Here is a 71,014-nt window from a genome sequence, read left to right on the forward strand (position 1 = left end):
TCTTGTAAACGAAATTCGATAAAGAAGATAGCTGGTCGCGCTTTTTGGCCTGGCCAGTGTATTTTTCTCGAATTTTTCCAAAACTGAAACGGCAACCACAAAGATGAATCAAACAAGGGTGGGTGGGTTTAATGGGACTTAAAAATGACTACTTCTACAAAGAAAACAATGCTAAAGTGCAACTAAGATGGCAGCCATTTGATAAATGTAAAATGAATAGTCTACCTACTTAAATGAACGATGAATCCAAACGTAAGTAAACTAAACTTATCGCTTTTACGGTCTATTATCAAAGCTTCTACTCTCAATGCTAATTGCACTAAATGGAGTAACGGTTCGCTCCACTCCTAGTTCCCTAGCATGGATTGTTTTCTAAGTCTAACTAGTCGCTCTTAAGTCAATGAGAGCTTTAATTAAATATTATACTACGATACTTAATTAAGATGATTACTAGAAATTAACTACAAATGCTATGGAAATACTATTGTTTGACTCTAGATAAAGGAATTAGAGGGGAATCGAATCCACCTCGAATCTAACTTAATGACCTAGTACAGATTGTGGTATCTCGATTCTTACGGTTTCACGGCAAGAAATTCGAAGTCTAATCCCTAGTTTTCATGGCATTTCTACCAAGTACTAACTAGCATGTGAGGTCGCCCACCCATTCTCATGGCTTAAACACCACCTTCTATAGTGGAATAGATTCTACAACGCGTTTCTATACTAAACAACTAAGTTTTCATCAAGGCTTCATCAACCCCTCTAATGGAGGTTTAGCCTTGAGTCATCAATCTAACATTTACCATTGAATCTAAACTAAACATAATGTGAGAAATTGAGAATTACTTAATTTAGCAATAATGAATCTAATTTAATGGCTGGAATAAAACAATGACAAGAATTGAATTTAGATCTAAAATGGAAATGACAAATTCGAACTTGATAAAAATACTACTTTATTTATCTAATCAATCAAGAACAATGATTCAGAGATTTAATCTAAAACAAGAATTTAAATGGAACTAAAACTTAATTTAATTAATAAAACTAGATCTAGAATTCTATATCTTAATTTAGGTCTAACTAGCTACCATTAACAAAGAGCTAAGCTTTTGTTTTATACATCCAGATCCAAAATTCGTGCATGGGCTTGGAGCCATGGGTTGGGGGCCGAGAATCGTGCCCAAACCCAATTCTTTCAAATTCCAAAAGGCCTCTTCAGCTGCAGTTGGCTTCCACAGACTTTTCGTCCACTTCTGCTCCTCTGATTGGGTCAAGTCTTGGACCATTGCAAAGCTCTTTCCGAGCCGGTCGTTTTGACATAAGGTAGGCCTCAATCCGAGGTCTGAGTCCAAAGATATGGCATTCGAAGTTCTCACGACTTTTGCTCCTTTATCTCGCTAAAGTGGCACATTTTTCAAGATAATGGACTTTGAAGCCCGAAATGCATAAAAAAACACGTAATCGTATTAACTCTTACTTATTATTCACATAATTGGTCTAACAGTATGATTATTAAGGGGTTAAAACTACAGTTTTGGGCTCTTATCATTTATATAGAGATTACAAGTTCTAAATAGAGATTACAAATTCTAAATAGAAACAAAACAGACGATGCGTATTTGACTAACTCGAGGCACGGGCGCGCTCTGGTTGAGCGCGGGGCGCGTTATATCTATTTGACAATTATTATGCACGAGGCGCGGGGCGCACTCTAATTGTGTTATGTAATGAAGCGCAGCGCGCGCCGCACTATGACGTGAAGAACAACTTCTAATACTCCCCCTCAAGTTGGGGAGTGAATGTCAAGAACTCCCAACTTGCAAATTAATCTCAGAAAGGTGTCCTTCCCGAGAGGTTTAGTGAAGGCGTCAGCCACCTGATCTGAGGATGGAACGAACGTAGGAGATAGTAACTTGGCCTGTATCTTGTCGCGTAAGAAATGATAGTCCAATTCTATATGCTTCGTTCGTTCATGAAAAACTGAATTTTGAGATAGATGAAGGGCGGCTTGATTGTCACAGAACATGTTCATCGGAGAAGGATGAGAAATGCCTAAGTCAGAGAGAAGATACTTCAACCATTGAAGTTCACATGCCAGGGTAGCCATGGAACGATATTCGGCTTCAGTAGAAGAACAGGATACAGTGCTCTGTTTCTTTGTTTTCCAGGATATAGGGCTAGAACCAAGAAAAGTGCAATAACCACTAGTAGAACGACGAGTGACAAAGGCAGCCCCCAATCGAGTCACGTAAAACCGAGAGATGTGTAAAGAACTATTAGCGGATAAGAGAATCCCTTTGTTGATCGAACCTTTAAGATAGCTGAGTATACGATGAGCATCATCTAGATGTGGAGTCTGTGGGGACTACATGAAATGGCTGAGATAATTTACAGAATAAGTGATATCTGGAAGTGTAACTGTGAGATATAAGAGACGCCTAATCAAGTGACGATAGACAGTAGGATCTTGAAGTAATGTGTCATCATCGGTATGGAGGATGATGTTTTGTTCCATAGGGAACTCAGAAATACGACCACCAGTGGTACCACAATCAGACAAAATGTCCAAAAGACATTTGCGCTGTGTAAGAAATAATTCTTCTTTGGAACGAGCAACCTCGATACCCAATAAATATTTTAGACGTCCCAAGTCCGTGATATAAAACTTTGCTTCTAAAAATTGCTTCAAGTTCTGAATGAAAGATGGATTGTTACCTGTGATTAGAATGTCATCCACATACACAAGGACAAAGGTATAATCAAAACCCCAAATATTTGTGAATAGAGAATAATTAGACTTAGACTGAGTGAAGCCGGTAGTGATAAGAGTGGTAGATAGTTTGGCAAACCATTGTCAAGAAGTCTGCTTGAGTCCATATAAAGACTTATTGAGGTGACATATCCTGTGCTCCCCCTGTTTGGCGAATCCAGGAGGTAAGGTCATATAAACAGTTTCATCCAAATCACCTTGAAGAAAGGCATTGTGAACATCCAGTTGATGAAGAGTCCAATGTCTGATAGCAGCAATGGAGAGAAGTAATTGAACAGTGACTAATTTAGCAACAGGTGCAAAAGTGTCATGACAGTCTTGGCCTTCAATCTGATTGTAACCCTTGGCAACAAGACGAGCTTTGTAACGTTCAATAGAACCATCTGAATGATATTTAATCTTGAAAACCCATTTATAACCAATAAGTTTATGATAAGAGGATGACAGAATAAGAGTCCATGCGTTATTTTGTTCCAAAGCTGCAATTTCAACAACCATAGCAGCTCTCCATTCTGGAATTTTGACAGCTTGAGAAAAAGATGTAGGAACAATTGAAGAAGACACTTTAGACAAAAAAGCTTTATGACAAGTAGAAAAATTAGTGTCAAAAACATAGAAAACCATTGGGTATGGAGTGGAAGACTGTGTTACCTTAGAGTCTGATTGGATGAGGTTGGCCGAACAAGGGACTGTAAGTGCCTTGGTGAGAGTAGGACAGTGATAATCTTTGATGAGAAGTGGGGTTGTTGCACTCTAGTAGATCGAGGTAAGGTAGGAGGATTAAGGTGTGATGGCTGAGGGCGTTCTGAAATTGCGGGCGATGGAGCTGTGGGAGTGAGAAGATTTTCAAGAGAGAGGGCACGGGCGTGCTCTATTTGTACTAGAGCAGAGGGCGCGCGCGCTCTGTCTACTGGAAGATGGGGAAGAAGAGAGTGCAGGGTGCGCTCGATTTGGACTGGATAAGAGCGCGGGCGCGCTCCGTCCACTGGAATTACATGAGATGATTGAATATCGAAGGTTTCATTGTCTGATATGGGTAAAGGATAAACTGGCAGATGTGATGGTGGGGAAGATAAATGTTAACAGGGGAATACAGTCTCATGGAAAATCACATCACGGGAAGTATACATTTTCTTAGAAGATAAATTATAAATGCGATAGCCTTTCTGAACATAAGGATAAGCAATGAAGATGTCAGGTTTCCCGCGGTGATCAAACTTATTCTTAATGGAAGTGTTATAAGAAAAACATAAACAACCAAATATACAAAGATGGGTAAGAGTGGGAGGTGTTGTAAATAAAAGCTCATGAGGTGATTTGTTATTTAACAAGGTGCTAGGGATTTTGTTAATGAGATAGCCTGCAATGAGAATGCATTCACCCCAGAAAGATAATGGGAAATGAGCTTGAAAACGTAACGCTCGTGCAACGTTGAGTAAGTGACGATGTTTTCTTTCAACAATAGCATTTTATTGGGGAGTAGCAACACAACTACGTTGGTGGATTACTCCATGTTTTGAAAAAAATTGTTGCATGTTATGGGATATAAATTCGGATCCATTGTCGGATCGAAAGACTTGGATTTCATAAAAATGGTTATCAATGTTGCTATGGCCAGATATGAGTGAATGTATTGTAGAATGAAATTGAGTATGAACCATGGCAAAAAAAGATTATAAATGCATGGCAGTTTCAAATTTGACAGTCATAAGATAAATCCATGTAGCACGACTAAAATCATCGACAATAGTTAAGAAAAAACGAGCATTGGAATAGGATGGTAAATTAAAAGGACCCCAAATGTCACAATGAATCATTTAGAAAGGTCTAATAGTCTTTATTGAACTATGAGAAAAAGATAAACGTGTTTGCTTAGCTTGCGGATATATAGTGCAGGTAGCATTATTGGAACTAGAAATGAAAGGAAACTGCTTAGCTAAAATCTGCAAAGGTGTGGAAGAGAGATGTCCTAAGCGATAATGCCAAAATTATTGGTGGTGGAGTTGTAGGATGAGCAAACGGAAGCTAGTTGGAGATGGTAGAGTCTCCCATTAAGCCGGCCCAATCCAATCTTCTTCTTTAATAACTGGTCCTGAAAAAGGCAAGAATCATTAGTGAACGTGATAGAGATAGGGTGAGATTTGATAAGGTCACTAATGGAAAGCAAGTTAAAATGAAAGGTGGGAACAAAAAGAACATTGTCAAGACGCAATAGAGGAGAGAGAATAACACTACCAACATGAGTAATTAAATAGTTTGTGCCATCCGGAAGTTTAAGAGTAGAATATGTTAAACAAGTATGATAATGAGAAAACAGATGTAATCATGAACAAACATGATTGGTAACACCAGAGTCAATGATCCATATGGATTTAGAAAAACACGAGAGAGATATATCTATCAGATTTGCTTGTGAAGTGGTACTACCTGAATCAAGCAAACTGAGAAGTTGGTTGTTGTTCTGTGGAGAAAATAGGAGAAGTGGAGCCTGTAGAAACCGAATTGGCTTTAGCAGGCTTGCGTGGATAACCATGCAGTTTGTAACATATACCAATATGATGTCCAACTCGGTTATAGTGGTTGCAGAATGGACGAGCACGCGCATCTCGTTGCCTCAGATCACATGCCGCGACGCTCTTGGTCGAGGCTTAACTATTGTTGTCTTCGCTGGAGGTTTAGACGAGCCTGATTTCGAAGAAGAAGCCCAGTTGGTCTTTTGAAAATGAGTACTCAGGGTAGCAGCGTCTGGAGCAAAAGGAATAGAGCCTATCGGATTAAAGAATAAATCTTGGACATACGAGGAAAATTATCCATTAAGAAAATTTGACTGCGGATGGATTGAAAACGAGCATCGAGGCCTTGCATGAATTTCATAGAACGACCATCTTCAACCTTTTTGGCAAAAATAGATGCATGACCACAAATACAAGCAGGCATAGTAGACAAATAACTTAATTCATCCCAGAAAGATTTAAGCAAAGTGAAATAAACACATGGACTCTTGTTCCGTCATCCTCTCATCATAAGCCTATTAGTTGTAAATGGGTTTCTAAGATTAAATATCATTCAAATGGTTCTATTGAACGTTACAAAGCTCATCTTGTTGCCAAGGGTTACAATCAGATTGAAGGCCAAGACTATCATGACACTTTTGCACCTGTTACTAAATTAGTCACTGTTCGATTACTTATCTTCATTGATGCTATCAGACATTGGACTCTTCATCAGCTGGATGTCCACAATGCCTTTCTCCAAAGCAATTTGGATGAAACTGTTTATATGACCTTACCTCCTGGATTCGCCAAACAGGGGGAGCACAGGATATGTCGCCTCAATAAGTCCTTATATGGACTAAAGCAGGCTTCTCGGCAATGGTTTGCCAAACTATCTACCACTCTTATCACTGCCGACTTCACTCAGTCTATGTTTGATTATTCTCTATTCACAAATATTTTTTGTTCTGATTCTACATTTGTCCTTGTGTATATGGATGACATTTTAATCACAGGCAACAATCCATCTCTCATTCAGAACTTGAAGCAATTTTTAGAAGCAAAGTTCTATATAAACGACTTGGGACGTCTAAAATATTTCTTGGGTATCGAGGTTGCTCGTTCCAAAGAAGTATTATTTCTTACACAGCGCAAATGTCTTTTAGACATTCTATCTAATTGTGGTACCACTGGTGGTCGTATTTCTGAGTTCCCTATGGAACAAAACATCAACCTCCATATCAATGATGACATATTACTTCAGGATCCTACTATCTATCGTCGCTTGATTGGGCGTCTCTTATATCTCACAGTTACACATCTAGATATCACTTATTCTGTAAATTATCTCAGCCGTTTCATGCAGTCCACACGGACTCCACATCTAGATGTTGCTCATCGTATACTCTGGTATCTTAAAGGTTCGATCAACAAAGGGATTCTCTTATCCGCTAATAGTTCTTTACACATCTCTGGTTTTTGTGACTCTGATTGGGATGGATGCCCTGTCACTCGTCGTTCTACTAGTGGTTATTGCATTTTTCTTGGTTCTAGCCCTATATCCTGGAAAACAAAGAAACAGAGCATTGTATCCCATTCTTTTTCTGAAGCCGAATATCGTTTCATGGCTACCCTGGCATGTGAACTTCAATGGTTAAAGTATCTTCTCTTTGACTTAGGCATTTCTTATCCTTCTCCGATGAACATGTTCTGTGACAATCAAGTCGCCCTTCATCTCTCTCAAAATCCAGTTTTTCATGAACGAACGAAGCACATAGAATTGGACTATCATTTCTTACGCGACAAGATACATGCCAAGTTACTAACTCTTACGTTCGTTCCATCCTCAGATCAGGTGGCTGACACCTTCACTAAACCTCTCGGCATGGACACCTTTCTGAGATTAATTCGCAAGTTAAGAGTTCTTGACATTTACTCTCCAACTTGAGGGGGAGTATTAGAAGTTGTTCTTCACGTCATAGTGCAGAGCGCGCACATGCTCGTACATAACACAATTAGAGCGCGCCCCGCGCCTCGTGCATAACAATTGTCAAGTAGATATAGCGCGCCCGCGCCTCGAGTTGTTCAAATACGCATCGTTTGTTTTGTTTCTATTTAGAATTTGTAATCTCTATTTAGAACTTGTAATCTCTATATAAATAATTGTAATCTCCTTAGAAATCAATCAAGTAAATATTCTCAAATCTCTCTCTCTCTAATTTATCATGGTAACGGAGGCAGGTTGCCCTGTATCGGACGAGCGCATGATCAACTTATTAACATAAACAACCAAATACACGAAGATGGGCAAGAGTGGGAGGTGTTGTAAATAAAAGCTCGTGAGGTGATTTGTCATTTAACAAGGTGCTAGGGATTTTGTTAATGAGATAGCCTGCGGTGAGAATGCATTCACCCCAGATAGATAATGGGAAATGAGCTTGAAAATGTAACGCTCGTGCAACGTTGAGTAAGTGACGATGTTTTCTTTCAACAACAGCATTTTGTTGGGGAGTAGCAACACAACTATGTTGGTGGATTACTCCATGTTTTGAAAAAAATTGTTGCATGTTATGGGATATAAATTCGGATTTATTGTCGGATCGAAGGACTTAGATTTCCTAAAAATGGTTATCAATGTTGTTATGGCTAGATATGAGTGAATGTATTGTAGAATGAAATTGAATATGAATGGCAAAAAAAGATTGTAAATGCATGGCAGTTTCAAATTTGACAGTCATAAGATAAATCCATGTAGCACGACTAAAATCATCGACAATAGTTAAGAAAAAACGAGCATTGGAATAGGATGGTAAATGAAAAGGACCCCCAAATGTCACAATGAATCATTTGGAAAGGTCTAATAGTCTTTATTGAACTATGAGAAAAAGATAAACGTGTTTACTTAGCTTGTGGACATATAGTGCAAGTAGCATTATTGGAACTAGAAATGAAAGGAAACTGCTTAGCTAAAATCTGCAAAGGTGTGGAAGAGAGATGTCCTAAGCGATAATGCCATAAATTATTGGTGGTGAAGTTGTAGGATGAGCAAACGGAAGCTAGTTGGAGATGGTTGAGTCCCCCATTAATCCGGCCCAATCCAATCTTCTTCTTCGATAACTGGTCCTGTCAGATTTGCTTGTGAAGTGGTACTACCTGAATCAAGCAAACTGAAAAGATGGTGTTATTGTTCTATGGAGAAAATAGGAGAAGTGGAGCCTGTAGCAACCGAATTGGCTTGAGCAGGCTTGGGTGGATAACCGTGCAGTTTGTAACATGTACCAATATGATGTCCAACTCGGTTACAATGGTTGAAGAATGAACGAGCGCGTGCGCGCTTTGGTTGCCTTGTATCGGAGGGCACACGCGCTTGGCTGTGGCGAACCATTGTTGTGCTGTGGAGGTTTAGACGGGCCTGATTTTGAAGAAAAATCCCATTTGGTCTTTTGAAAATGAGTACTCAGGGCAGCAGCGTCTGGAGCAGAAGGAATAGAGAGTGCATGAATCTCTTATTGCTTCTCCTCCTGTCAGATTAAAGAATAAATCTTGGACATACGAGAAAAATGATCCATTAAGAGAATTTGACTGCGGATGGATTGAAAACGAGCATCGAGGCCTTGCATGAATTTCATAGAACGACCGTCTTCAACCTCTTTGGCAAAAATAGATGCATGACCACAAGTACAAACAGACATAATAGACAAAGAACTTAATTCATCCTAGAAAGATTTAAGCAAAGTGAAATAAACAGATACCGGAGGATTGTCTTGCTTGAGAAGAGTGACGGAATCCTTCAGTTGGAAAACCTTGGATGCATTAGTTTGTGAAAAACGATCACCTAGACCTTTCCAGATTTCGGATGCAGAGTCGGCATAGAGGATGCTTCCACGGATATCTAGAGAAACAGAATTGAGAATCCATGAAGCAACGAGGTCATCACAACGCGACCACTTGGATTTTTCTTTAGGAGTGCTGGTAGGTGTGACTAAGCCGCCATCGACAAAAACCAAACTTATTTTTTGCTCGAAGGGCTCTAGAGATAGACCGTAACCAAGTCGGATAATTGTCACCAGATAACAGAGGAGATACGAGAATAGTCGTGGGGCTATCTGAGTGGTGGACAAAAAAAAAATCATTAGAACCTAGAGGAGAGTCATTATTTGGGGTTTAAGGCGTCGTCCATTAAGAATTGAGAGGAGGTGGAAGCTTAGAGTGGTTAGGGTTAGGGTGTGGATCGAAATTAGGTTGATATCATGATAAATTAGAAAGATAGAGATTTGAGTATATTTACTTGATTGATTTCTAAGGAGATTACAATTGTTTATATAGATGTTACAAGTTCTAAATAGAAACAAAATAGACGGTGCGTATTTGACTAACTCGAGGTGTGGGGCGCGCTATATCTACTGGACAATTGTTATGCATGAGGCGTGGTGTGCGCTCTAATTGTGTTATGTACGAGCGCGTGCGCGCTCTGCACTATGACGTGATGAACAACTTCTAATAGGTACGAACTACGTAAGGCTTGATTCGAGTCGAGCTAAATGACTCGATACGTAAGGCAACTCTTCTCCAAAGGAAGTGCACAGCCATTTCCGACCAAACTCAATCTCAGTTTGTAGGTATAATTCGATACATCTACAGTGAGGTTATTGGGTTGAAGAAAAGAAAGCTCAATTATTATTCTTGCTTGTATAATTAGCCTACTATTGATGTTAACCGTGATAAATATGGTCTCCAAATGACTCCAATATAACTTTGCAAAACCACTGCTGATAGTGGCCAGTGGGCAGAGGACATAATCGATCTTTTAGGATCTCCTCAATATCATATATCATGCATTCATGCACAAATATAAAATAGGCTAAACATGCGCTAAACCTTATAATTATCGTGTTTAGTAGAAAATGAAACTGAGAAATCAGGAAGTTTTGCGGGAACATGAACATCAATTGAGATAGATATATAGAAATAGTATCCGAACTTTCTTATTCAGAGTGTATTGCTTATGTAAACGTACTACTACATGATCGACATATCATCCAAAGGGGCATTATTAGTTAACAAACTCATGTAAGCAAGCCAAAAACCAAAAGGAAGAAAATAGCACAAAATACATAGCACATCTTTTTAGTACCATATATGGAACGGACCTATATGGAAAGCCAAAGACGAATTAAAAGGTTAAGGCTTAAATCCTGTCTTTGAGAACCAACAATGAAGCAACAAAGCCAACGAGCCCAACAACCATTGAAGGGAGAGAAGTGACAGAACTGTTTGGAGCGGGAGCAGGGCTGTCCATACCGGGCATTGGAGGCATCATGCCCGGCATGCTATCAGCAACAACACTCAATACCAAAATTGCAAAATAAACTGTGAAGATAACAGCAGTTTTGGAGAAAGCCATTTGTATTTAAGTTTGATGAAACGATGCACTCCTTTAGCCTTTGGTAGTTATGTTATCAGTTGTTTGCATTGTATTATGTTCATCACTTTGACCTCTATATATAAGATTTAACAAGATTTAATCAGGTGTATAGTACAAAATGAGATCATTTGCCAGCGTATTCTGGGAAGTCAGGCGGTGTAGTCTATGGCTATTGTTTTGTGTTTTAACATGACTTTGCTACCAGACGAGGAGCTGGATTTTAAAAGATGTAGTACTATGTATGTTGCTGTCACGACGAGAAGACCAAAGCCTTGGTGCTTGCTGCTTGCATTTTGTTTTGGAGCTTTTGGAAAGGTGAAAATCACTTAGAGAAGTTTGAGTTTTGGAGTAAGTTGATGTGGTGTGTGTTTTACTTATCCTAGTAAAGATAACTTAAAATTTGATCCCGAAATCAGTTGATCACCGTTAAAATTGTATTATCAAGAAATTGGTCTCAAGGCCCATTCCAAGTGAAATGTTTTTTTTTAATCACTTTCAAGGACAATTTTCGGGTCTAATTAACCCGGAAAACTAATTTTCGAGTGAAAATAACTTATAAGGACAAATAGTTCGGATTTGAAATAAATATTTTCCAATTTTATCCTTTCAATCGTTTTGATATGAATAATGAGTGTTCATACCTTATGTTGTTGTATGAACATTGATTATTCATACCCAAATAGATTAATGTACCTCATAAAATATGTTGAGGTATGAACAATGATTGTTTATAACTCATGTTGAGATATAAAGAATGATTGTTCATATTTCAATATGTGTTAGTTCTTACTGATCATACATTATGTTGAGGTATGAACATTGATTGTTCATACTCCAAATAGATATGGACAATGATTGTTCACAGCTCATGTTGAAGTATGAACAATGATTGTTCATACCCAAATAAGTATGTGTTGAAATCTCTATTGTATTTTTAAATACTAGTGTGTGTGTGTACAAAGTGGAGGAGATGAACAAAGAGTGTTCTCTCCACTTTAGTGCATAGAAGATAGTCCCACATTGGTTATCCACTACTAGCAAGTGAAGTATATGAGGAATTCCTCTACCATAAGGGCGTGCCCTTAGGGTACAAATACTTTTGTGTTAAGACGGATGACTCACCCAAAGCCGCACCGAGCTGAGTCGCATTGGGTTTGGGCTTACTGTTGTGTCTAGTGGGTAATGGATTGATCAATTGCCTAAACTTGTTTTTGCTTTTGCTTCAGCAGCAAGTTTTGGTGTTCAATTACGAGTTGGTCTTTCTTCCTTATCTGTTTAGGAGGCCGACTGCTGTGACTGACCGAACCTCTATATAAACAAGACTGTGCATCCATAGAGGGTATTCAATTCAATAGAACTTGTTAAATAATCCTAGAGACAGCAACTCACACATCCAAAGAAACAGAACTCGCAAACCCCAGGCCTATTCTTCTTCTCTTCTTACTGTAGCTACCAGAGAGAGTTATATTGCTGTTATAGAGAGTAGTTTGTTCTAGTGCAAGTCAAACTGTTGTACACCATTGTATCCCGTTAGGAAAATGTCATTGTTGCCTTTCTGCACCACTGGAAGGGGCAAAATCTTTCCTTAAGGACAACCTAATCCGCGCCTTGGTTGTTCCTTGTTACTACTGTCCCTGTCTCTTCATTGTTTTCTTTATTCGGATACAACAATCTTAAGGAAAGAATCGAGATGTCTACACCAGCAGACACGCCGAACAAAGAAACCAATTCTGGAGTCATGCATAGAGGTTACTTTGACTATGAGAGATGCTGCACCTCTACTGAATGCTCGCAACTTACCCAATGTGTCAAAGATTGAATCCTTCAACGGTTCACACTTCAAGCGATGGAGAGAAAGGATGTTCTCAGCCCTAGATATACTCAACTATGCAAAGTATCTCACTGATACATCAAATAATGATTTCGAAAGAAATCAAGCTGCTTGGCTCAATGGGAATAAGGTATGTCGTCATGCTATTTTGAGTACCTTGTCCAATGAAATTTTTTATATTTATTATTCAAATAATAATGCACATAATATATGGAAGGGTTTGAACAAAAAATACATAATAGAGGATGTTGGTACTCATAAATATGTTGTTGGGACTTTTCTAAAGTTCCAGATGAGACAGGATAGAGATGTAACGTCCCAAATCCATAATTTTTATGTCCTAATTAATGATTTGAAAACTGAGGGTATTGATTTACCCGAAACCTTTGTTGCTCGATGTTTGATTGAGAAACTCCCCGAGTCTTGGAAACACTATAAGAATAGTATGAAGCATAAGCACAAACAGATGACTCTTGATGATGTGATCATTCACATTCACATAGAGGAAAATAATAAGACTTGGGATGAGGTGTTGTCTAAGGAATTCCATTCCAAAGCCAATATCATTGAAGGTAATCCCAACAAATCCAATAAAACCTCTAAAAAGTAGAAGTACAACAAAAATAAGAATTTCAAGGTCAAAGACACTTCTTTTAAAATGAGTGGTACTGGCAATGGTAATTGTTATGTTTGTTAAACCGGGACATAGGGCTTTTCAGTGTAGGCACAAGAAAAACATTGATGATCCTCCCAATGCTAATTTAGTTGAGAGAGATGATATAATTGTTGTTGTATTATCACAAGTGTTCATGGCCACTAGGAAGAAGAACTAGGTACTAGATTATGGTGCCACCCGCCACATCTATGGTGATGTTGAAGCCTTCTCATACTATATACTAGTGAAAGATGAAAAAGTTTATATGGGTGACTCAAGGTTTGTTCCTGTTGAGGGAACATGCAAGATCCTTCTGAAGTTAACTTAAAGGAAAACTTTTTCACTTAGTAATGTTCTCCATGTTCCTGAGATTCGTCAGAATCTAATTTCTGTGTCATTACTGGGAAAAGCTGACGTTAAGGTGACTTTTGAAAGCGATAAGTTCGTTCTAAGTAAGAATGAGAGTTTTTTTGGGAAAGATTATTGTAATAACAATGGTCTTTTCATGTTGAATGTACTTGACAACATTATTATTAATAAGAATGAATCTGCTTCTGCTTACTTGCTTGACTCTTTTAATATATGGCATGGTAAACTAGGACATGTGAATGTTCAGTAAATGAAAAGGAAGAAAGCATGTGGTTTATTGTCTGATTTTTCTAATGATAAATGTGAGATATATGATGAGACTAAAGCCACAAAGAAACCTTGCATAACTGTTTCTAGAGATAAAAGTGGATTACTAACTCTTATTCATATGGATTTGGGTGAATTAAGAAGTATCATGTCTAGAGGGGGGAAGTTTTATTATATTACATTCATAGATTACTTCTCTAGGTACACCATGGTATATTTACTTAGAAACAAGCATGAGGCAGGTGAGATGTTTCTCAAGTACAAAGCTGAAGTTGAAAACCAGCTTAACTGTAAGATTAAAAGACTTTGGTCTGACAGGGGTAGAGAATATGAGTCTAACCCCTTCTAGGACTTTTGTGACAATAATGACATTATTCATGAGACCATTCCACCATAGTCTCCTGAGTCTAATGGAGTAGCCGAACGGAAAAACATAACACTAAAAGAGATGATGAATGATATGCTTGTAAGTTCTAGAGCTTCCTTGACCTTGTGGGGGGAAGCAATCCTATCTGCTTGCTATATATAGAATATGATACCCAACAAGAAAACAGGGAATAATACACCATATGAATTATGGAAAGGTCATGTACCTAACCTGAAATACTTCAAAATGTGGGGGTGTCTTGCAAAGGTTCTAGTGAACGAACCTAAAAAGAAAAAATTGGGACCTAGAACTGTTGATTGTATGTTCATTGGTTATGCTCATAATAATGCTGCATATAGATTTTTAGTAGTAAAATCTGATAATAACCTTGTCGATGCTAACACTATTATAGAGAGTAAAAATGCTGATTTCTTTGAGAATATGTTTCCTTTGAAAATTGGCATTGAGCGGTTGGTTGCTCCTAGTGAACAACAACAATCAACAGATCCTAAAATTTCTGAACAAGAAATTCAGAAGAGTAAAAGAGATAGAAAATCCACCAATTTTGGTGATGACTTTTACACGTTTCTTGTTGATGATGATCTTGTGACGTATAATGAGGCAATCAATTCTAGAGATGCACCTTTCTGGAAAGATGCTATAAACTCAGAACTAGATTTGATTATATCTAATCACACATGGGAGATAGTTGATCTAGCTCCTGGGGCGAAATATATACGTTACAAGTGGATCTTCAAAATGAAACTGAAGCTAGATGGTTCCATTGATAAATACAAGGCTAGACTAGTAGTCAAAGGATTCTCCCTAAAAAAAGGCATTGACTATTTTGATATTTATGCTTCTGTAACTAGGATTTCTTCTATAAGAGTTCTAATGGCTCTCGCTACTATTTATAATTTATTTATTCATCAAATGGATGTAAAAACTACATTTTTAAATGGTGATCTTGATGAAGAAATATATATGATGTAGCCTGAGGGTAAAGTACCAGGGAATGAGCATAAGGTATGCAAATTAGTTAAGTCTTTATATAGGTTGAAACAAGCGCCAAAACAATGTCATGAAAAGTTTGACAGTGTCATGATGTCCAATGGATATCAAATAAATGATGTTGATAAATGTATTTACTTTAATTCTTTTGATGTGAATACATATGTGATTATCTGTCTATATGTGGATGACATGTTAATCATGAGTCCTAGCCTTGATGTTGTGAGAAACACCAAGATGTTCTTATCCTCCCAATTTGAAATGAAGGATTTAGGAGAAGCTGATGTGATTCTTGGAATCAAAATCATCAGAAGCTATGATGGCTATATGCTTTCACAAGAGCATTATGTTGAGAAGTTTTTGAAGAAGTTTAACTATTATGATAGTAAGCCTGTGTCGACACCTTATGAGGCAAGTAGTGAACTTCAGAAAAATAATCAACATAGTGTCCTTTAGTCCAAATATGCCCAAATTTTTGGTAGTCTCATGTACTTGATGAATTGCACTAGACCTGACATTGCTTATGCAGTTAGCAAGTTAAGCAGATACACTCATTGTCCTACCAAGGAACATTGGAGTGTGTTAGAGAGACTAGTCAAGTACTTGAGAGGAATAATGAATTACGGCATACGTTTTAGACAAACTCCACTTGTGATAGAGGGTTATTGTGATGCAAACTGGATATCTGATTCTCATGATATCAAGTTCACCAGTGGTTATATATTCACCCTTGGTGGAGGTGTAGTCGATCGCTTGGAAATCTTCTAAGCAAACCTTGATAGCTCGTTCAACCATGGAGTCTGAGCTTATTGCTTTAGATAAAGCAAGTGCTGAGGCTGAGTGGCTTAGAAACCTCTTTGCAAATCTTCCTATTGGTACAAAACCGCCTCTAGCTGTACCTATGCACTGTGATTGTTAGGCCACAATAACAAAGGCAAAGAGCAAATTGTATAATGGGAAAAGCAGACATATCCGTCTGAGACTACAATCTATAAAGAAACTACTGGAATCTGGAGTTGTGGCTCTAGATTATGTGAGGTCAGAATTAAATTTGACATATCCTCTGGCCAAACCACTTAGCAGGAGGCAAGTGGTTGAAACGTCGAGGGGGATGAGACTTTTGCCTAAAATAGAGGGCGACACTGACAACAACCCTACCTATGTGATTGGAGATCCCATGAAGTAGGTTCAAATGGAAAAACAAGCCACCTAGTCGCTCTGGTATGCTATCATCTTTTTTTAGACGTCCCACCCTATGACGAGATAATATTTTTGTATACTTTGTAGAACTTGAATTGCAATGAGTAAGGATGAGTTATTTTACTCTTATTGGAATCCATAGTCCATTTTATAATGAGATAGTGTATTTTAACTGCAATATACACTTGATGGATATCCACCTACGTGAATGTAGAACTGGGTCGGTTCTTATGAGTATTCGGGCAAATACTCTAGAGCATTCATGGAACACAGGCAGTGCAGGGCCAAAAAGTGCAACACCGTAGCACATGCATATAATGAAAGGGCAGTGTGGGTGCATGTGATCTATTTTACTACAAGAGAATGTTGGTTCAAAGATTTTTTAATCCACGACTTTCACGTATTATAAGACATGTTACTCTATGACTGGTTTAAGCCCGTAAAGCACCAGTATCTTAGGCATTGCTTTTTCAATTCTCTCTGACATTTTGTTAATCCATTTCTTTTGTAATATCCGGCCTATTCCAAAATAGTGGGGGACTATTAGTATTTTGAAATAGTGGGGGATTGTTGGAATCTCTATTATATTTCTAAATACTAGTGTGTGTACAAAGTGGAGGAGATGAACAAAGAGTGTTCTCTCCACTTTAGTGCATAGAAGATAGTCCCACATTGGTTATCCACCACTAGCAAGTGAAGTATATGAGGAATTCCTCTACCATAAGGGCGTGCCCTTAGGGTACAAATGTTTTTGTGTTAGGAGGGATGACTCACCCAAAGCCACACACGCGCACGCGCCCGACCGCACCGTACCACACCGAGCCGAGTCACGTTGGGTTTGGGCTTACTGTTGTGTCTAGTGGGTACTGGATTGATCAATTGCCTAAACTTGTTTTTGCTTTTGCTTCAGCAGCAAGTTTCGGTGTTCTATTACGAGTTGGTCTCTCTTCCTTATCTGTTTAGGAGACCGACTGCTGTGACCGACCAAACCTCTATAAAAACAGGACTGTGCGTCCATAAAGGGTATTCAATTCAATAGAACTCGTTAAATAATCCCAGAGACAGCAACTCACACATCCAGAGAAACAGAACTCGCAAACCCCAGCCTATTCTTCTTCCCTTCTTACTGTAGCCACCAGAGAGAGTTATATTGTTGTTCTAGAGAGTAGTTTGTTCTAGTGCAAGTCAAACTATTGTACACCATTGTATCATGTGAGGAAGACGCCACTGCTGCCTTTCTGCACCACTGGAAGGGGTGAAATTTTTCCTTAAGGACAACCTAATCCGCGCCTTGGTTGTTCCCTATTACTGATGTCCTTGTCTCTTCATTGTTTTCTTTATTCGAATACAACAATATGAACAATCATTGTTTATACTAGTCCAATAGGTGTTTTTACTGATCATACATTACGTTGAGGTATGAACAGTGATTGTTCATACCCCAAATAGATATGAACAATAAGTGTTCATAGCTCACGTTGAGGTATGAACAATGATTGTTTATAACCCAAATAGGTATGAACAATCAGTATGAATAATGATTGTTCATACCCCAAATAAGTATATATGAACAACGATTGTTTATACTCCAATAGGTGTTCTTACTGATTATACATTATATTGAGGTATGAACATTAATTGTTCATGCCCCCAAATAGATATGAACAATGATTGTTGATACTCCAATAAGTGTTCTTACTGGTCATATATTATATTGAGGTATGAACTAGTGATTGTTCAAACTCTAAATAGGCATGAACAATGATTATTCATAGCTCATGATAAGGTATGAACAATGAGTGTTCAAACACTAAATAGGTATGAACAATGATTGTCCCATTGTTCATACTATATACACGGGGTTATTTCGGTTGGGCCGGGCCGCTTATTATTTCGTATTAGGAGTATACTTGACATTTCATCTACCTAAACCGTTTTTAATTTTGCGTCAAGAGTATACTTGAACTTTCATCTACCCTTTCTTTGTGAGCGATTAAAAAAAAATGTCCTTACGAGTTACTTTCTTCCCCAATCTGTCTGGGAGAGTTTCTCTCTAATTGTATTATTTCACATGAAAAACTAATGACTAACTAATAAACACAAGTTTCGGCTCAGTACACTACAAAGTACAAACAATATCCATAGACTGTACTTAGTACACAAACAATGAAAAAGAGAGTACTATGGGTAGTTGCATTTTTTAGGTTGAGCCCATGTTCAGGCCCAGTTATGTGCATTTTATTTTCTATATTTATATCTTAATATTAAAGCTCCCACAAGGTGTATTTTTCTAGCTCTCTTAAAATTTCACGTCATCAATTTCTATTAAAACGGGAATTCCTCTCATATTAAAAAGAGAAATTTTAACACTTATAATTAAAATGAGAATCTTTCTCCTATTATAATGGAATTTTTTTTCTTATAGAAAAAGAAAAATCTAACACTTCTAATTAAAACGGGAATCATTCTCTTGTTAAAAACGGAAATCACACTTTTAAATTAAAACGTGATCCCTCCTCTAATTAAAAAATGGTTTTTTAAAATTTAATTAAACTAAATTGTTATGAAATTAAAACGGATTAGCGACAAAAACAGAAATCACAGTTTATTGTTAAATTTATATATGTATAGTTATGATTGTTGAACAAATTTTTAAAAGAGCCGGTGCGGTTACTTTCTAGTTTATTATTATTTATTTTCTATATTTCTTATTATTTTGGAAGTACCCAAACTCTTTTATCGTAGTCAGAATTCAGAAATCAGTAAGCAGCTAAAAACTGGTCTTTCAGAAAAGCCGCTTTTTTATCTTCTTCACTGTAGTAGTAACAACTAACAAGTAGCATTTCTCTTCTATGCTTTCATAACTCACCTTCTACACTTCATTACCAATGACTTCACCTTCAACCCTTTCTCTCTCTTCTCATCCCAAGGTAAACAAATTTTCTTCACTCTCTTTTTTTCAACAATTCTATCTCTGGGCTCGTTTTAAATATGCTTATAAGTCATTTTTATAGCTTAAATGCACAAAACAAAGTCAAAAACCCCACAATTATTAACCTTTTTTGCAGATTAGTTTTGTTTCTCATTCACAGAAGCATGGACTAAAAAACTCAATCTTTGGTTTGGGTTATGGTGGGCATTTTGTGTTGTTTCCAACTCCTAGTTTAAAAGGAAGATGTGTTCAGTTGAAAAGTTTGGTTCCTAGAGCTGCTGCTTCTAGTGTCAATGGGGGTTCTAGTCGAGGAATAGGGGGTCGAAAAGTGTATAGGCAATCTCAAGCTGAATCTTCAATACCCTTTGTTAAGGTTAAAGAGGTTGTGTCGTTCGTTGTACCTGCTGGAGTTTTCGTTGCGGTGACATTCGGTATGAGTTTGGGCATTTTAGCTTTAAATTTATGTTTTACATGGTTTTGGTTTATGTACATTGATCTATTTACTTGTTTTTTGCTGTCAATCCATTTATTAGTATTAAGTATATGAAGCAATCACAGTGTTGAGAATGTAACTTATTGTTTGTTAGCTGAAACACTTTATATGTATGTCCAATGATTTTAGTATTTTACACCGTTTCCACATTGCCTACACTCTCCGCCCAAGGTCGGTCCATAGTTGTCACTGATAACAGTTGACCTTCTGTTCTTCAATTAGTAGAAACATTTTATGTTTTAGTTGCTTCTACTATTTAATGTAGAACGAAGTAGAGATTTAGAAGAAAGAGATACGGAAATCTCGATTAGAAGAGAAGTGAAGAAGAAAGATAAGAGATTTAGATGAACAAGAACAATAAGTAAGAAGAAGATGAAGATTTAGAGTAGAAAGATAGACAATAACAAAGATAACTCAATTGAGAAATTCTTGAATAATAATCAAATCATAATAATCATAATGGGTTCGTTCACAAAATACTAGAGAAGCCATATTTATAGATATGGTTTCTTGGACTCTAAACAATACAAAATAGAAACTAATACTAATTCTAATTTGACACAAATTAAGAAATAACTTAACTACTAATAATAGTATTCTAGAATCATCTAGAACATAGGTATTCTATCCTACATCACTATTAGTGATTTTTCAATAGTAGAAGCAATAGACATATCTTTCTATTTATGGTTTCTATCTAACTGGCTAACTTAGTGCCTTCATAAGGATATAATCGCTTTGGACTTTAGCTCCCCTCGTCTAGGGTGTATGCTGACCCAAATAATAAACCAATGGGCCTAGAGCATGATCAAACTGTGGGTTGCCCCTGGAGACGTGTGGCTAAATTCCTAGGAGTTATGGAGATTGCATTCACCTGGGTGAGCGCCACTATCTTTTAATTGCTCTTTTTATTAACGCAGTTTTTGTTTACCAATAACCAGTATTGAGGAAACGAGGCAATGCCACTGCTATGTATGTTGGATTATGAGTTTTGAGAGGTTTGTTCAAAGTTGTCGTCCTATTGTTATGTAAGTGACCAAGTGGATGGAGACAATACCAAATCACCAAATGAGCGTAACACCCTACATTGTGTAAGTTTGATATATCCAAATAAATAGGTAGAGTTCAACCTCACTTAGATTATGCTAATAGTTGGTCTGTGCATTATCTTGGACAGCAACGCCTAGGAATGCAATGACATTCATGGAATCATGGTTGATTGGCCCAGGTCAAGGATGTGAACAATGTGGCCGGGTGCTCCATCATTCAATGGGGTGTGCAGTTATTTTTGGGGGAAGAGGCTTTAAATTTACCTACTTTGTGGCATTTGTGCATCATCTTTCTTTCTACCATGATTTTAAATACTGAGAAGTGAGAACTAAAAAGAGGAAATTATGAGCTCAGAAGGAATAGAATAGGACTTGGAATTGTTTGAGAGACTAGCATTTGGTGTCAGAATGAGTAGCTGCTTAGACCAGATTGAGTCAATAAGTACCTAAATGGATGGTGATAGGATCAATAGGGATAACCTGAACTCCTGGAGAAAGAGCTTGGAAAAGTATCAAATTAGAAGAAATTCCAAGGAGAAAGATTAGAGTTTAATGGATTAAGAAAGATGATCAAAAGTTGGATTTAAATGAACCAAGTGGTTGACGCTAGAAGAGAGTCGACTCTTTAAACAAGATTTGTACCATGGAGAATAGTACCAGGATGGGCGACCCCTTGAGAAGTCCTTGTATTGCACCCTTTTATATTATAAGGGTCCATAATAAAAGGTGTGATAAAGCTGTAGATCCTAATGCCTTATAAGTGGGAATTCTTGAAGCGTTAAGAACTTAAGATAGGATCATTGTGAGTTCATAGAGCCATTGCAAATGATGTATTGGAGTCTTGGTTCCCAAGAAATCCTAGATTATAAATTAATGCCTTGTTGTATAGGAAAATCATATGTTTAGTTTGGGAGCTCAAGTGGAAAATTTTGGATTTTACGACTCTTCCCAATTTTCCCTAGTTTGTACATGGTTTATAGGTTTGCTGGTGCTCATCTCGATCTTTTGCCTCCGCTGGTTGAGTTTTCATCGAAGCAGTTGCATTGAGAAACCTCTTCGTACTTGTTTATTTTTTATTAACACCTTTGGTTACTATTCTGAATGATATGGTGGTCGATTTTATGAATATGGATTTATTGCTATTTATATGTATGCTTCTTTTGACCAAGTGTTCTGATGATTGTCTCATTTCTCATTTTTTAACCTGTAAGTACGTTTGAGTGAGGTTGTAGTATGCAAATTGCTGCTATGTGCAAATTAGTCTTTGATAATGGCCATATAATTTATTTTATCTTTGAGATTATGGAATAATTATGTTTTCACCAAAGGGTACAGCTTCATGTTTCATTTGGAGCATCCCTATTTTGAAGAAGCTGTTGCTTTATTGAATTTACCAAAGACCAATTGTTCTCATGATTATCTCATTTCTCAAGTGCATTCAATTTCTCAAAAAAATAGTTTTCTTACTAAAGGCAAAATAACATAGCATATTATACTAATTTGTGTTTTCAGCTGGCAGTGTTGTGGAAGCTGGTTGAGAAAGTACTTGTGCCAAAATCTGGGAAGCCTGTATCTACAGGGGAGAATAAATTTTCTTTACCAGGAATCAAATGGTCATTTGCACCGGGTACAAACTTGTCTTCAGGTCTAAGTTTCACAGATGAAAAAGATCGTAGAGAGAAGAAACAAAAGCTCAGTGACTTTGCAAAGGAGCTTCGGGCATTCAGTGATGTTAACATGTCAGGTATGTTAAGTGCAAAAGTAAGGTCTGCAGGTGTATGAAAATTGGATGTGCTTTATGCTTTCATTTTGATTGAGGATAAAAATGTAATAATAATGACAATGCACGATAGGCTGTTGGGGGGGGAGAGGAATATGTCTAACTGGCGTTTGACTTGGGGTGGGTGCTCTTTTTGTTGCATGGTTTAGAACCCAGGTGAATGAGGTTGTCATTGAGGTTTGAACAATTTGGTAGTTGATTAGAGGTGATGGCATTGAAGCTTTACACTCTTCTTTGTAATGTTAAAACCCGTAACTGGAGATACTCGTACTAATTAGAGTTGCATTATCCGCTGAAAAGTGAAATGCTGTTATGGTGCTCAAGTTTCTAGCAGATAGGCAGATGGCTTGATTCCAATGATAAGATAGTGCATACACACTAACCACATAGTTAAAGTACACAAACATTTAACACATACCAAATTTTATTTGACTTATCTTTAATTTTTCTTTCTTTCTTTCTTTCTTTCTTTCTTTCTTTATTGATTTTGTTTTATTATGGGAAGGGATAAGTTGAGTTGGGTAGACCCTACAAGGAGGGTCAAATATCTTAGTATTAATTTCTATGATAGATAGCTCCTTTTGGAGTATGGACCAGTTTTATTGAATTCATGTACAATTATACTCTCTGCTCACCAAAGACATGCTTTTGATAGGTCTAAAATTTGGGGATGATGGACTGTTCTTTCTCGCTGAGAGCTTAGGCTACAACCAGGTTACTGCTTCTATGTGCTCAAAGAATCTACTCATCTGATTCTCTTCTTGATAGTTTCCCCGTTTTCTGATTGCTATGTCAGAGGTTTGTCAATGTTCTTTTTCTAATTTTTTTTTTTTTTTTTTTTTTTGAATTGCTTCAGATTGCAGAAGAAGTGGATTTTTCTGCTAATGATATAACTGCAGCTGGATTAAAAGCCTTTGATGGTGTTCTTCAATCAAATATTGTATTGAAGACTCTCAATCTTTCTGGGAATCGCATTGGAGATGAAGGAGCTAAGGTCAGATGAAGGCCGTATATTAAGAGTAAATATTGTGCTTGGAACAAATGCAAAGAACCATGTCAACAGCTTTTCATACGTTACCCTCCTCCATCTGTGTAGGGAGTGCCAATGCAATGACAATAATACTAATGTTGGAAGGCTTAGACCAAGAGTAATGGGCCAATATAGTCAAAAAGGCAGCATTGCTTCCACATGGTCGGTGGGGTTGAGGAGTATTTGGTTGTTTTAGTATGTCATTATCAATTGAATTTATATAATAAATCTTTCTGGTCTTGATTCTATAACCTCCTTCGGTTCCCACCTTTGAGCACCATAAAAGACCTTGGCTGTAATCTTAATTTTGTTTGCTGAACTCTTTGTGATCTTCCTTCTTCTGTACCTCGGATGTCTTAATGTGTCTCATATAATTCTGTATTTTTTGTAATTGAATATTCTCTCCTTCCTGTTTGCAGTGTCTATGTGAGATCTTGGCCGGCAATGGAAGTATCCAAAAGCTCCAGTTGAATAGTACTGATGTGGGAGATGAGGTCAGTTCAATAAACCATAAAACTAGTAATCGTGGAAGCATTTGGAGTGATGCTCCTCGGTCTTTTAGTTGAGATGTAACTTTTGTACTGCCCCTTTTCCACCCAGGGTGCAAAGGCCATTGCGGAGTTGCTTAAAAAGAATTCAAGCTTGCGTTTTCTTGAACTGGACAACAATATGATTGAATATTCTGTATGGCGTTCATATTCCCCAGATAACTCATATTCTAAGGCATTAGCTTAAGTTCTGATGCACCTGAAACCTGTGATAGTGTGATCCAATATTTTGTTTCTGATTTTTGTCAGGGATTCACAAGTCTTGCTGATGCACTTTTGGAGAATAACACAATTCAATCAATACATCTTAAGTGAGTAAATACTCCTCTAACGATTCATTGTATTAAGACCCTGATTCGCCGTAAGAATCTGTCATCTATTCAGTATCGACTGTTGTTGACATTATACTCATTTGGTAATTTGTTTTCTATCAACTGTTGTTGACTCAAAATCGCAAAGTTTGATGAAGAAAAAGTGTAAGATGGGGTGTTTTAATTTAACACTGTTATTAATTTGTATCAGAACCAAAGTACGTTGTATGCCTATTTGGTGATAGAGGAGTTATCTGAAGCTTTTAAGTAGGACTTAGAAGTTTGTATAAATTTATGATTGAGTAGATCATATGTTATCAATTAAGGAAGAAATATGTTTATTAAATTGAACGGAGGAAAATATTGTTTGGTTGATTTGAAATATACGCGTGTGCTCTTGGTGTCCACTCTGCTTCTTTAACTACTTATGTTGTTTTTTTGCGCAGTGGCAATTACGGGGGTGCTCTTGGTGCAGCTGCTCTTGCTAAAGGAAGTGAAAGAAACAAGTCCTTGAGGGTATGATTTGCTATTGATTTCAACTCTTTTGATTCTTCTAGTCAGCATTAATTTCAACTGTTGATTGGCAGTTGTTTAGAATCTTGACAAATGTATTGAGAACTTTTCCAAATCATTTTATTTTGGTACTGTAATGATATAAAAGCTGATTGTAGAACTAACAGTGTAAAAATTTCAAGAACCATGGCATCTTGCAACATCTCATGGTATTTTTCATGGTTGCGGTTGCTTATCACTACTGTAACTGTGTGCAGTGCAATATAAATGTAATTGACATGTGTTAGCTTCTTGTTTCTTTGAGGCAAAGTCTCCTATATTAGAATTGTGTGTGTGTATGTTTCTATTTTTTTTAGATGCTGGGGTTAGACAACACTTTAGATTAGAGAACTGTATGTTGGTTACACTGAATAACTTGTTACACTAGAATGACTAGATATGTTATCAAGTTTGAGGAGCTCCAATAAAAAAGATATGGCGCTAGACTAGACATTCTACAGGAATCAATAAGTGATGTAGATACTTCAGTGAACGAGAGCTTTGTTTCTTCCTTGTGATTCTAGGACTGATTATGAAATATTAACAGTTAGTGCCAAATGTGGCAAAATATATGGTCGACCTTCTTGTTTTTTCATGGAACGTCAAATCATTTGTACTATTTCCTGAGTCTATGTCATGATGTACATTTGAACTTTATACGTAACCATAAATATGATGTAAAGAATAACACATAACAGCAATAGAAGTATATGGTGCTGAAACAATAACTAGTTGTGAGTCCAAGACCTTTTTCTTGGGGAGGTTTAATAGTAAATGGACAAGCATTTGTTTTTGCACAACTTTGTGAGGCACGGTTCAGGATGGAAATCTAAATGGGTTCATTTGGACTATTCAGGATCACCAAATGAATAATTGTGGGTTGAAATTTGACTCGCTCAGGACGTCAGTTCATTGGATTAGATTCCCAGATTATTATCTACTTGTTATTGCAGAGAATATGAGTCTAGAAGGTTTCCTGAGTTGTTCTTAAGTCTTTGAGTACGGTTTGATATGTTGGTTTAGATCTTGGTGAAACATATTCTTGCTTTTAACTCATGATTATGGAATTTCTCCAGACAATTTACATGTAATTGGTACTTATTAGTAGTAGATATTTGCTGTGTGTGTGTGAATCCAACATAATCGGTCAAAGTCGACACATACATAATCTAGATAACATATTTATACTTCATGAGCTGTCGTATGCTAGTTCAGCATGTGGTGGATCAAAAGCAGATATGTTGCTTATATCACTGTGAATGTGGGATGTGCTTATTCTTTTCATGGTCAAAGGATTCATTGAATTTTTCTTCAGGAACTTCATTTGCATGGAAACTCTATTGGTAATGAAGGGGTCAGGGCTTTGATGTCAGGTTTATCTGCACATAAAGGTTGGCTCTGTCATATTCTGACAATTCTTTGGTTTTTCTGGTTCATGTTCACCTTCTTTCTAATAACTTCTTTAGTGCGCGTGACATGAATAGTTGTTGTGTAGGTAAATTCACACTTCTTGACCTCGGCAACAATGAAATTGGCCCCAAAGGTGCCTTCCATATTGCTGAGTTTATCAAGAAAACAAAAGGCTTGCTATGGTTGAATCTTTACATGAATGACATTGGTGACGAGGTATAAGTAGTGATTATTGCTTCTCTTCTTTGCACTAATTTAACCTATATTTTTTTTGTTCTTTAGAAATTAATATACATTATACACAGAAGAAAAATATACTTTGGGTTGTAAAAGGAGAGACATTGTCCACTATAAGGACAAATGTCTTGCGGTGTTCATGGCTAGCACTAGGGGTGTGCATAAAACCGGCCGAACCAACAAAATTGACCGAACCGAACCGAATCGGTTGGTTTCAGGTTGGTTATACTTATTAGTCGGTTCGGTTAAGTGTATGTGAAAACCGATAGGGTCTGTTCAGTCACCGGTTAAGTTCCAAACCTGACCCGCCATATATAATATATATTAAAATATACATATTTAATTGATTTAATTTAAAAATATATGAAAACCAGTCGGTTTGGGTCGGTTAATATCAGTTAAATTGTAACCCAGTTGGTTCGGTTCGGATATCGGTTTTGCTGGAAATTAGTTCGGTTTGGTTCGGTTCTATAAAAGTATAAACCGATAGGGTCGGTTCAGTCGTCGGTTTAGTCTCAAACCCAACCCGTGCACACCCCTAGCTAGCACAACAAATGCAACCCACTCACCCGAACACTAGACAGCAATATTAAAATAAAATTTTCCACGTGATAGAACAATATGGATGACATTGTCCTCATGTTCCTTGGTTTCACGAATTTCATCTTCATATGGAAAGTAATCGGACTCAATACCGTACCAATTGGAGGTTGTCCCTAGCTATATCGTCTCCAGTGGAATTAATGAGTTGGTTGCTTAATGTTTTGTTCATTTTATGACATTTTACACCCAAAAATGTATCAGGGGGCTGAAAGAATAGCAGAATCTTTAAAAGAAAATCGCACAATTACAACTATTGACTTGGTGAGTTATAATCCTCTTAAGCATCTCCAGAAATTTACATTTTAACCGGGGAGGTTTCATACAAACCATTTCACTTGAGATTTTTGTGGGATTTGATTCAGGGTGGAAATAACATTCATGCTAAGGGAGTCACTGCCATATCCCAAGTTTTAAAAGACAATGCCGTTATCAAATCAGTAAGTAATATAGATTTATTTATTTTTAGATGATTAAAGCGTGATGTCTCTCTTAGAACCAGTTTTATTTTGCAGTTGGAACTTGGATACAACCCCATTGGACCTGATGGAGCAAAGGCTATAGCTGAAGTTCTTAAATTTCATGGGAAGATAGAAATCCTTAAGCTGGGTTGGTGTCAGGTAATACATACGTGGCATTAATTTTATTTGAGTCCAGGTTAACATAGTATCTGACAGTGAATGTTGACAACTTGGCATGTTGCAGATTGGACCAAAAGGTGCTGAGTACATTGCAGATACTTTAAAATATAACACAACCATAACAACGCTGGATCTGCGGGCAAATGGACTCAGAGATGAGGTTTGTTCCTGTAAATTCATGGCATGTTTTATATATGGGTGTCTAGTTTCCCTTTCTCATGGTTCTTGGATTTGTTAATTTATAGGGTGCAGCCTCTTTGGCCCACAGCTTGAAGGTGGTTAATGAAGCCCTAACATCACTTGACTTGGGATTCAATGAAATCAGGGTTTGTACTTTGTACAGTTTGCCTACTGTAATAGTGAGTTCATGTTAAGTAAATTACTTGCGGAATTTTATTTTATTTTCATTCTTACAGGACAAGGGAGCATTTGCTATTGCTCAAGCACTCAAGGCAAATGAAGATATTACACTCACATCCCTGAACCTTGCCAGCAACTTCCTTACAAAATATGGGCAGGTAAAAAAAGCACATTCTTGTTACTGGCTTAATTGAGCTTTTCAGCATCTGGCTGTAGCTAATAATCCAAGAACCACGCAGGTTGCTCTAACAGATGCAAGAGATCATGTATACGAAATGAATGAAAAGGAGGTTAATGTTTTTTTCTAGATGCCTTTATAAAAGAGATCCATCTTTTGTGCAAATACCTTAATGAGTTCAAGCATGTCTGAGGCTTGGTTCATTTTTCTTCCGGCTATAATGTGGTAAGAATTCTCTTGTTTCCACTTTTTGAGTTGGAATAGAGTTATTTATACATATAGTCTTAGTAGTAGTGACTGTAAATTTTGATCGAGAAATTATAGCTTAGATTCATTCTTGAGATTATACCATGTAAACTTTTGTCTGTCGGAAAGAATATGGAAATTAGACAGAACAATTGTTTAACTTGTTAAACCTTAATTTGAGATAGTAACTTTATTAGCTGATAGATTGCAAAGTTGAAGTTTGTTTCTTCTTTTCAATTGACAGATCTCGGAGGTCATTGATATTCTAACATGATAACCAAATTCTAGGATGCCTGGAAACTTTATTTTACCAGGACTGGAACATTCATGACTGCCTTTAGATTGTCGTTTGGTTCCTTTTACTTGGAAAGAGAACTAAGCATTCTTTTCTGTCGTTGCACAAAGCACCCTTTGGTGGCTCGCTGACCAAATGGTAGTTTAAACAAACTTTTAATATGCACCATCCTCCAGTGACAGCTTTACCTAAATATTATTGTCGTTTTTTGTTAAATTTGGAGCTTCCAACTCGAAATCCAATTGGCTACAAGTGGAGCGCCCCCAATATCTTATATCTCAACAATGATCTCCATTATGCCTTCAGCCCTTCACCAGTCAGTGACATATGTTGTTTAGCATCCTGGCTTCTTACTGAGCTGCCATCCACATTGTGGTTGACACTTTTGTCCACCACTAATCACCATTGTTTCTGAACTTCTGGCCCAGTTGAAGATTTTCTCTTCCTCAAGACATTCCTGTGTTATGCATGTCTTTGTTCATGTAGCCTAGTGCATGCTGATCAGCCGATGCCAGTTCATTTTCTAGTTGGTATGCTTTTGAGCTACTGCAGTATTTTGTGTGGTTCTGTGTTTATTAGTTAAGCCATCATCTATCTGTCTAAATCTGTGTATGAACAAGCAAGTGAATTGATAAATCATGAGGTGACTCTAAACCTTGGACGGAATGTTTGATTCCGTCTGAATGTAAAAATCGAAAAAATGGCATCTGGAAAAAAAAAAAAAAAAATCGAAAAAACATGCAGGACGGAATGAAAAAAAATTGGGTGGACGAAAAAACACACGAATGATTCCATCTTGTGTGTTTTTTTATTTTTTATTTTTTCAGTTTTTTTTTCCGGACGGAATGTTTCATTCCGTCCGAAGCTCACAACTCAATGAAATTCTCAGTAGCAAGTGCTATCCTCGTTGTGACTTAGTTACAAGTCACTGACTTTGTCACCCTTGCATTGGGTATGAGTTTTTTGGTATTCAAAGGTGAAAACTCTCAATTTCTCCTCATAGTGACTTGCATTGGGAATGCTCTAAGTTGATGTTTTTAAAATATCGTGACACTCTATCTTTTTTTTTTGTTCCAACTTAACACCTCCTCGAGCTATCTTCTCTCTTACACTAGTCAAAGTTAATTCATTTTCTCTCCACGAAGTAATTAGCAATGAAATCTTCTGGGAAAAGGCATTGATATTTTGTTTTTAGGATAATGAGAGAAAAAAGTCAAAGAACTAATTAGAAAGAAAGTTGAGAGGTGAGAGGTGACAGTGATTGATGAAGATGGAAAATTTGACACAAATTAGAGTTGTGTTTGTCATTTTCTTTAAATCTGATTTGAAATTCTAATATTGAAATATTTAATGCACTTCCCCCTTTTTAATTCGGATGAATTATCTCACCTAAATACTCAATCAATTAAAACTTTCTTTTATTAATTTTTTATATAAAATATCATTAACAATTTCCTTTTATTGTTCTAATTTTCTTTTAAGGGTCAATTTCCATTTAAATCTTAGTTGGTAAAACCTTTGGGTGATGATACTATAGGTCTAGAGTTTGAATCCTGCCAGCATTAAAGAGCTATTGATCTCATTTAAAATAGGTTTGCCAATAAAAAAAAAATCCATTTAAATCTTATTAACTTTATACCAATCAAAAACATTCTTAATTGATACTCTTTGGTTAACAAATTTTTCATTTCCTTTTACAATAAATATCAAAATTTACCACGAAATCCTTGATATATGTGGATATATCGCAATATATTCACGATATTCGTATATGCTCTAATGTAAAATACAGGGAGTGACTCTCAAGGATAAAAATGTCGAAAAAGTAACTCTCAAGGACCGGGTAGATGAAAGTTCAAGTATACCCTTGACGCGAAATAAAAAACGGATCGGGTAGATGAAATGTCAAGTGTACTTTTGACGCGAAATAATTAATGGCCCGACCCAGACGAAACGACCTGGTGTATTTAGTATGAACATTGAATGTTCATAGTCTTTGGGTATGAACATTGATTGGGTATGAACATTCAATGTTCACAGTCCTTGGGTATGAATATTGATTGGGTATGAACATTCGATGTTCATAGTCCTTGGATTGGGTATGAACATTCAATGTTCACAGTCCTTGGGTATGAATATTGATTGGCTATGAACATTCAATGTTCACAGTCCTTAGGTATGAATATTGATTGGGTATAAACATTCAATGTTCATAGTCTTCTAGGTATGAACATTCGATGTTTATAGTCCCTTGGATATGAACATTCAATATTCATAGTGAACATTCAATGTTCATAGTCTTTGGGTATGAACATTCAATGTTCATAATCTTTTTTTCGATGTTCATAGTCTTTGGTCTTTTGGGTATGAACATTGAATGTTCATATGAACATTGAATGTTCACTATGAACATTCAATGTTGTACGAACATTCAATGTTCATAGTCCTTTAGGTCAATGTGCATACATCAATATATTGTATAAGGTACATTCACCTATTTGGATATGAACAATCATTGTTCATACACCAGCAGAAAGTATGAACACTCATTGTTCATAGTAAAATGACAGAAAAGGTAAAATTGAAAAATATTCATTTTAAATCTGAGTCATTTGTCCTTGAGGGTTATTTTCACGAAAAAGGTATAACTGACATTTAAAAAAAGTAAAATGGCCGGAACAACTTATTTTGTCCTTGAGGGTTACTAAATTTGAAATCGTGGGTTCGTGAGTTACTAATTGTTAGAATTTGTCCTGAGTTACTCACCAAAAACCGTGTCCTATAGACTTCATTTTCTCCAAAATTGGGTGTTAGGCCTAATTTCTTGTGTAAAATATCCCCACATAAAGAAAATATATCCACATACATATCTATAAATCACACGTCGATATATTATACCATAAATCACAAGATACATATCCCAATATTTTATACTATGGCGCCAAAGGGGTGGCAAGTTATGGGTGTAGCAAGGCAGGGCAAACGCTATCTTAAAAATCACATGACAGACATGATTTTTTTTTTTTTTTTCATAGTGATGACAGGCATTGACACAGGTGAGTCAATTTTGATAGATGGAGTGTCTAGTTTGCATCTACTATAAGCTTAAAGTTTGTGTAACAGTTGGCATTGGCCCCATTTTACATTGCTACTGAAGTACTTCCGAGTGTTTTTCCCTTCAGATTTTGGACTTCCAAAGTTGTATGAACTGCGTTTGCACGAGTGCTATTTGAAAATTTTGAACTCTACCTTCAAAATCGGTTTTTTGGAGTGATTTACTCATCTGAGTTGAATAAAAAATCGTATGCAACTTGGTATAAGACACAAATTTAATGGGAAAACCATTTTACAGTTTTAGCAATAATGCTAAATACACACTGAAACGGGTTATCGGAAAACATTTTTTTTTCCCCTCAATCCTGGCACACTCTCGTAATTCTGTTTCTTAAAGGTGCGAGGAGTCCACTTTTAGGAGACATCTATATATCTCCAACAACTGCAATGATGTGAATCTCACCTTTTTTCAGGGAGCAAGTATTCTATAATCTATATACGTCAAGTTCACAAGGTGGAGTAAGTAGAGAAAGTTAGCAGAAAATTTGAGAAAGATGGGAAGTGGTGTTTGGAAGAGAGTGAGAGGAACAAAGTTTGTGTACGGTACAGTGAGGACATCAACATGATTGTCACTGAAACTGCAGACTGCCTGCTTGCTGGTGATCACTAATAAGCTGGATCTAGCTGGCCAGGTTGTCCGTTCATGGCAATGCCCATATAATTCATTAACATATGATAATAGAGCTAGCCAACCACCCTAGCAAGTACGTCCCCCCAAGCTAGCTGTTTTCCACTTCAGAAATACGGTTATCCTCCACCAAGTAAGAACAAAATGTGTATTGAAGACGTATCAGTATATGTTTGTCTTGATAATTTTTAAAATTCATGAGAAATTGTAAGATATAGCCATATGGGTAGTGTTCTAATCCTACCTCAAACAGAGCCTTGAAGTCTCAAACTTTGAAGTAAAGCACGAGATATGTTTCCTGTATTGATAATTGGACGCGCACGCATATTTTCACTCAGAGGTGCATCAAAATTCAAAATGCGCCAGCACATACGAAATTAAATTCAATCAACTAGATACATTCCTCTTCAACTTAATATGTGTCAAGATCATGTGAATCTACATGCCCACCGCAGTGATGCTGAATTATGGCAGAAACATTGTATGGTACTACTATGTAAGTAGGTATACAGTAGACGATGAAACACTCGTGCAAAAACGAGTTCAATTATTTTTTATTCGTCCGGATGTACTGTTCAGCTCAACATATAGGCATCTTAATCTTATTATCGTGCATTGGCACGTCACAGAAAAAGTCTAACTGGCTAGTCGGCATGGTCTCTTTCTTAGCTGTCTACAGCCTGCAAAGTGCAAACACGCTAATCTCTCTTTACTTCAGTTCACAGTTTACACAATACCCTATAACAATAGTAGTCCAACACAGTCTGAATGGCACCTGTCTCCAATCCTCACCGTCAATTTGTGTACACACTCTCATCTTATTCATGTGTGCAGTATGGGAGTGTGGGGCTCTTCCAATAAATCAAGTTATATTAAGTTATTAACCCTCAAGTGCATGACTAATCTTTCGAGTTATATATGGCACAGGTCTTACGTAGAAATTGATTTCTATTGTATTGTGGATGACAGAAAATTAAACACTATATAAAGAGAGCTAAGTACTAACACCAACCATTGCTTCGATAGTTCAACCTACACACTACTGATTAACGTACACACTACACAATGGCTTTACGTGTGCTGATTCTCTTGGCAGTCTTGTTTTTCTGTTTTGCAGATGTAAGTTTTGTATCATCTCTAGTTCTATACGTAAACCAGAAGTACTATTATATACCTGATATCAAACAAGAGGTTGTTAATGTACGTAATCTATCTCACTTGAAGTACATCTCTTGAATGTTATGCAGGTTTCAACAGTTGAAGGTGAAATGGCTGGGGATGTGAGTCAGGTAGTTTCTTAACTAAAACTTGAAGACACTCTTCCAGTCTTCCTTGAGTTCCATTTTCACTATGTTTTACAATCTTGTTCTACATAGGCCATATGGTAAGAACTAAGAAGTGACTCATAAAAGAGTTGCATACATGCAACTTCACATTATAAAGTACAATTTTTGTCGCGACAAATTTGAAATGCTAAATCATGGAGAAAACAATTGGGTGGTATGTGGTAATTCAGTAAGTGGTAAGGCCGTAAGGCAGGTGTTTTTTGCCTAAATTATTGTATGTTTTATTGCTTCAATCAGGTTGTTAAAGCCGCAAATAAGAGGCTCATGCAAACTGTAGGTGGGTTATTATCTGTAATGTATTATCTATATATGCTATATTGCTCTCTTTCCTTTTGGCTTTTTTGAAGGGACCCAAGAACTAATTATTGTGTCTTTATTGCCGTGGTGCTTCCAGACTGCGGTGGGCAGTGTGACAAAAGATGCAGTGTACATTCAAGGCCAAATTTATGCAAAAGGGCGTGTGGGACGTGCTGTGTGAGGTGTAAGTGTGTACCACCAGGGACTTCAGGGAACAGAGAAATGTGTGGGAGTTGCTACATGGACATGAAAACTCATGGAAACAAGACCAAGTGCCCATAAGCCCACAATAGGCCCATGAACTAGAACTCATCTTCCTTGAAATAATGAAAGGGTGTAACACTGAAACTGGTGTACTGTGTACCAGTGTGTTTGTTACCTCTAGTATATCATTTTGTAATGTTGGTTGGTGAGAAGGTGTATTTAATGAGTTTGTTGAGCATATTAAATTAGTTCTAATTACTAAATAAGCAGGAACAATATGTACTCTTGTCTCATAGCCTCATAGGTATACGGTGCATTTGTGTTGCTCAAAAGTGGACCTCTCACCTCTGTTTTTGAACAAGTGAACGTGACTGCAGTCTGAAACCATGAATACACGAAGTAAATAAAGGGAAAAATAAGATGTAAACTATAAGCAAATAAGGATCGACTATCGAGTACACACCTGACACCTGTTTCTCTAAATCCATAAACTAGCAGTAACTATCCACCATTAGGGATCAGCTTACCTCGTGAACGAACTAGTTGCAATTTTGTAAAACCTGTACATATTATAGGTTACAGCGTCAGTGTCCAAGCAGAGCTACAAATTACATGATTATCGGACGAAATGTTGTAGGTTCCAGTGTTCTACAGCAGTACAGCGTCACAAGATGTTATTCGAAGGCAACAGAACAAAAATGAAAGATGTAATGGTCTACCGAAAAAGTGCAGTGTCGTGCAGTCATCCATTCAATGTGTATGGATTCCATACACATTGCAGTCAGCATTTGTGTTAAATACGTAATAGGTCCATTGGAAACATAATTGATGGATGAATTCAAGTTGATTTTTTTTTTTGGCCAAATCAACATTTTTTTTAAATATATATATTTAGAGGGTTAAAGCAGACCCATAGTCTCATACTAGTTATATTGAAAGACCTTAACCCGAAGACTTACCTAGCCGAACTCTGAACATCAACCCCAAAAAAACCCTAGCCAAATCAACATTGCATGCAAAGTTGCAAATAGTGATGCTTATATGCCTAAATGGATTGAAGATACTAAGATCCCCTCGTGTTCTTAGATTGTTGATGTCAGAAAACATAACTTAAATATAATATTTAAAGATGCATAATATATATTTTTCAAGTAACTAGATGCATAATATATATTTTTCAAGTAACTACGAGGCCATATAGCTTGAATGTTTTCTTCCATTAAAAATAAATAAATAAATAAATATTAAAATTAAAATTAGCGATCCCCATTTACTTGTTATATATTCATAATCATGTCGAGATTAATAAAAGGCTGAAACCTCCCATGGCCCTGCCCAAGAAGTTCACAACTTCACATTACCAATAAAAAGGCCTCTAACAGTCTAACTTAAGTCTTAAACACACTCTGCGTAATGCTTTATCTTTAGTCCCAAACCCAAACTCCATCTGGTTGCGCACGCACTTGGACAGAAAAATGCAAAAAACAGAAAACTGGAAGAAGAAAAAAACTGTAAAATCAGACCCAAGTAGCTGAAAGTCTGAAACTAATACTTTTCATTGTTAATTAGAAATTTAGAACTATTACATAATACATATTCATGGCACATGTCCTTGCTACTAATTGAGACTAGGGTGCATAAGAGCGCTGAGGCTTCGGCAGTTGGCCTTCAAGGGCACTTGGGCCTATTTCCATGGGTAGTCATTTCAGTATAGCACTTCCCACACATCTCCTTGTTGCCAAATGTACCAGGTGGAACACATTTGCATCGTTGACAGCATGTAACACAAACTCTTGTGCAGTGCCTAATCCTGGAATGCAGTTTGCACCTTCCTCCACAAAGTGTGGGACACGCTGCAGCCAACCATGAAAAATATCATCAACATCCTACAAGTTAATTGACACCGTTGATGATTTCTAGCCATCATTGGCTTTTAAACAAAATTTTCAGTCACAATACAAAAGTAGCAAACGGAAACCTGATCCATGATCACCTCTTTAAAATGGTCCAATTAAGAGCTGTGAAGTAATACTTAGGTCCAGCATGGACTTGGGAATTCGGATCACATGATCTTAATTAAATGATACGATTTAAGGCATTTTATTTCACCTGTTATGCTCACTGGAGGCAACAATTTTATGGATGGAGCAGGTGCCTTGACTGGAGCTGGGCTTGGAGCCTTGACAGGGGCCTTGGCAGGAGGCTTCACAGGGAGTGTAGGAGCCTTGACAGGAGCTTTCGCGTAAAATGTCTAATAAAGTACAAAGATCAAGCAGTAAACTCATTATTGTTAAATAAACACAACATTTCTTAGTTATGGAAACAATTCTTAGTTATGGACTTTGGTGCATACACTTTCTTGCTATAGACCTATAGTAGAATCAAAATATCTAACTATATAGTTAACTATGGCACTATGTACATCTACATTTACCCAAAAAAACAAAAGTACGGGCACTATGCACATAAAAAAGGAGTAGTCTTCAAAACACTTACCTCCCAAGATGATTCCTCATCAGATGATACCTACAAACAACAGAAGCAATCAGTATAGCGTCCAAATCTGAAAAAGAGATTTGTTTCGGAGTGGGATAGAGAAATTTCTTACCCTTGTGCTTACTAAGAGGAATGAGGCCAAGAGAAAGATCATGACTTTGAAACCCATTGTAAAAGAGAAGCTAAAAAACAAAGGAATAAGGAGCTGTCAAGTGATGATAATACAGGCAAGAGTGTATGTGGTATTTATAGAGGGAGTGAGAGGAAACAGTATTCATTGGAAGCCGAGGAACAGTGTACTGTATTGTCAGCTTCCCACATGGTTCCATAATGTAATGTTGTTTTCACTCTCTATTTGGTGCAACTTTTTTCATATCTCTTGGCTCAATGACATTGTCTAATTAAGTAAAATATATCTATGCCTTGATTGCCTTCACAACTCACAAGGCACAATTGATCAGGCATAGTTAGATTAGTTGCGTTGGTGATTTGGCGGCCAATTGCTCTTTGAATGTGCGGATTTCGTGTATCGGGACTTTTTTTCATTTTTGTTAATCAGTATATGCATGGGGACTTGGGGTTGATGCGTTGCTGCCCAATTCAGAAGAATAGTTGAACCTTCAACCTTGTACAGTTGGGGCCAACCTAGGTTGAACTTTGAACCTTGTACAGAAGAATAGTTTATAGAGTCATGATCACTTGATGTATAAATCTTTAATTTTGTGTTCATGCTATTCTTGCCTCCACTGTAGCAAATCGTTTATGACAATAAAAAACTTGCTACAACAAAAAAACAAGATTTTCAGAGGCCAGAATGTCTGAAGATTTAGAGCATGGTAATGTGGATTCTCTACGCTCTACAGCTCCACTAGTCGTCCTCGCATGTGATGTCACATGGTTGAAACATTAGTCAAATCATTCTAATACACTAAGCTTGTATTCAGTAAGACATAATGGGTTTGTTAGATGACTTAGATCTATGGTCTGTACAGAGTTAATGGAAAGCTTGGAATGTTTTGTGGAACCAAGGTTTGTCTGAGCCTCCAGTGCTCGGTGGACATATGCAAGATCGTCGAACCACAATTCATTTCGTTTTCTTTCTTTGTTACTCAGGTTTTATTTAATCTTTTGTGTTGAAGGTGATGGTTACATTCAGATAGTATAATCTTAACTTCAACATGTATACCCAGGGGGGGTTCGCAAATATTTGCAAAAACTACGCAATCACTGTCTTAGATTATTAGTAATTTGCTATAATATTTTCCAAACTGTAAATATCTGCACCCCCGAGAATTTTACAAAAGTTTGTTGTATCACCGAACCCGACCCCTAATTCAATTAGGGTACCCTTCAATTATGGGTTTTATCACTTTTATATACTTCTTACAACCCTACATGTTGAATCCTGATTCCATGTCTATGTATCACAAATTACAACTAACCATGTACGTGACAAATTTATCCATCCGTTGCTACACAATTGCATATTTATATATGTAAGTTGTATGTAGAAGTGGCATTAGTAAGATGAGGAAATGGTTTCATACTCAATGCAAGCAGTACACATACTGCTTAACAAGGAACAAGCACTTTGGGAATGTTGGAACATCAAAACATAAAATTTAGAGGTTGCATCGAGATTTCTCTCTATAGATTTTATTCATGTATACCGAGAATGTAATAGAGCAACCAATTTATTGGCTTCTCTTGAATTGCTGTAGACTACAACTACTTTATACCTCCTCTAGTACCTATATTATAGAGAATTGTGGAAGAGATAAAGAAAGTCATGTATATTTGCGTCTTTAATGAAACAGTGGAGACTGCTCGTTGTATCGTCGAACCCACCCATGACCCCTAATTCAATTAGGGTGTCCTTCAATTATGGGTTTTATCACTTTTATATACTTTTTGCAGCCCCACATATTGAATCCTGATGCCATCCCAATGTACCACAAAGACAAATTTATCCATCTGTTGCTACACAATTGCAGATTTATATATGTAAATTGTATGTAGAAGCCGCATAGTAAGATAAGGAAATGGTTTTAGACTCAATGCAAGTAGTACACTTACTGCTTAACAAGGAACAAGCACTTTGGGAATGCTGAAACATCAAGACATAAAAGTCAGAGGTTGCATTGAGATTTCTCTCTATAGATTTTATTCATGTATACCGAGAATGTAATAGAGCAACCTATTTCTTGGCTTCTCGTGAGACTGTCACAGGCTACAACTACTTTATACCTCACCTAGTACCTCTGTTATACAGAGAATTGTGGAAGAGGATAAAAAAGGTCATGTATATTTGCGTCTTTAATGAAACAGTGAGAACTGCTCATTGTATCACCGAACCCGCCCCGGCCTCTAATTCAATTAGGGTACCCTTCAATTATGGGTTTTATGACTTTTATATACTTCTTGCAGCCCCGCATGTTGAATCCTGATTCCATCCCTATGTACCACAAATTACAACAAGCATGTATGTGACAAATTTATCCATCCGTTGCTACACAATTGCAGATTTATGTAAAGCGCTGCATGTAGAAGCGGCATAGTAAGATGAGAAAATGGTTTTATACTCAATGCAAGCAGTACACATACTGCTTAACAAGGAACACGCACTTTGGAAATGTTGGAACATCAAAACATAAAATTTAGAGGTTGCATCGAGATTTCTCTCTATAGATTTTATTCATATATACCGAGAATGTAACAGAGCAACCTATTTCTTGGCTTCTCTTGAGACTGTCGCAAGCTGCAACTACTTTATACCTCCTGGCATTTAGTTGTTACTAGGGTATGCCCGTGCCGTACGGCACTGATAGAGTCGCCTGCGACGCTAACTTTGTAGAAGCAGCCTAAACTTGAACACACCCCCCTCCCCGTTTTGATTCTATTATACTGGATATTGTTCCATTTATGGTCAAGAATGATTATTAGGTTGAGAAACTCGACATCACACTAACTTGAACCACCTAAGGGGTAATTTGGATAAAACCTCCCCATTATTTTATGACTTTCCAATGTTTTGGATCATGTTAAAAGGCTGCAAAGACAATTCTCATTCAATAAATCCGGTAGTGATTTGCACAGATGTTCTAGATTCATTCATCTAAATGGACTTAAACATGGAAGAACACCAATTAAACCAAATGAAATAAGAACAATATGAGAAACATATAAATAATCAGACTCCCACAAGTGGTTTGAATGAGGACATCAAAACAGTACCAAAAAGAGCACCCACAAAAGTACGCCAAGTACAAAAAAAAGTAGCGAAAGTACAGATAACATTGTTGACAATCATAACTCTTCCAGAAACCCCATCCTCATTCGCCAATGTCAAGGTCATTATCATAAATCCCAAGCCTTAAGGAAACTTCATCGAAAAAGTATGTAATTACCTGTTTTAAATTCGTTAAATAGAGTGAGTAGGAAATACTATATATAATGAAGGGAAGAAGAAATTGACAATTTAGAAGTGAAACAATGAACGATTGTATTCACCTCTAGACTCTTTTTAAGTTTTGGAACAAGCAAATATGTAATGCCCCAAAACTCAAACAATTACAAACCTATGACACGTGGTTTTTATAGTAAAATTTTGGCAGCATCTCCTCTGTATTTTTGACATTTCATAAATATAAACCTGTCATAACCTGAAAATCACAATCATATATTTCTCATTGGTTAATCCAGTTACTTAACCGTCTCGACAGATGATGAGCGATCAAATAATTGGCTTACAAAAATGAGAGCACTTCAACATTATGACTTAGTACGCCAAAGTATTTGAATGTCCCGACTAATGCCAGATCATCAAAGCACCTCATACAAAGTCATTACCGAAAACACAAGTAAAATACATACATTCGAGTCCCATAACTATCAAAAGGTCTACACACCCTTAACAAATGATATTTACAATGTATACATATACCATATTTCCTAAAGTTTCCATTGGGGTAGTTCCATAAACGCGACTTTCTGTAACAACACTAATAAATCAAAGAACAAACAATAGCCACCGAAATGCTACCTGCACTAAAATACCTATAAAAGCAGCAGAACCAAATCAAAGCTCAAATCAATCAAAACTAATACTTTTCGACAAACCCAAAACCAAAAAATAGAACCCTTAATAAATAAGCAAATAAATACCTGTAACAACACCAGAAGAAGCTCAGACTAAACCTTTACATAGAAGAAAACAAATAATTCATCTCTGGCTAAACGATTTTAAAACGAACTGAATCTTTACATGGAAAATCAAAGAGATTGAGTTATAAGAGAAGAGATGTTACCTGTTTCACTTGACTTGAGAATCAGTAGAGATCACTAAGTTATAGTGATTGGCCAAGGTCCCATCACCACGTTCACGGATGAAAAAATTAAACAACACAATAAGTAGAGAAAGGCTAGGGAAGGAAAAATGAAAAAAATGAAAAGGAACATACCTGAGAATCAGCAGAGATCACTAAGTTTGAAGATATGAGAATTGAAATTTCCTCGTTCAGCTAAATACCATATAAACAGACGTCACCATTTAGTAGGAATTGAAATAGATTTGTATAGACCTATATATTCAGGTGTTGTAAGATCAAAAAGAAGAAATTAGGGGGGAAAAAACTAACCAAGGTTCGCAAAAAGTTCTTCAACGCAATACTGACAAAATGTAATTACACACCAATTCGCAAAACCTACATAATTTGAACGAAGCAAATTAACCAAGTAAGTGCAAATACAAATATATCAATTTGATGACTATAAATTCAATGAGTAACTACTCAACACGTGACTATAAATGAAAAGAACTTACGGATTATAGTAAGACTTCTGGGTAAACAAAGTTTGGGGTGTGACTTTCCGAATTTGGAGGGAGGAGAATCTCGATTAAATGCGAAGAAGTGCACCTTGATAGTCGCGACATATAATTGATTTGTGGCTGAAAACTTCAATCACGAAGGTCAATCCCCACATACTTCACCGATTGTCCTTGTGACTTATTTATAGTCATTGCATAAGCAACACAATAGAAACCTGTCTTCTTGTCATATGAAAAGGAAAATCAGGAAGGCGGCGATGACAAAGATATTCTTGGAATAAATGCATGATTGCCCGCTTTTCACCGGTTAAAATTCTTGCGAAAAGAGCGTGAATTAACGACGGTGGACCACCATCAATCGGGTTCCATTGCATAATCCATCTTTGGGAGCAATATTTCAACAACATTATAGGACAACCAACTTTTAGGTTGAGGCGAAATGGTGGTAGACCATTTGGATCAAGTGAGTTTAGGTACTCATTTGGGTATTGATTAATATTGGTTTGGATTCATTGCATCCTCGTGTCGGCTTGTGCGCAGCTAGAAAAGAGTACTTTCCCACGGGAACATATTTAAAGTTCTTTGCATTAATATCATTGACATCATCATTGCGTGCGAGATAGAATTGTGCTTTCGGTTAAATATTCGGTGTAAGCGTGGTAGGTTGATTTAATTTGAGGATATGTAGTAGAAATGAGATCACGAAGATTTGCACATCGATGAATTGTTGATGGTAGTTCAACTGTCTCGCTTGGGTCACTTCCTATCTAATTAACCATAAAATAGTAATGAATATTAGTACGAATAAAAATAGTACAAAGAATGATGTAAATGAATATCAATATTAAGCAAAATAGTATAAAGAAAAATACACAGTTTGGTACCTCCATTAAGAAATTTTCTTAACGCCAATATTTTGCGAGTTTCCATTTTCCAATCGCATGTTTTGGGCAAGAGTTAGAACATGAATGTGACTCGAGGAGGAAGGAAGACCGCAAGGAAGCACGCACAATCGTTCTCGAACCCCTTTCGGTATAAGCTGGAAGGCATTGACGGAAGTCACCACCAAGTACAATTGTTAATCTACCAAAAGGTTTATTATTGTGCGAGTATCCCGGTGTGCGATCAATCGCCTCCACACAAAACTTATTTTGCATTGGGACTTCAACCCAAATAATAAGTTTAGCTTCCCTGAATAATTCGGCATGCATTGAATTCTTACTAAACCCACAAACAGAGGTATCAAGAATATCTAGTGGGATGCGAAAGGTCGAGTGAAGAAAGATCGACCGCCGACCCAATAGTAATGAAGCTATTCGGATGAAGCGACCATAATAACAATATGCCCCTCAAAGACGACCGTAGCAGCGATTGTGTTGTAAACAAAAGTTTTGCACGTTTCCTCGCTGCTCCATTCAAAAGAAGAGTTTCCCTAGATTTTGGGAAGCGGAATCTATCAACGTTTGATATGAAAAGCGTTGCTCTGCATTTAGGAGAACCATTTGCCATGTGCTTTTGCATTTTGAGGATCAAACTGAAATTGTCTTTGGTCCCATATGAGTTGGTTTGCAATAACTAAGTTCCATCTTGTAGTTAAAGAGGCAGCGACATTAGAGGGAAATTAGCCCGATTGATTTACGACTCTATCAAAATCTCATTTAAGAGAAATAAACCATAATCTTGCACTTCAGCCAGGGTAGGTTACGGAATGTTGAACATTGTCGCGAAGCTTATGTGGAAGGTCATCACATATATTTTCCCAAAAATCATTCCACAATGTTTGGGGTTGCAAAGGATTGCACTCTGCGAGAATAACACAAAATAGTCGGCGAAGATGATATCCAGTCTGCATGAGTGAAGCTTCCTGTAGACATTGCACCCATTCATTTGTCATCTTCTAGAAGTCCACGTGCAACACATGCATCTTTAAAAGTTGGAAGGGAGGACCATTACCAATCCTTTTCAAATCATCAAATGATTGAGGTCCTTTTACAACGGTTAGAAGTAAAGCGTAGGTAAAATCGCTCACCGAATTAGGATTTGGCGAAATACATTCTACCAATAGCAAATTTTCCCTCATTATCCTTCTTGTCCAAGTCTGAGATTGTTTGTTCGGACATAGTATTCGGGAACTCTTGATAAGTGAGGCTTCTTGCTCTTAAATCGATGCACAACAATCAAAGAAGGCGATCAAAGTTGACTTTTGGTGCTCTGCCCTTGATAGTATATCATGTATTGGTTCATCAGCTTTATAAACTACGCGGTGCATTCCAGGGAGATGAAGTGCCAAGCGCACAACTGTGGGAATCTCCTCATGTAGATGGAAACTTAATAATCTCCAAACTGCTTCCGGTGGGCCAATGTATCTCGCATCCAAATATTGTTGGATCTCATCCAACTCATTCAACACTATTGTTGTCATGTCATGCCCTTTAAATATATACTTGTGAATGTATTTAACACAACGGATCCCAGCACAAACTTCGACATTAATATGGCAGTTGAACATCTTAGAAAGATAAGGATTATAAGGAACAACATCCCTATTATCAACTGTATGCCCCCTCACAATATATGATCTACCGTTGTCACGACGACGGTAGATAGGATATCCATCTTTATCCATGGTGGTAGCATCTGCAAAAGTCCGGGGATAGTGATGCTTGCATCTACTATTTACCATGCACGGAGAGTTAGGATTATTTAGTCCACATGGACCATGAACCATACATGTGAAGACGGTCTGAAATAACTCAGGTTCGGTTTCTGGATCAGGAAACTCTGCACATACAATGCGATCAACTTGAGCAGGTATACGGATCTTGTCGGAATGTCGAAGATATATAAGTGCATGCATATGGGGCAACCCGCGTTTCTGGAACTCAATGGTGTAGACATGTGCAACGGCAGTACCAAGCACACCTTTCTTTTTAATTTCCTTCATCAAGGCCCTTCGCTTTAGTTCAAAGACACGGGCCACGACCTCTGGTCGATGAGTTGCAGTTTGGTGCTCAGACAATGCCTCGACAACTTCGTCCCAGTGCAGATTTGCAGTCATTGTGAGAAATATATCAGGATGCTTATTGTAGCGTGTGATGGCCATTGAATCCGAAAAATTTGAACATGTGCCTAGGGCTGCCGACACAAGATCTTTGGTAAGACCACTTTCGTCTTCCAATCTGGTTTGGGTCGAAAGCTTCACCGCAACATCGGTGATACCTTGATAAAGTTCACCGAAGCTTGTCTTCTTTGTAACCTATAATATCTCATTTTGTTCGTTCGATCCATCGCCCATCCATCCACCAAAACTCTTGAAACGTTTTGTGCTGCGTAAGATTGCGGAATATTCTCGAGCGTTCAAATATCCGATAAGAGTAGAAATCCATCCGTGTCAATCGGTCATTAGTATTTGAGCGCCTCATATCGGTGACCACCCAAGCTCTCCGTAAGGAAACATTAGCACATAATGCAAAGGCAAGTAATTTGGATGACATTCATCGATCTGCATGAATTCTTGCCCTCATTTAAGATATATCACAATATCCCTCATATTATTCGCTTTTGCCATCCCGGGTAAAATGACGGACAATCTCATCTGCGGTTGGCAAGTTGTAACGGCGTCTGTCTCTCTAGTAGCACTGTAATGCAAATAAGCGGGTACATTGAAGTTCTCACCATGTTAAAGAGAGGCGGATCTAAGAACATCGTATGCATGGCGAAAAGTAGCGAGAGAAACAATTATCTTTGGAGCATAGTTGCATGAATTATCTTGAACATCGTGTTCAAATGGGGATTACTGAAGTTGGCGTATATCAATGCAAAGACTGGGATCATATATGTAAAGCCGAGAGTTAGTTGGCTGCCGCCCGATGTCGTCGAATTAGAGATCGGTTCTATGGACGAACCCGACCATGTATAGTAAAAGGCCTTGGACCTCGTCCAGTAAAGACACGCTCATTTCCTCCAAGGCTCGTAAATGCGAAAGCTTGGTTGTATTGTCTCATGTACTTCCGAAATGACTTTGACTTGCGATCATTTCCATCATATAAAGCTTTAAGGGCTGGAGGTAATGGTCGTAGTGGAGGCAATTTGACTTTCCCTTGCAAACAACAAGTCCCGAATCGAGGACGTGATAATGATGAATCTTTTAGTCGTTCATCCATCCAATGGAGTGCACTACAAAATGGACACTGAACATCCATTCTCCCCAAGGAGTGTCTTCCTTGTTCAATCAGATGGTTAGAAACAATATTGTCAACTTCGTCTTCATCATCACTTATGTCAGCATTATTAGCAGAAATTGGTCGGTCAAAACCATTATTGTGAACCTCCTCACAATATTGTGCAGGATCCCCAAATGGTTGTTGTCTACAAGAGAAATAATTGTATATATTTAGACAAAGGTGCCATTTTTTTGGTATTCCAATTTCAATAAGTGTGGAGAAGTATACCGCGAATTTCGGTTAGTTGATGATGATGCAGAAGCTGCATTTGTCGAATGTGATATTGGATGGACAAAAGATGAGGTAGAAGACCTGCAGTTACGCGTACTGCGAAGAAACTTGTGATGTTAGATAGGATCTTATGGTAACCAAACCACAAAGAACCAAGAGAAAGATGTAATAAACCACATACTAACCTTGCATTTTGGTGAGACGGTGTTGGTACAAAGTTCTCATTGGTTGAATGTGGAATTGCATGAGGTAAGGATGAGGAAGCAGAAGAGATACATGTACTGCAATGAAACTTGCACAGGTGAGTTATATATAGATTTTGATTAAGAAAAACTACTAAGTGAAGTACTCACGTGTTGTTTTGATCCGATGAATCAGCATGGGTACTTGATGTGACACGTTCTTCGGGGAGCGTAAATAGCCTTACGGGATTAAGGAATGATAAAGATTTCCGAAGAGACTCTGAAGAAGAAAGACGTCGGTATGGTGTTGCATGAGGTGTAACTGGACTATTATGTGTTTGATGCTTGTCAGCTTGAAGTGGAGTTTGTGGAAGTGAATGAGAACCATTCAATGTTGAACCTTGTGCACCTTGGATGGTGAAGTTTGTGCTGCCAATTAGTTTAGTGCTCCTTTCTCTTTCCCTTCGAGCACGCTATCCTAGTATTCTATTTGTTATCTGCACCTAATTATAAGTATAATCAACCGAATAGAGTGGGAGAAAGAGGAATGCATGGATAATAGCAAAGATGGCAATTAGTATTAAAATTAGAAAACACGAAATGTAAAGATATGAAGAAAGTAGTGAAAGGTAATAAGTGATCGAAGACTCAAAAGCAAATTATAAATGAATAGATGGATGACCACATGCAACACAGTTGGTGGGTAAATATTATACATATAAGCAGGCATTAAATGGAAGTTATTAAATAGTAGTGAATTTACTACAATTATAGTGTACAAAAACACCTTTTGGACAATGCATGAGCAATCATAGTATTATTTTAATTAAAGCTCATCTTACATGAGAACCGGATGGCGGGAGAAGTGTTTGAAGTGGAGTTTGTGGAAGTGAAGGAGAGCCATTCAATGTTGAACCCATTAGTTGGTGGTCAATGACATGACGTGTGACTACTTGTGCACCTTGGATGGTGAAGTTTGAGTTGCCAATTAGTTTAGTGCTCCTTTCTCTTTCCCTTCGAGCATTTGTCCTAGCATTCTATTTGTTTATCCGCACCTAATTATAAGTATAATCAACCGAATAGCAAATATGGCAGTTAGTATTAGTGGAATGTAAATATATGAATAAAGTAGTCAAGGATAATAAGTGATCGAAGACCCAAAAACAAAAACAAATTATAAATGAATAGATGGATAACCACATGCAACATAGTTAGTGGGTAAATAGTATACATATAAGCAGGCATTAAATTGCAGTGAATTTACTACAATTATAGTGTACAAAAACACCTTTTGGACAATGCATGAGCAATTATAGTATTACATTTTAATTAAAGCTCATCTTACATGAGAACCGGATGGCGGGAGATGAGATAGAGAAACACTATCTGATGAGCGCTGCACATTTATAAAGCAAAAGAAGAAATAAGACAATGCAATATACATAAGCAACAGTGTAGAAAAATAAATAAGGCAATGCAACTTAGCATAAGACAATGCAAGCAAGAAATACCTGGAAGCCAAGAGGCGGTTGAAGATTGAGCCTATCTTGGGGGGCAACAAAGACATGTTTGTTTTGGTTTGAAGGTTCCTAAAAAGGAGTCCATAGGGGTTTTCCTTTGTCAAGAATTGGTTGCGTAGGAAGCTATAAATATTTGAAAGAGAGTTCAAAAACATTATGTGAAACCAATAAGAGTGTTAATATAATTTGGGTAACTCAAAGTATGTTAATAGAAGTTATCAATAACGTATATTGTTGATTGTAATACACGGGGAGCTGGGTGTCGTTGAGGAGTAGGTGGCTGAAGGTAGAGTCCATCTTGAACTGGAACATAATTATTGTTTTTCTTGCAAAGGTCCTTATCCCATTAGACGTTTACCCTTATCTATGGGATCCTGTAGAAACAAATAAAAATAGCTAGATACTCAATAAAATCTGTAGAAACAAACATAAAAAGGATGGGTAGGGATAACATACCATTGAGAGGAAAATCTGCAACAAAAAATGGTGCCTAAAAAAAAGACAAAGCAGCAGTGATTATGTACTTGATCAGCTTAATCAAAACCTAAAGGCAACTTAAAAACACACTAAATCAGTAAATTGATTAGTACATGTTCTATCCGGAACAATCATAGATAAACGAAAAGAATTTTCTTGTTCATAACCATCATCACTTATATTGCAATTGAATAGTGTTAACACCTATGTCTCCACCATGAGACACCCCCCAAGGAGTAGAGTGGAATTACTGTGGCCCCTATCCAAACCCACGGTCACATTCCTCCATAGGGTAAGCTTCTTAACTTATATAGAACAGGCGCACCTGGACTCCACCGGTTGTAAGCTCAATTAATGTAGGCTAGTTGGCACTTGGGATTAAGCCTAGGCAAATTTTTCAGGAAAAAGTCCATCAACATCCCATGTAAGTTACTTGCTTCATCATAACCTGACCCATTAGGAATTACTGTTTCTCTCCTGCTTTTAAATTTCAACTGTCACATCGCTTCTGGTGGAAAATTTTCCCTCCATAAGAAAGAAAGAGTTTTACTTAGATTAATTGAGTGACATCTAACCCCTATATTTTAAAACAATAGAATTAACACATTTAAAATCTGACTAAATTGAGTACTAAAACATATAACTACACACGGGACACTATTAGGGTGTCATCGCTCGCTTTTATTTTGCTTTTCTCCAACTCAAAGTTTTTTTTTTTTTTTTTAACTAAAGACAAAAAAAAATACATTTCAAACTTTAGGAGAACTAACATAAATGTTGACCGTTTAAAGGTTCTAAAAGGTTTCCTTGCTTACCTTCCAACTCTAGCTCCTATACGCCCATGAGACTTTTTGGAGAACTGGTGAGTATAATGAGCTGAAGTCCCAAACTACAAAGGGTTGAACAGGTTTGATAAAACAAAATAAATTAGGAAAACAAAATAATCACACATTACGTTAAAGAATATTTTTTGAATAATTATTAGTTGGAAGTCCACTCTATAAGGGATACATACATATTTAACATTGCCTTTAACATTTCAGCATACACATAGTAGAACTTTGATTACTATACTCAAAAGTCAATCCAATCTTCAAGCTAGACAAAAAATCATTGCCATTTGTTCGAGTGTAAAAGAAGGTGGACCCCAAAGAAGAGCATGTGGAAGACAATCCAATATCCTCATGCATTTTTGAAAGACAAAAGTTTCTCTAAAAATCTTGGTGATTTTTTAATCTTGTACAAGTCAACATTGTAAGTGGGAAGAGCCTAAAAGCCGAAAGGACCACATATCAAGGACCAAAATATCGATATCGGTTAATATATCGGTGTACCCAAAAACCGATATATATCGGATATATCTTTTTTTTTGTGACCAGTCCAAACCAAAGCCCAAAATATCGATATCGATAAATATATCGGTGTACCCAAAAACCGATATATATCGGATATATCCATTTTTTTGGTGACCAGTCTAAACTATTTAAAATATCAGAAATATAATATCGAAAATATCAGAAATATATCGGAAATATATTGGAAATATCGGATTTATATTAAAAATTGGTCAAAAAGTCAACCGATATATATCATAAATATCGGACATATCGATTATATCGGCGATATAAAGTTTTATATCGGAAATTCCGATATATATCGGGAAAAAAAGGGTTCTATATTCGGTGGATATATGTCGGAAATATCGATATCGGTGTACCAAAATACCGATATATATCGGCGATATTTTGGTCCTTGGTCCAAAACTATTTAAAATGTCTGATATATCGGAAATATAATATCGAAAATATCAGAAATATATTGGAAATATCGGATTTATATTAAAAAATGGTCAAAAAGTCAAACGATATATATCGTAAATATCGGATATATCAATTATCTCGGCAATATAAAGTTTTATATCGGAAATTCTGATATATATCGGAAAAAAAGTTCTATATTTGGTAGATATATATTGGAAATATCGATATCGGTGTACCAAAATACCGATATATATCGGCGATATTTTGGTCCTTGGTCCAAAACTATTTAAAATGTCTAATATATCTGAAATATAATATCGAAAATATCAGAAATATATTGGAAATATTGGATTTATATTAAAAAATGGTCAAAAAGTCAAACGATATATATCGTAAATATCGGATATATCAATTATCTCGGCAATATAAAGTTTTATATCGGAAATTCTGATATATATCGGAAAAAAAGTTCTATATTTGGTAGATATATATTGGAAATATCGATATCGGTGTACCAAAATACCGATATATATCGGCGATATTTTGGTCCATGCCACATATATAAAAGTAGTAGGGTAGTGGAGGTCGTCTTCCCCATTTCCGCTAACCCCAACTTTGCACCAAAACAAAAAATGAAAAAACATAAGTGTTTTGAATTTGAGCAAAAGAAAAATGACACCAAAAAATATTAACCTTAAAGGGAAAATGGAACCAAGAGATCTCAGATTGAAAGCTGGCGAAACCTTTTCAAAAGGGAGATTGAAAAAAAAAAAAAAAACGAAAAGAGACCCATCCGATCCATTTGAAGGAAAAAGTCGGTAGCCCTTTTAACCACATCAACACTAACCATAAAACCCTACGACACAATCTCCCATGTATATAAAATTGTATATAAAAGTAAAAGTGTATATAAACACATCAACACTAACCATAAAAAACACTAACCAATCTCTCAGATTAAACAAGAAAAAGCAGACAAATTGAGTAAACTCATACATTGAATTTGTTGGGTATGTTCTTGATCATGACACATGTATATAAAAGTAAAAGAAAGGAAAAAAAACATTTGCTTTAGCTTTGAATAGCAAAATAAGAGCGGATGTATCCAAAACATTTGGTAGACATTGACTTCGATAAAGTCCGGAAGGTATTCTTTGCTTTAGCCATTGAGAGTGAGCTCACGAAAAAAAAAAAAAAAAAGTGGCTTAATCAGGTAGAAACGGTATTTCGAGATCCCGTAGCTTTGTAGAGTTCACAAGGCTCCGGTCATCTACATTTATAATATTTGCTGAATAATAGGGGAACAATTATACATTCAGTCTTCTGCAAGAGGCGTACATAAAGAGGGAACTTACAGGTTATATTTACGGTATTATTAACACATGAACTGAACCGCTCCTTCAAAGAACAAACAATAGCCAGACCTCATTTTATTAGTGTACATAAAGAGGCGTACATATAATATTTGCTTTATTAGTGTACATAAAGCATTGTACATAAAGAATGAATCAAATGAAAACTGAAGTCAGAATGAATGAACAAAAGCATTGTACATAAATAACAAAAGATTGATTAATAAATTAAAAGAATGAAAACTGAAGTCAGACTTCATTTTACATTAGGCTTCTTCCGTCATAATCTGAGGCAATCAATCTTTTGTTAAATGGAATTAAAGATGCACGGCCCAAAAATAGCCATGCATGTGTTGTCTGCAGAATGCTGATGAGTTCTTTCAATTCACAATATCTTATTCTGCAAAATAACCAATTAACTAACTTTAGTACATTTTTTTTTTTTCCAACTTCTGTAATAAATTTTGATATTGGAATACTTAGATAGTGTGAAAGAAGCAAGTGCGCAAACCACCATCTTCATGAAAATAATAACCTAATACATCATTTCCCTTTTCCTAGACACTAAATTAATCAAGACTGGTTCTTAGAAAAAAAATTAAATGGTTAAACAATACTGCTGTTTGGATACGGCGAGAGAGAGGAGAGATGAGAACCAAATTATTGACTAACTATACATGCGACCCATATGATATGGACTTCGGACTATTGGCAGAGGATGTTTGGATTTCATTTTGCTCTACAGTGGACTACTTGTGGATCATTAATCCTATCCAATCATGAATCATCCAACAGAGTAAGCATCATTCATGTAACAAATCACAAACAAATTGGTGCGAACCATTAGTCTCCCATTCCATCGAGCGATTATTACCAATCCGAGGGCAAATAGTTCAGGTTAATGAGAAAATATGATTACCAAGCATACATTCCAAATGCTAAACGCACTTCTATGTCAAAGCTCTTTGTTTAAATGGTACATGTTTTGATGTTTAGCACTCGCTCTCACAACGTAAAACCGACTCATTATCTATTGATTATTGTTGATTGAGAATATGGCTTGGGAAGACACGATCGCCCTTAAAGGAGATGTATTTAGTTCTGAGGGGTTCTACTCTTAGAGTTGATAAATGAGGAAAACGGCTACCGACATTGACATTCTGTTTGATCAAGGTTTGAGTTTGGGAGAATGGGTGAAGAGTCTCTATCCATACAATCTTGAGCCCCTAGTTAAACAAACTTTGCTAAGGTTTTCACCACCAGAACCCCCAGTGTACTCTGCCAAGACTTTGCAAGATGTTATCTTTGAGATGATTGAGCTTGGTCTAATGTGCACACATCGATCTCCTACGATGAGACCAAGCATGCTTGATGTAGCTCATGAAATGGGCTGGTTAAAACAGTATCTTTCTAATCCTTCCACCCCGAACATTGAGGAAGCTTCTTCTTCAAAAGATGGTGCTTCATGTTAGTAAACGACATAAATGAAGTTGGCTAGTGCAGGGCTTGTTCTCCTTTCTGAATTTTAAATAGTCCTCGTTCATTTTTGGTTCTTCCAATATTTGTGAGTTTCAATTCATTGTAAGACTCTGCAATTCCTTTGTACACAATGTTTAAAGCATTCTTTGGTTATTCCAGTTTATATTTTAACACCAATCAATTGATAGAGATTTTGAGATTGATTAATAAAACAAAAGATTGATTAATAAATTAAAAAAATGAAAACTGAAGTCATACCTCATTTACCTGTGCTTCAAGCTTCGTCATTTATCATTTACCTGTGTTGGTTGTGGAAATGAAACAAGTCAGACCTCATTACCTGTGTTGTTTGAAGAATGAACTCTAGAGTGACGGCGGCAGGAAGAATGAATGCTAGGATAGGGCATACATAGTTTGTTTGAAGAATAAGATCTAATAGATCCCAGTGTTAGGGCATAAGGGAGCATACTCTTTGGGATTGGCTTATTTTGCCATGTCACAACTTAGAAAAGACAATAATAACCACTGGATGGAGGCCCTACGAGCCCCACACCATTGCGTTTTATTAGATAGATATAGAATTGTGAAATAGAATAAAGAAGGTTATGTATATTTACATCTTTAATGAAATAGTGAGGACTGCTAAACCCAAATTTTATTAAAAAAAAACTAAAAAATGAGGAGACGGTAGAGAAATGCGTTTACTTGAATAATTGAGTTATAGATAAATATTGTTTAATGTTATGATGCAAGACACTTTTCCCATCGCACTGGTATCCACTTGCTACAATACCGATACAATACCGATACGGGTAAAGAATACGACACGGCAGATACTTATCCCCCTCATTTATACTGAATTTCAGGCCCATTCCAAATATCTGACAACTGATTCTCCAGAATGAAAAATGAGCATATTATTTGTTTTTTCTTATTAGTCTCAAAAAGTAGCCGTACAAATTTAGGAAAATCCAATGTCATACCCCGTACCGTGTCCATGTATCGGTGCTCATATACGTCCGTAACCCCGTGCATCATAGGGGTTTTATGGAAGAAATTGTCACATGAAAAGAGTGAGGTTCTAAACGCCACGTGAGCCCAAGTGCAGGTTTGAACACTAGAACATTTAACTGACCTATGCGGATGCTATCTTATAGATAGGGCAGGAAATGGAGCGGGTTCGGGTCGGGTTTTTACTCAAAACTCTTTACCATATCCGGATCCATCTGGATTCGGGTCGGATTTCGGATATCCATATCCACTAAAAACACACAAAAAATACACTATTTTAATGATTTTCATATATAAATGTAAGATATAAATTATTTTTAGGCATCAAAATATGAATCTTGTTAAAATAGTTCGGGTTTTCGGATATTCGGGTCGGATAATTTATATTCGGATATGGTCAATTCGGATAAAAATGAATTCGGATATGGATCGGATTCGGGTTGATCCCGTACCATTCCTAGCCCTACTTATAGAACACACAAGGGCATTCTCGTAGAACTTGGACTATCCAAGTGCAACATGGCGCATGATCAAGTTTGATGGGCCCCTGGAGTGGGAAACTTGCCCTTCCGAATGTGGCTAGCTAGAGGCCACAATATGCATTGGATACCAACCCAGTTACTATCACCAAATCCTTGATCGCATAAACAAACATTCGATCTGCTGCCCTTTGGGCTTTGGGTAAAAATGTGAAATTTGCATTAGGCGAAAAGGGGTCCATGTTGCTCAACATTCCAGAGATCAAACACACGCACATATATTATCAGGAAAAATGAATGGCTACATTCAGATTAACCATTTGATTTTGAAATAATACTTTAACATCTATAATTATCAATTGCTAATTTGCTATTATACACCAAATTATCTGTACAAAAGTTAGGTTTTGTAAATATTACTTCACAGCTACTGTTCAACCAATTGAATTAAAAATAAATAAATATAAATTGTCAACTTTATTTTCTTATTTGTGAATGACCTTGTCAACCCATATTGACTACCTATAAATAGTTGCTCCTTTGCAAAGGTCTTCGTTTGTGAGGAAGAATTGTCCTCCAAAGACACTTCTCTTTGCTACTTGCTACTACATTCATAAAAATGGGTTTTCTTTTTCGGATATATGAAAGATGATGCAACAACTTAAAATCGTCCAAACTTGATAACAACGAATATTAAATTAAATTTCTATATATTATGTTGAAATTAAACTAAAACTGTAAATGTCTAAATTTATACTAAAAATTAAGATTTAATTCTTAGCTCTTAAGTTGGGATTGTAAAAAAGGGATGCTTTTATTTAGTGTTAATAGCTGCTCTTCATGAATAAGAAAATGCCTACGTATCCAGCTAGTACTATGTTAGCGAGGCTGAGTCAAGTCACACGTAGCTCTAGAGAGTGATTTTTATAGTCATTAGGAGTGAGCATTAGGTACGACACGTGTATTAATGAGTATAGATGTACGGTCGAGATGAATGACATGTGCCTGTGAGAAGCACGTGGATAGCAGTTATAAATGTTTAGCTTTATCTGAGTTGGTATATGATGTAATGATGGTGTTTTCCGTAATAATGGTGGATGGCTGTAATGGTGTATGTATTACGACGGAGAAAAAAACTTAAATATAAAGTTAATAATGATGACAGTGGCATGTGATGATGTTACGAGATGGGTTGAGTGAGTAATGAGTCACTGAGCTGTTGAGTATGTGAGTCTTCTGATATAGTGAGTGTTTGGAGTTGTTCGCGAGTGTTTGTACGCTCGTATGTCTGGAGCCTCATTATATTGGGGGAGCATGCACATCACATGACTAGTGGATGTCCCTTACAAAAACTTTGAAAAATTAAAGTCTTAAGGACCCTGATGTAAGTTATACGTTTCTTTCATCACGTTTACTACTCAAGGAGGCAAGGAGCACTACACATTTGAAAAGTAAATTGTGTAAAACTTCAAAGCTGCCAAATTAGCAACCCTTATCAACAACACACGGAGCTTCAGTGGTCACTCAATGAATTCTCATATATTCGAACAAATGAACATTTTTTTGGTCTTCAGGTAATATAGATCGAAATCGAAGTAGAATACTTATCTATTGTTTATGTGTTTTTTTATGGAAATTTATACCGCCAATTATATTACAAATTTACAACTGTATACCGAAATTTTGAAAGAAAAACAATAATAGATATTGTGTGAACAGCGAAACCCAATTTTCTCTCCATAACCAATTTCAACCAAAGCAACATTCTGTACCATTGAAGCGGGATTGCTTCAGAAGTAGGGTCTTGTTCTAAAGCTACCTAGAGTACCAACAATCAAATATTGTAAATGGGATCCTCCATATGCAGGGGGATTATAAAGATCAACACAGATGGCACCTCTCAAGGGAATCCAGGCCTAGCTATGGAGTCGACTATGTGGCACCTCAGAACTAGCGTGGGAAAAAGATGTAAGTCAAGAGTAAGCTATGTGGTGCTTGGCGTGAAGTCATCTTTGCCTACTACCAACAAGAGAGAATCAGACAAACCCAAATGGGAATCTCTTTACGTCACTTATTATAGATTTAAAACATGTTAATTAGGAAACATGCTCCTAATTAATTAGGCCAACCTCTTGTACTGCTAACTAAGATGAAAGATGATCCATGATATGATGGTCCACTTGACCCATGACCCACGATAACAACTTTTGCTACGCGCTATGAACGCGGCTTAAATAATCTTTCTTTCTATCTTTCTATCTTCTATCTCACTCAACACAAATAATAATTCCAAATATTTTCAATAAAAACACCATCATCACTGTTTTTGGAGTTTACTCATTTAGTAACAAGTGTCGTTATGCTTTGGTTATACACTCGTTATCCTCTTCTTCTTCTCTACTTGCTCTGAATGAATGGTCTTTCAAGTTGCCCATGAGAAAAATCTACTTGCTAGTTTGAATTATGTCGCAGAAACGTCAGCCTGATGATGGGAAAGTTGGTAGTAAGCCTGAAGAGAAGCGTCAGAAAGTCCCTGCTTTGAGAAAGTTTTTTTTTTTTTTTTTTTTTTGTTTAATATGAATTGGGTATGTTTAATTATATTGGTGATATTTTGATTGAGTTATGACTTATATATGCGAATTATCTACTTGGAAATAGAGGTATAGTGTGTCTAGAAGTGATTATGCAAACAAATAGATAAAAAAAAAAAAAAAAAAAAAAAAAAAAAAAAAAAAAAAAAAAAAAACTAGTGGGACAATGTTGGAGTACCTGTTGGTTATATGATGTTCTCTGTTAATGTGTTCAGTGTGATACTGGAAGCGATGAAAATGAATGCGTTTCAGAAGTTTCTGTCGGGGCTGGAGCCCTTGATTCGGAAAGTTGTAAGTCCATTTATTTCCCTACAATCAGTCATTGTGTATCTTTGTTCTTATGCTTGTATAGTTGTATTATTGTATCTGATTTTTGTTATGCTCTTCCTGGTTACTTTGTATATTTGTGTACGTTTGGCTTAGCTATGTAGTGATAAATTTTTTTGAAATCCACTCTCTGATGTAGTTCCTTATAAACAGATTTTAAGTGTATGATATTGTGGAGTTTTTGCGTGGTTCTTCACTTAATCTTCCAGTGATGCATTATCATATTGTACCAGGCTAAAGAGCATTTTACCCTCTGTCGTGGTTAATAGTTATTTCTTTTCTGTGCTTGTCTGTATCCACTTGGTGTTTTGGTTTGACATGTGGAGGGTAAATTGTGAGTCACCAGTAATGCCCTTTTCGCCAAAGCCTTTAAAATTTGACGTTTTATACAATTTCCAGAAGTACCATACTTTATATTGTAAAGAAGTAGAAGGAAAACCTATAGATATATAGTGGACTTATTATTTACCCTACTGGGACAATTATATGATTTCAAATGTTATTTATGCTTTCACAAAATATTTTGTGCCAAGTATTAGTTACTTCCAAAAGTATTTGGTAATTGCTGCTAGCTCATTCGTTCACTGTGTGGTCTTTCAGGTTAAAGAGGAAGTGGAAGTAGCATTAAAGAAACACTTTAGTAAGAAGCAGTAAGAATTTTGATCATTCTTAGTATGTGTTGAGTTGCTTGCTTGGAAATCTATTATTGAGAAAATAGTTTTAGGAGCACACTTTCTTTCAGCAAACTTTTCCTTTCAGAAGAACTCACCCTTGTAAGCTGTTTAATGACAAATTCTTCCTGGGAATATTATATTATTTGAAGATGAAATTGTTTTAAAATTGAATTAGCAGTTCATCAAACACATTTGCTAAAAAGTCAGTTAATTCTGATGATGACAATATATGGTTGATACATTTTCTATTGGTACAGTTTTGATACATTGTTGCTCTTCTTCTTCAGAAGTTTTGGAAACCAAGTACATCCTTCTTCCTCAAGAAGCTTAGAATTGCAGTTCAGAAACAAGCTTTCTCTTCCAGTTTTTACTGGCTCTAAGATTGAAGGAGGAGAAGGTTCTATTGTAGAAGTAGCTTTAGTCGACACCCTTACTGATACAGTTGTTTTGTCTGGTCCTGAATCCTCCGCTAAGGTGGAAATAGTCGTTCTAGAGGGTGATTTCGAACTGGATGATGATGGAAGCTGGACAGTTGAAGTATTTAACAATAATATTGTTAAAGAAAGGGAAGGGAAGAGACCACTTCTTACAGGGGATTGTATTTTAAATCTTAAAGAGGGCATTGGTGGGATTGGTGATCTGTTTTTTACAGATAATTCAAGCTGGACGAGAAGCCGTAAGTTCAGGCTAGGTGCCAGGGTTGTTGGTGATAACTATGACGGAATTAGGATAAGGGAAGCAATGACTGAATCCTTCGTGGTCAAGGATCATCGTGGAGAATGTGAGTTCTACAGAATTATTTATTTATTTATTTTTAATATCTGGAAGTTGTCTTGCAACATGGCTTACAGAAGCTATCCTAGATTTAAGAAATATCGACAAAACCTTTCCTTTTTTCCTCGTAACGAATGTATGTCCTGTACATAAAAATATTTTTCAGTTCAACATACAATTTGCGTATTAGTAATATTGTTTCCTAGTACATGATGCTCACGAGGAGTTTGCTTACTTACACCTTATGGATTGGGCTGTTGGCGGACTTAAATTCAACCAGTTTCTGCTTGCAGTGTACAAGAAGCACTATCCTCCATCTCTGGCTGATGAAGTATGGCGCCTAGAGAAGATTGGAAAAGATGGTGCTTTTCATAAGCGTCTGAATAAGGAAAACGTCAATACTGTGAAGGATTTTCTGACATTGCTCTTTGGAGATGCACTACGCCTCAGAAATGTACTATTCCATTGCTCCATATACTTTATACATAATTACAATGAACAATTGCATGCTCACCTTGATTATCAATAGCATAATAGCATACCTCTACTGTAGTCTAGTTAATTTATTTTGCGACATGTGTTAAAAAACCAGTGTTCTTGACTTCATTTTGATACATCACTGTCACACGCCTAATTTCTACTTTTAAGGATCACTTTCCAAAAGAGTGCTTATGGCTCATAAACACTCACTTTATGCAAAAAAGACGAAGAAAGAAGATCAGCACATCAAATTATTATTTTCTCTATAAGTCCAACAAGCAAGCACCCATCCTGAATATTACTGGTGTTAATTAGATTTGGTTGTGCCCATTTAGATATATCGTACAAGGTTGCAGGCTTCCATCTGGAATGTGGGTTGGTTTTTGTATAGAATAGTGTTTCAAAGGTCTTATTGTGTTTTGGCACTCAAATGTTCATATCATGGAGGGAAATCCAATAAATTTTTTCTCTGCTGCTAACCATACTCCAACCAAAACTGAAAATAAGTTAAAATATCATGTTCAAATTTCCTTCACTGTCCAACTTTCTCTCGTTTGCCAGTTTGCAATCTTTTACAGAATGCCAAAGAGGGCCATTGTACCATGAACAAGTTGTGTTTATAATGCACAAGTTTCTTATTGTCTTGAACCAACAGAATTGGAAATTAGTACAAAAGTTCATAACCTGCTTCATTTTCATCATCATTTCTTCGTTTCTATAACATAGGATAATTATTTAATAGTATTTACTTCTTGCTGTATGTTCTTGATACTTTCTCCAACACCAGAAGTAATTGAAGCGGTAAAGAAGTGTAAGTTATGTTCTCACTTCTCGGTCACTAAATTAAACACTTGTATGATGAACAAGAAAATGTTATCTGCCTGCCTAGCGTTAGATTTTTATGAGGTTATACTCAATAAATTCCGACAGCAATATCTTATATTACTGCCAAAGACACCAAAGAATTTCTCATCCCAACCACCGTATGAATTCCTCAACTGTATATTTGTTTCTGTGCTTGTCTGCAGATCCTAGGAACTGGTATGTCTTCTAAGATGTGGGAAATCACTGTGGAGCATGCTCAGACTTGTATACTCGATAAACGGATGTATGTGTACCATCCTACCAGTGCTCAGCAAGGAGTAGGTGTGGTGTTCAATGTTGTTGGTCAGATATTAGGGATCTTATCTGCAGGACAATACATTACGGTTGATAAAATCTCAGAAACTGAAGAGGTATGGCGTTTAATCATCTTAATTTTTTCCTATTGATACCTTTTGTGTGCATTTGGTGGGTGGGTTAAATTTGTCTACATTATTCGTTGATCTTCATAGTGTAAGCTATTTCTAGGTGAATGCACAGAGACTGGTAAAGCTTGCATATGAACACTGGGATGAAGTTGTCTCTTTTGATGCTGGCAGCATGATGGATGGCTCTTTCCACATACCTGCTCTTTCTTTTCCTTCTAGTTTAAATGCAAGAGGGAGTTCCTTCACCAGTCAGATCCAGAGTTCCCACAATTCGGATGAAGTGAATATTGCCCAGTTAAGTGATTCATCTTCCGATGTAGTCTCTTCCATATTATCTTTGGAAGGCTTCAGAAACACGGATATCACCTTACCAGGATATGATAACATGGACTTAAGATATGACCATTTCTCCAGCTTCACAGACTCTGTCGCCAACTCTATTGACTGTGATGCAGAAGCCATGGTCCAGTCTTTTTGTGGAGATCATACACAATATTATCAGTCAGACACTTCCTTACTGCCTCAAAATTTTTGTCTGGAATCGCAAGCCGACCTACAAGCTGCTGTCAGTGGCTTCATTGCCAGTTCAGCTCGATCTGCAGTTGCTGCTACTGCTGATAAGGCTCAGACTAAATGGAGTGTGTTATACAGCGTGTTGAGATGGAGATTCTCAATAAGAAGAATTGTGGCTTCAAAAAAGAGTGGAGGGCGCGAATCGAAGCGATAAAGTTAACTGCCAAAGTAGTGTAGTCTCTCTTATAAGCTTTGGAGTTGCAGAGCTTTCGTGGTTGTATAAATCCTGATACCTTTTGTGGTTGATTGTCATCACACGTGTAGGAGAGAGATCACATTTTGTTGGAGATTAAGGTGTACATAGCTTTAGATGCTTTGTATAGATTAAATGCAGGTAGTGATGGCTGTTCGTCAGTTGTATTTCAAATGATTCAGTCGTGGCTGTTAGTCAGTTGCATTTCAAATTAGTCTAAGTGTAAATTCTGTAATCTACGATGCTTGAATAAATGCCTACAAAAGCGTACTTTCTTCCTACCTTAGGTCCTACCCTCCCTCCTCTCTCTAGGTAACATATTCCGTATTTTGGTGAAGTGACGAAAGTTGAAGTAGACTATTTTGATTCCTTAATTTGTGATTTAAGTTACAAGTTCAGGTTCAAGAATGCGAATAGCCCTGGTTGGCTGTGTATAGCATTGACATCTAGTAGAATTTATCCACGTTGGTAAGAAAATGATATCCAACTATCCAAGAAGCATGAGCTTCTGAGTTCATAATGCCAATCTTGTCATCTGGACTCAATTTGCATGGATAAGAGTTGTGGAGCTGGCACTTCTCAAAGGTGCTTGTCAGCCAACTCGGCTACGGGTAGAATCCATGGACATCGATGAACTATTGCAACTTTTCATGTATATCAGTAGGTCAGTAAGCATTGAGTGCTTCGGAAGTTCTGCAGTTAAGCATACATTTGGATAAGAGACTCAGGGACCTATAGAATGCAAAAAAATTGTACTAGAAAGGAAAAAAGCAAGTGCCATTTTGGTTGTGACGTTACCTTCGCCAATGCTTAACTTGTAAGTTGCTTTGTTGAACTCGAGAGCCAATATAGTGTGTCGCGTGCGTGTATAGTAGTGTTTGAAAAGTAGAGCCAAATTAGATGCTGACTTGTACTGATTGCACATTCAAACTAGCAAAAGAGATTGTCTAATGTAGCATATATAGTTATTATCGAAAAAAAAAAAAAAAAAATGTAGCATATGTACTGCGCAATGATACTGGATACTTCAAGATAGCTTTTTATGGCCAGTTTTGCGTAGTATCTTTAAAACTTGTACTGATCAGTAGGACCAAGATGCACACAAGACGGTGGTACTTTATCCATCGAACCCAAATCAACCCAATATCCATCTTGATGTGGAGTAGAAATAACATCAGCTGTACCGTTCATCAAGTCATGAATGTTGACACTATGTCTCTGAAACACATTACGATCAGACCAGTCTACGTACTGCCGCAAATCATAAACTTTCTTACTTACTTTGGTTTCCTTCACAGTGAAGTTATTATTCTGGTAATATACGAACCAGCTCCTATTCTCAACATCGTCATGATTCAACTCCACCCAACTGGATTGACTATCGTTTAACTTGAAGAAGCTAAACGTTTTCAAATCAGTACCTCTATCAATCTTCAGTATCTCTCCTTCTTCAGACTCCACAATGCGCCACTGATAAAGGTCTGTACAGTATCCTGTATCACCTGCTACTTCTCTCCATAAAAGATTGACCATGTTAAAAATAAACAATCCTCCTGACATGTCAAGACAGTAGACTTCATGTCCAAGAACAAGTAAACTAGCGGGGGATGGCATGTGCATCCCATTTCGGTATGAATGCTTTATCCAATTTTCTTCACCAAGTTTGGCAATATAGAAGCAGGGTCTAGAATTAGAACTAATTAAAGCGAAGACTACATGTTGCGGAGTACCATCATCAGAAGAAGAGAAAGATGCAATCGATCCTCGTATATTTTTTCCTGGGCCAGACATTATAATTTTTGCATTGGTGTGGATGTTAAGTAACACAATTGGATATCCTTGGCCAGTAATCTGGAACTCATGTAAGAGCAACCATCCACGTCTAGAAAAGAGCAAGTGATTTCTACCATGAAATTCAGGGCGGTCAATAATGAGTTTCTCCTTGGTCAACAGATTAACGAACTCCCATGAAGTGCTGCATTGGAATCGGTTCACGAGCCAAGGAACAATACATTGTTGCGTTGGTTTGGATGGATAACTAAGAGATGCAGATTTCCAATTCTTGCAAACAAAAGATACACGAGCAGTGTCAGCAAAGTTCAGGCGATCCTTGATCATCCATACAAGGAGAGTTGGGAGTTGGGACCATTTTTCTTGTTCTTCATCTTCTTTCATGTTGTTGCTATCCAATTCAAATTTGGAGTGGTCGGCAGTAAGGACTATGGTAGCAAACTTTGCACTCAGCGTAAGCTCAACCTATGTACGAGATTATAAAACATAAATTATCTATGCCATCAAATAGCGAATCCTAGTTCATTCATAACATAAGAAAGATAAACCAGTGTAAGACATGGGCTATGTGCGTACGTCCAAGTTGGATAAAGACTCGAGTCTCCAAGTAAAACAAAACTCTACTTGTTGAGATTGAGATAAGTATCAATTTGGATACGTATATATCACTCTTTCCCAGGGGCGACTTCGGATCGGCTTTGGAAAAAATTTCAATTTTTTTTCGGATAGTAAATATCCTTTCCAAATCCAATCCAATTATTTTTCGGATGACAATTTTTTTTTTCGAATTCCAAAAGTTCGAAATCCGCAAAATATATAATCGGATTCTCTTAGAATAACTATTTTTTATCCAGTTAATACATGCATTTAGCAATCATTTAGAAATGTATTAATTCTAAAAAACAACACTTTTTAACTCGTTCATTCAGCAAACTTTTTCTTCATGCATGTTAATGCATTAATTCAGTAAATAGCTCTAAAGCACGGACGCACCTCCTAATAGGTTGTGTCCGCATTGGACGCGGTCAACATGGTCAAGACCCAGTCAACTAAATCGGACGCAGGTCAAGACACAGTCAGGACGCGGATTTTGACCTAAAAAAATAAAAATTAAATCAAAATAATATTAAAAAACTCAATTTTTTCATTTTTTCATTTTGTTAAGACTTATGACATGTTTTTAAAGTTTGATTAGGAAATATTAAACTTAATTTTGTGGCTATTTATCTTTAATAGTTTTGAATTTATGAATGTTGATACATTTAATTTAGTTTTTAATGTTTAATTTATATAAAATAAAATTATAAATATTAATTAATTTCCGCGTCCTACTTTTTTGAGATATAACCGAGTCGCCGCGTCCGCGTCTATGTCCGTGCAACATAGGTAAATAGGAATATGGGATAAATAATTGAGATATGTACTAGAATGAAAATATTGATTTCTTGAAGTTGTGAGAGAGACAATGTTCTATTTTTCTAGGATTTTTATTTGGTTTGCAAACTATATGTAGTTTAATTTAGTTACTATATGAAGTAGACCGGATATATTAAAAATTCGGAAATTAATCGGAAATCGGATCGGATCGGATTTTGAAAACATATCAAATTCCAATCCAATTATTTTTCGGAAAAATTGGATATTGGAACACAAATATCATTGCTAAATTTGGAAAAATATCGGATTAGAATTCAGAAAAATTGGGTTTTCGAAAAAAAAAAAGACACCCCTACTCTCTCCCCATAAAAAGGAAATAGTAAAACCAAAGTAGGTAATACAAAATATTCCCAATTCTCACTCTTAATTCTCTGAATTCATTAGTGGGAAGCTCCTTAGGGTTTTACTGTGTGAAAACAAAGTTACTATTTTAATAACTGTGGCTACGACAACGAGAAGAGACGTATTTTTTATCATCGACGATTTCGCTTCCGCTTTCGATCTTTCTGCTCTCTATTTGGACAAAAGGTAAAATGTATGCATTATTTTGTCTACAACCAGAATGCTTGATGTCATTATTGGCAATCTACTAGGAGCAACTTCAACAATATATTGTTGATTTGTAGCATTCTTTAAACTCATAAAACAAATTAAAAATCACCATACGAACTGACAACCACAAAGTCCTAAGATGAACAGAAACAAAGGAGTGACACGTAGACTATCAATAAAACCTAGTCTGACACATAGGCATGAAGAAAAAATCTAGCTTCTAAAGAGAGAAATTTTCTTCTGCACTCCAAATATATCAGTCTAGATAAAAAAAATTCAGACTAGAAAAGTGAGTTACCATAATACTAAAGTTGCGTGTATATCCCAGACTTTCATACCTTGAACCAGTTTTCTGTTTTACGTACAGCAGTTGTTGATTTGTTGTTACTTGTTACTAGTTTGTTTGTTATCTACTCTTTTTTAGAAGCATCGCTATTGCCATGTAAAACGCATGTCCATTGAAACTAGTGAGAGCTAGTATAAACTATAAAGGTAGAACATGGATATATACGCTGGTGGATAACTAGTAATTAAGTGAGACAGAGAATAATGAAAATACATCGAGTCAGGGACGGAGCCAGGATTCTAATTCAAATGGTGCGAGATTATATACACACCCCACCCAAAAAAAATAAACGTATGCAATTTTTATTATATTTTTTTGTCAGAAGGTCTAAACAATAAATATCAACAAAATTATGCATTTATTTCAATTTACAAAATTAGAGTGCGTTGACTACTAAGAATTTAATATGGATTGATGAAATTAACTACTTAAGCATTTAAACTATTAATTGATACTACTATGTCTATATATATCTACATAATCTAGTCTACAAATCTACAACAATTCAACAAATTGTTAATTTTCTATAATGTTATAAGTCTATATAATATTATATAGACTTGTAAAATATTAACATTGAAAATAAAATATTAACATTGAAAATAAAAAATTACATTGTTTTGTTTTGTTTTTTTTTTAAGTGGAAATTTGATTGATAATGATAATGAGTTTTAAAAATAATTTAGATAAGCATGCAACAAGTTGCGTTGCGCTGTAAGTCCTTTCTAAATTTGTGTTTTTTTTATTTATTTTTTTTGGGTTGAGGTCTGATCGTTTGTTTAAGAATTGAGAGTGAAAGAAATGAAGGAGAGCATACGAGTTTGTTATGAGTGATTAGAATTATACAAACTGACCGATTGGGCTTTGGGCCTTTAGCTATTTGTTTTAGTCTCATCAACCCATCAAATATTCAAAGACATATTTGTCCCTCTTTAATGGTTTTGAACTTAAAATAAATGATAATGATAATTTTGTAAGGCAAAAAGAGAAGTAAAAAAAAGTTGGTTTATTGGAATATTTTTTATTAGTTTTTTTTTCATACTATTTTTTTTGTTGATAATATTCTTACTATAGTTGTGAAAATTTTGGGAGTGCGGTAGTGGAAGTTTGCTAAAAAAAATTGGGGGTGCGAGTCCTTATAGTTTGAAGATTTTTCTAGACAATTAGTTATGTGGTAGTGATTTGATTTTCTAATCTTATCGAGTAGAATCATAACTCACCAGCTAATACATTGAAAGATCTGCCTAGCTAGTTGTAAAAACAAGTAATTATGAATAGAAAGAAGAACTTGAAAAGAAAGTTGAAACATGAAGTAGTAGCTGGATAAACAAGTACTCGCCCCGTAGTTATCTAGGTTACCTCATCACCTCATGTATAGAGAGCCCTATTCGTTCTATACTTCTTTGTGAAATACACTAATATTTCTCATTTTCGATTTGGCATAAAAAAAAAAGGAATAATTTTTGAGATATCTGCAATACATTTGGGAAATCAGGGTATTATTGTTTTCTACGTTAGGTGATCCCAAGTGTATGAAACTACCAACTGAACACGTTTGACCAGCTGGTTAACTGGTTAAGGGAATTTGTCGAGGAGTCAAAGGCGCACCATACATACACACCTTGTTAGTAATTCGGGATATGGTAAAAATTAGGTACGAGAATAATTCGAGAATTATTCGGTGATTCAAAAAAACAATACGGTCAAGTATTCGGTCAAAAATTTTCAATACGGCAGTTATGCCGTGTTTAATTAATACATGTTTTAAACGTTTAGTTGCAAAAATTCGGAAGTTAAAAATCCGTAATATTATGTTAGTAAATATTAGTAATAGTTGTCGTTCTTTACAACATAACAAACATATCTAAACAATTTAGCTACAAAAATATTGAAACCAATTAAATGGTCCACATATGTACTTTCATTTATTTGTTCTTGGATTGAAATTACCGTTCAAATTTCAAAATACACACATACCATGACATGACAATTTAAATATTGCCCAAAAAGTATAAAAACAAAGCTTTTGGATTAATTTATCACTAAAAATGTAAGAGTGAGGGACTTAAAGTAAGAGTGAGGACATAAAGTATATAAAAAATAACAAAAACGCAACCGAATTTTCATTATTATTTTTTTTTATATTTATTTTTTAGTCGAAAATTCGGCAAAATCCGTATTATTCATTTCAAAAGCAAAAAATCGCGAATTATTGCGAATCTTTCAAACATTCGGAAATATTATACGTTTTGCCCTTCAAAAATTCGATTATTGAATTATTCGAATAATTCGGCGAATTGCTAACAATGCATACACAACCACACAACCATAGAACAAAATGCATATCGAGCTAAGTGAAGTCTGTCTGGATATACAAGTACAAAGAAAACATCTCTGTATTGAAAATTTATCCAAAAAAAAATTGTAAAAAAGTCGGTACCTACTGGAAGCCAATTGATATGTTACAAAAAAGAAGGTAGCACATAAATACTTGAGGTATTAAGTTATTCATGTCCAGGTATGTGCCTTCAGTGACCCATACATGGTTGGATCATGAAAGAGCAACTTGGCTGACTACTGTGTGGACGTGTGGACTCATACGGAAGATCCTAACTTTTACAAGGAGCTTCCACCCCAAGCAAACAACAATTATTTTTGCTGCACCCCCCCCCCCCCACCCCCACCCCCACCTCCAAAACAGAGGGGAAAACAAAAGCAAAACAATTATCACCATTTCTCATAGGCTTCCTTCCATATATTATATTGGAATGAATTTGTATTACAATAATTTACACCAAAAATTATGAAAACTTTTTCCCTATGTATACAGGAATCACTATTATTCTCTAAGTGATTATTGCATAATGAATCTCAATTAGTATTTTTTTTCCTGAGATTTCTTACATATAGTAATGATTTACTAAAACAGCAGAATTGTAATTCAATGTCACCTCAAAAAGCAGCTGCCCACCAATAGATAAGATATATCCTATCAGCCTTCCACATTTCAGAAACAATTGACCTCCACTGCTGGAAAACATAGTCTTCTTTTGGATTTCCAGAGATAAAGCCATCCCATTTGAGTTGCATATTTTGCAGAGAGCAACTTGCCAAAGACCGAAGCACATAAGGGTGTATAAACCCAAGATTAGTGGATATTGAGTCAACCAAACACTAATCTATATAATAAAACAGCTTGGTTTTTAAATGGTTTGTGTGAAGTCTACATCAGATAGCTAATAGTTAATACAATCAGTACATCTGACGGTATACCGACACGATTAAAGAGTAAGTTGATTCCAATTAGGAAACAATTTTTATGAAAACGTACTCAAATAAATTACTACTAACTTATCTAGAATTTATTAAATTTATCTAACTTATTTAAATTCTAACTTATCTAGAATTTATTAAACTTATCTAACTTATTTAAATTCTAACTTATCTAAATTTATCTAAATTTATCTAAATTCTAACTAATGATATTAATCTTTATAGCTTTCTTATCGACAAACTCTCTATAGCCTTCTCCAGACTGCCCAACACCTCCTCACATATTACTTTCTTCTCAATCTCGAATAGCTTGGTTTTTAAGTGGTTTGTGTGAAGCCTACATCGGATAGTTAATAGTTAATACAATCAGTATTTCTGACGGTAGACCGACATGATTAAAGAGTAAGTTGATTCCAATTAGGAAACAATCTTTATGAAAACATATTCAAAGAAATTACTACTAACTTATCTAGAATTTATGAAATTTATCTAAATAACTTATCTAACTTATTTAATTAAATTCTAACTTATCTAAATTTATCTAGAGTTATCTAAATTCTAACGTACTGATGATATTAATCCTCATAGCCTTCTTATCGACAAACTCTTCGGAGAGTATTTTCCGGGTGTTGTAAATTCTCTAAATAATAAAGCAGCCTTGGTTTTTTATGTATTTATATCAAGCGGTCAGGGAGAAAACAGTTTTGGAATGATTTAACGGTAATTATAACACTTACTGATACTCACAAAATTAGAAAATAAGAATAAGAATCCTTCATCGGGCCAATCTCTCTTTTTCCTTCAAATCACTTTTAGTTACCAATAAACAAATCACTTTTAGTTTTGGGATGATCTGACGATAATTATAACACTTATTAATACCCACGAAATTAGGAAATAAGAATCCTGGGCCAATCTCTTTTCATTACCAATAAACAAATCACTTTTAGTTACCGAAAGAAAAGAAAAAAAAACCTTACGTCTTTCACTCTTTCCTCTTCCTCATAAAGATACCTTATGACCCTTTCTTCTTCCTAACCAGTAAGGTAACACCCTTCTTCTCACCCTGTCACGTTTGAGTGCAAGGATCTACTGATGCAATCCTCATTTTAACGTTTGTCAGTGAGTTTTGTTACTTTTTCCACACTGTTTTTTCAGTAATCTAATGATGTTGTCTCTTCTCATTACTTCGTTGTCAGTGAGTTTTGTTGCTTTTTCCACACTGTTTTTTCAGTAATCTTCTTCAATACTATTTTCTTCTCTTTAATAAGAATTTTTAACATGATTTATCTATCTCGGTTCTCTCCACTGCGTCATGCTCTCTCCACCACTCTAAGTCTCTTCTTCAACAGGTAATATTAATTTGTATTTAGTTTACATAGTGGTTCAATGCATAGTTTTATGGGGTAATGAAAACTATGCCTTTAACACTCAACTTGGATTTCGGCGGGATGGGATTTCGACAAAATCCATTGATACGTGAATAAATCTTTTCTATTGAATAAGATTTCTCGGGATTAAACGACAGTTGTAAAGGCAAGTACATTTTAACGTCATTTCCTTTTAATTGTTCAAAATTATTTCTATGCACAGAACAACAAAAAATCTACATTCATTTCGGTATGTACAGAGTGCAGAGACTTCAACGCTTCTTTTGCAAGATTGAACTAATCAATAGAAGGTTTACGTATTGTTGAATGGGAACTTTTTTCACCAACATGGTGAGAATGTGTTTGAGTTACAAGAGAATGTAAGAGTGAAGAATTAGCTATAATGGAAGCAAGTAAGTTAGTGAAAAAATTATTTTTCACTATTTATATTTGAAAAGCTATGTCTTACTTGTCTGTAGATGTATGCTTCATTTTGTGCATTTTGTAGTTGTAAAGACGTGTTGAGTGGGAGACTAAATGCAGAAGAATGTATCGTTTTCCAATCCCAAATGTTTGTGCTGGACTCATTTCCCATGTTTATTGTATTGCATAAGTGCATGGTCAAGGATGCAACAACAACCAAAAGAGTATAAGTCAAGGCACAAATAGAACTTCTACTTTTTATGATATAATCACTCGAG

General features: G+C 36.3%; 6 protein-coding genes and 2 long non-coding RNA genes across 14 annotated transcripts in view; 3 read left to right on the forward strand and 5 right to left on the reverse strand.

The window, feature by feature from the left end:
* Positions 1-8,060: 8,060 nt before the first annotated feature.
* LOC147523179 (uncharacterized) lies at positions 8,061-11,019 on the reverse strand. The gene is made up of 2 exons (XR_015215942.1): positions 9,021-11,019; positions 8,061-8,917 (listed from the first exon to the last, which is right to left on the reverse strand). It is a non-coding gene; the product is annotated as an uncharacterized LOC147523179 (long non-coding RNA).
* An 8,112-nt stretch (positions 11,020-19,131) lies between these two features.
* Positions 19,132-33,107, forward strand: EMB2004 (RNI-like superfamily protein). Of its 3 annotated transcripts, none has more exons than XR_015215943.1 (19): positions 19,151-19,323; positions 19,462-19,756; positions 22,387-22,611; positions 23,303-23,361; positions 23,504-23,641; positions 24,097-24,171; positions 24,278-24,361; positions 24,475-24,536; positions 24,983-25,052; positions 26,404-26,479; positions 26,584-26,714; positions 27,540-27,599; positions 27,701-27,775; positions 27,851-27,955; positions 28,041-28,136; positions 28,222-28,302; positions 28,393-28,494; positions 28,576-28,739; positions 32,583-33,107. XR_015215943.1 is itself a non-coding variant. In XM_086597728.1 (18 exons), the coding sequence occupies exons 1-18, from the start codon at positions 19,282-19,284 to the stop codon at positions 28,642-28,644; spliced, it is 1,845 nt and encodes a 614-aa protein (XP_086453854.1). In that variant the 5' UTR covers positions 19,132-19,281; the 3' UTR covers positions 28,645-28,956. The 3 variants fall into 3 exon arrangements, 1 of the variants encoding a protein (XP_086453854.1); XR_015215944.1 differs by lacking the exon at positions 32,583-33,107 and adding an exon at positions 29,005-29,271; XM_086597728.1 differs by lacking the exon at positions 32,583-33,107 and having other exon boundaries at positions 19,132-19,323; positions 28,576-28,956.
* Positions 33,108-33,556: 449 nt separating this feature from the next.
* Positions 33,557-34,889, forward strand: LOC147523181 (snakin-2-like). Of its 2 annotated transcripts, none has more exons than XM_086597737.1 (4): positions 33,557-33,916; positions 34,045-34,089; positions 34,381-34,420; positions 34,538-34,889. In XM_086597737.1, exons 1-4 carry the CDS (start codon positions 33,863-33,865, stop codon positions 34,720-34,722), a joined length of 324 nt encoding a protein of 107 aa, XP_086453863.1. In that variant the 5' UTR covers positions 33,557-33,862; the 3' UTR covers positions 34,723-34,889. The 2 variants fall into 2 exon arrangements, with proteins under 2 accessions (XP_086453863.1, XP_086453867.1); XM_086597741.1 differs by having other exon boundaries at positions 33,699-33,916; positions 34,045-34,086.
* A 1,262-nt stretch (positions 34,890-36,151) lies between these two features.
* Positions 36,152-37,378, reverse strand: LOC147523182 (uncharacterized). The gene is made up of 4 exons (XM_086561561.1): positions 37,253-37,378; positions 37,141-37,170; positions 36,754-36,895; positions 36,152-36,497 (listed from the first exon to the last, which is right to left on the reverse strand). The coding sequence occupies exons 1-4, from the start codon at positions 37,307-37,309 to the stop codon at positions 36,313-36,315; spliced, it is 414 nt and encodes a 137-aa protein (XP_086417687.1). The 5' UTR covers positions 37,310-37,378; the 3' UTR covers positions 36,152-36,312.
* Positions 37,379-40,881: 3,503 nt separating this feature from the next.
* Positions 40,882-42,031, reverse strand: LOC147523183 (uncharacterized). Of its 2 annotated transcripts, XR_015196093.1 has the most exons (4): positions 41,963-42,031; positions 41,778-41,843; positions 41,601-41,660; positions 40,882-41,196 (listed from the first exon to the last, which is right to left on the reverse strand). It is a non-coding gene; the product is annotated as an uncharacterized LOC147523183 (long non-coding RNA). The 2 variants fall into 2 exon arrangements; XR_015196095.1 differs by lacking the exons at positions 41,601-41,660; positions 41,778-41,843; positions 41,963-42,031 and adding exons at positions 41,305-41,337; positions 41,448-41,539.
* A 3,830-nt stretch (positions 42,032-45,861) lies between these two features.
* On the reverse strand, positions 45,862-47,524 carry LOC147523184 (uncharacterized). The gene is made up of 5 exons (XM_086557580.1): positions 47,447-47,524; positions 46,776-47,077; positions 46,608-46,703; positions 46,420-46,518; positions 45,862-46,336 (listed from the first exon to the last, which is right to left on the reverse strand). The coding sequence occupies exons 1-5, from the start codon at positions 47,522-47,524 to the stop codon at positions 45,862-45,864; spliced, it is 1,050 nt and encodes a 349-aa protein (XP_086413706.1).
* Positions 47,525-56,056: 8,532 nt separating this feature from the next.
* On the forward strand, positions 56,057-61,823 carry LOC147523185 (Calmodulin binding protein-like protein). 2 transcript variants are annotated; one of them, XM_086597752.1, is made up of 7 exons: positions 56,057-57,228; positions 57,489-57,564; positions 58,201-58,250; positions 58,562-59,055; positions 59,342-59,502; positions 60,557-60,763; positions 60,879-61,823. In XM_086597752.1, exons 1-7 carry the CDS (start codon positions 57,146-57,148, stop codon positions 61,503-61,505), a joined length of 1,698 nt encoding a protein of 565 aa, XP_086453878.1. In that variant the 5' UTR covers positions 56,057-57,145; the 3' UTR covers positions 61,506-61,823. The 2 variants fall into 2 exon arrangements, with proteins under 2 accessions (XP_086453878.1, XP_086453873.1); XM_086597747.1 differs by having other exon boundaries at positions 56,947-57,228; positions 58,532-59,055.
* Positions 61,824-68,403: 6,580 nt separating this feature from the next.
* LOC147523186 (Putative thiol-disulfide oxidoreductase DCC) overlaps positions 68,404-71,014 on the reverse strand; it is an 8,449-nt gene continuing 5,838 nt past the window's right edge. The window contains exon 9 of one of the 2 annotated variants that reach the window (XM_086597760.1): positions 68,404-68,776. The gene's annotated coding sequence lies outside the window, so the exon portion shown is untranslated. Of the gene's footprint in view, positions 68,788-71,014 lie in introns of both variants that reach the window. The other variant, XM_086597766.1, reaches the window with a different exon arrangement.

The sequence above is a fragment of the Coptis chinensis genome, chromosome 1, assembly GCF_015680905.1.
Source record: "Coptis chinensis isolate HL-2020 chromosome 1, ASM1568090v1, whole genome shotgun sequence".
NCBI lineage: Eukaryota > Viridiplantae > Streptophyta > Magnoliopsida > Ranunculales > Ranunculaceae > Coptis > Coptis chinensis.

Bases quoted from the DNA above. Each gene is read 5' to 3' on its own strand.
- EMB2004 (XM_086597728.1), top strand. From the start codon at position 19,282: ATGACTTCACCTTCAACCCTTTCTCTCTCTTCTCATCCCAAG. The intron at 26,715-27,539 runs GTATAAGTAGTG...AAAATGTATCAG, and splicing joins TGAATGACATTGGTGACGAG to GGGGCTGAAAGAATAGCAGA. The intron at 27,600-27,700 runs GTGAGTTATAAT...GATTTGATTCAG, and splicing joins CAATTACAACTATTGACTTG to GGTGGAAATAACATTCATGC.
- LOC147523185 (XM_086597747.1), top strand. From the start codon at position 57,146: ATGTCGCAGAAACGTCAGCCTGATGATGGGAAAGTTGGTAGTAAGCCT. The intron at 57,565-58,200 runs GTAAGTCCATTT...GTGGTCTTTCAG, and splicing joins AGCCCTTGATTCGGAAAGTT to GTTAAAGAGGAAGTGGAAGT. The intron at 59,503-60,556 runs GTACTATTCCAT...GCTTGTCTGCAG, and splicing joins ATGCACTACGCCTCAGAAAT to ATCCTAGGAACTGGTATGTC.
- LOC147523181 (XM_086597737.1), top strand. From the start codon at position 33,863: ATGGCTTTACGTGTGCTGATTCTCTTGGCAGTCTTGTTTTTCTGTTTT. The intron at 33,917-34,044 runs GTAAGTTTTGTA...AATGTTATGCAG, and splicing joins TGTTTTTCTGTTTTGCAGAT to GTTTCAACAGTTGAAGGTGA. The intron at 34,090-34,380 runs GTTTCTTAACTA...TGCTTCAATCAG, and splicing joins CTGGGGATGTGAGTCAGGTA to GTTGTTAAAGCCGCAAATAA.
- LOC147523182 (XM_086561561.1), bottom strand. From the start codon at position 37,309: ATGGGTTTCAAAGTCATGATCTTTCTCTTGGCCTCATTCCTCTTAGTA. The intron at 36,896-37,140 runs GTAAGTGTTTTG...GTACTTTATTAG, and splicing joins ATGAGGAATCATCTTGGGAG to ACATTTTACGCGAAAGCTCC. The intron at 36,498-36,753 runs GTGAAATAAAAT...GGTTGGCTGCAG, and splicing joins GCCTCCAGTGAGCATAACAG to CGTGTCCCACACTTTGTGGA.
- LOC147523184 (XM_086557580.1), bottom strand. From the start codon at position 47,524: ATGGGTTCAACATTGAATGGCTCTCCTTCACTTCCACAAACTCCACTT. The intron at 46,704-46,775 runs GTGAGTACTTCA...GTTTCATTGCAG, and splicing joins TCATCGGATCAAAACAACAC to TACATGTATCTCTTCTGCTT. The intron at 46,519-46,607 runs GTTAGTATGTGG...GTTTCTTCGCAG, and splicing joins CCGTCTCACCAAAATGCAAG to TACGCGTAACTGCAGGTCTT.